Here is a 72,089-nt window from a genome sequence, read left to right on the forward strand (position 1 = left end):
GAGTTTAATTATATGTCTGTGTATCCTGTTGATAGGCTGGCAATGTTTGGATTAGTAATAAAAGAAAGATACATATAATCCATAAAAAACTGAAGAAAGAATGAAGGAATTTCACACATGCAAGAGCTCAGAAAATTTACTTCCCATGTACAAGTTATTAGTAAGTTATTGGAGGATATGTACCAGGAAAACAAGAAAGTAAACCAAAAAAGAGAACATCATGGCTTCAAGAAATAGCAGCTCCAATTTCAAAAAGTAGGGAAGGGAGGAGGGTATAGTTCAGTGGTAGAGCACGTGCTCAGCATGCATAAGGTGCTGGGTTCAATTCCCAGTAATTCCATTAAAAAACAAATAAACCTAATTACCCCCAAAGAAAATTAAAAAAATATATATGGAAGGACAGAGCTCTTTGGCAGGTCAGATGACAACCAATCTAATCTAGAGCAAAATGATCAGTCTCTTCTCAGAGAAAGGTCTCAAGATTAAAAAGGGTTTCCATATGATCATACTATGAAAGTTTGAAAAAACTTGATAGGCAAAATACAGAAAAAACAATCAGTATTTACTGTCCTAGGCTGTGAGTTGCCCTTTCACCAAAGGAGAGGAGCCAGGCACTATTAATCACTGGATCCGAAGTTCCTGTCTTAGTTTCTGACACTCGGAAAGCATGGCAAACATACTTTTAATAACTCAATCCTTATTATTGTTCTTCTATAAGTAGAAGTCTTTTTGGTTGAATCCTCCCCATCCTGGACTCCCATCACTATTCTGTCTTATCGCTTTGTAATAGTAAATACTTGTGCTAATTTATAGCTCTTATACAGGCTTATTATGTTGATATTTAAGTGTAAAAGTACTGTTGATATTATATAAATGGTTCTCAAGCAACAGAGAATATCTAGGAACTGTATGAAAAGGCAGATTCCGTGAAATTCAGGTGATTGCAACTGGAATGCAGTCCAGAGAGCTGAATTACGGACAGCCACTCCAGGAGATTCTGATATGAGCGGATTGTGGCCCCCATCACTAGAAACTATGCTTTTTAGACTTTGATTTGTTCAAAGGGAGCTTAGAATTAACTCTAGGGTGGATATTGTTTTCATTATTTTCTAATGTGGAAAAAAAATCTTCCCCCAAATTCATCACTCATTTTCCATTTTAGCAACTCATGTACAAATAAATTATAGTGTGAATAGATAATATTTTGTTTTAAAGGAGTACGGTATGTTATTCCCTAGGGAAGAAAAATACCCAAGATTTATTTATCTATTCTGCCTCAGTTATATGCCATGGTAGTGGCTTAGTTTCTCTACATCTACATTTTTCTCTTAAAATTGCTACTTTTCAGCTGTCTAGACTTATGACTGCCTGAGAAGAAATATGAGCATGAAAGAGTAAAAATAATTTAGATTGCAGTGCTAACATGCCTCTATAGTGCTAAAGTTGTATTGTTTAAACATTATTTCAAAAAACTATTAGATTATTGGCTTCCCGGTTTGAAATTCTTTCCTGAGTGTTCCTAAGTTTTCCTTTTCTAAATATTTTTATAGAGTATTACATTATGCAGCACATGTATCTTAGTTCATTCATTTATAGATGTGTTTCCTTAAGAAGTGGTGTGTTAGTGATCTCCACTATATACAATGAGCTAGAAACTATGCATTATTTTCCTTTCCAAGAAAAACTAAATTGATGCACAGAATGATTGTTTGTTAGTAGCTGAAATTGCAGCAGAGAGGTAGACTTGCCTTATTAAGATGAAATTTCTGGTTTTATTTATTCTGGAAAAAAAGAAAAGCTCTATTTCCAAATAAAGGATTAGTCTGGGGACCTGTGCTGCCGTGTCGAATAGAGAAGTGGGATGAATATTATAGCTCACTTTTTATATTGGTTTATTTGTAGGTAGGAAAAAATGAGAAATTGGAGAGAGTATTAGTTCACATTAAAAGGTAAAACACGAATAGGCCACTGTCAATTCAGGCTGTGCTTGTTGATTTCCAAATAACAACCTTGTCTCTGGAGTCATTAAAAGTATTGCTCTCCTGAGAAGAGGCCGAGGTTCTCTGCCTTCAAAGCTGAATAAACCTGGTGTATCATTTGTCATTCTTTATGGAATGTGGCCCGGAGGATCTTTAAAAAAAAAAAAAAAAGCTACAAAAATTATCTATGCTACCTCCTTTCCAAAAGGATGTAGGCATCTGCATTTAGTAAATTTTTTTAGTCATAAAGCCAGTAAATATTTCAATTCTTTACAGTTAACATTTCTCCAAAAGATGTTTCACTGGGTACCACTGGTTAACATTTGCTTGATTAAAAAAAAAAAAGTCATTCTGTTCCTTCCAGATACAGTATTTTTTAAAATCCAAAAAGTACATATTCTTTACCTAGAAAATATATGAATATTAAATTACCTAATACGGTAATAGATGGAAGGAGATACAGAAATTTAAAGCATTGTTTTAATATTTCCCAGGGACAAATCACTACTGTGCCACCAGTAAGTGTACACTGGTTTTATACCTAGACCTGTAGGTAGAGTTTGCCCCGCCACTGCTCGGCCTGGACAGGCTGAAGACGCCCCTTCCCCACTGAGGCTGTTGAGGGGACAGCTGATGCAGAGGACGCCTGGAGATGCGTTTCCTTAAGAAGTGTGTATTAGGGATCTCTGCTGTATCCGCAGCAGAGTATAAACCAGGAGGAAAGAGAGGTTTTGGGTAGCAGAGTTCTCTGAGTGAAATGGATTCAGTATTATGCTTAGGGAACATTTTGGGAATAGCAAAGTGTTTACAGAAACCACAAAGTTCCATTACTATGGGCTAGTAAGGGAACTGAGGAGTACTAAAATTGTTAATTTGACTGTTTAAAACATGTGCTTTTGAAAGACTTCCTGGGGTCACACAGTGGGTGTTCTCACCTAAGAAACTCCTTTCTCAAGAACCCTCTAGACTCAAGATATCTTAGACCCTCTTCTGAATTTCTGAGGTTTATTTTACAAGCCATTCAAAAGATGACAATGTAAATAGTGTTGTACGGAGATACTTACTGGCAGTTAAATCATCAATTTATTTACATTTATTGAGTGCCACTATTGTTTTGGTTTATAATGCAAAAATAATTGATGCAGTTCAAAAATTTGTATTCATTTCAATTTATGTTTAACTCTTTCTTCCATTAAAAAAAATAAGTCATTTAAATAAAGTATACATTTCTTAGGTAATGTTGAGAAGTAGTGAGCTTCTAACATAGAATATAAGGGGAAAAACAGCAGTTAACTTGGGAGGTGAAAATATATATAAGAAGTGTTAAATTTTAAATATTGGTACTGTCTCTACTACTGGGAATAATTTAATCTGTAAAAATTAAGTTTTATTTAGACATAAGTAGTGATGTCTAAAGAAGAATGAAAGCTTTTGAAAGCTTTTTTCTTTAGGGCCCCATCTTAACATATCTAAGTATTTTACCTCAAAAGTGTTATCTTTGATTGCATGTTCTTTATACAATATGAAGTACATTCAAATTTTAAAATTGAAGAGAAATTACAAGTTGAGAATTCAGCAGCTTATTTCTTGCTTTTTAGAAATTACAATGCCGTACTGCATTTTATTATATTTTATTGTGTTTTTCTAAATTCTGATGAATTTTATATATCCACTTTGATTCTCATTCAAATGGATTTAGCTCCTGTAATATTGTTTATTCCATTTTATGCAACTGCAAATCGAAATAAATGGAATTAAAAGAATTTTAGGACTTCCCTTTTTTCATCATCTACGATAATTTTTGAGTAAATAAAAGATGGGGAAACCTTGACACCAGAATTTCAAATGAATAAAACTTAAAGACACACGTTAAAAATATAAGTAACCTAGTATTAAATAAAAATTCTAACTTATATTTGTGGCCACACTTAAAAACACTGATTTCTTTAAGAGACAAATTTATTATATTTTTTTCTATATAATCACTGTGTTTATTCTTAAGAAACCAGCTTAAGTTTAAAGTATTTTATTTAGATCACAAACATCACAGTTACTTTAAAATATTCAATCTGATATGTTGAAAATTCATTAAATTTCTTAAGTGATCAAAGAGTGGAAGAAATATACTAAGTATGTTTATACTCACAAAAAAAGATTTGCATATAACATCTATATTTGAGATTAATACGTAACATACTTGGGATACCAGTTCCTATTCTGTTTCTCAGAGAATGCTTTTTAATCTGTTTCTTCTTTGTTACATTTTTGATAATATGTATTTTGAATTCTCACAAATACAATCTTATTTTTTAGATGAAATCTGTAAGGAAAGTGAAGCCCAATAAAGCCAAACTATTTGCTTAGGATCCTCAGGTTGACTCAACTCAGCATTAAGAAGTTCATGATCCTCCCTAACTCTTAGACCATCCTTAGTACCTGAGCCCCACAGGAATTTCTTGAATAGAAATGTTTTCATCCTATTAACTCATTTGAACAGCTTTAAATGCTCCCAGAGAACTGCTATGACTCTATTCTAGTCCAACCCAATTACTCTGTTTGTTGCTCTGCAGTTTGAATTAGCTTATTTTTTTCTCAGCTCCCTTTTTCCTTTACTTACTATGTAATGCTTATGATTGCTGAAGACAACAGCATCTCTGTAAAACGTCAAGAGACCTGGTAAGATTTCAAATACCCAAATTATCATCAAAAAAATAAAAGAGATAAAAAGCGAGAGGACATTTTTACTTGTATGTTCATTTAAAAAGAAGATATGTATCAAGTTAATATGATGATGTAATATCATGTTAACTTCTTCAAGTAAGTTATTAATTAAAGATACATTAAGTAGTTTATTACACAATTTTTGCTTCGTTGGGCAAAACTTTGTTTTATTAGCATTGGAAAAGACAAAGGCAAGAGATAGACCAGCATAAGGATGTCTTAGAAGGGGCTGTCTTGAGCCCAGAAATAAACCCACAAACTTTTGGTCAATTAATCTTTGACAAAGGAGGCAAGAACATACAATGGAGTAAAGACAGTCCTTCAGCAAATGGTGTTGGAAAAACTGGTCAGCAGCATGGAAATCAATGAAGTTAGAACACTCCCTCACATCATACACAAAAATAAAATCAAAATGGCTTAAAGACTTAAAAGTAAGACAAGACACAATAAACTTCTTAGAAGAAAACATTGGCAAAACATTCTCTGACATACATCTCAGCAGTGTTCTCCTAGGGCAGTCTACCCAGGCAATAGAAATAAAAGCAAAAATAAACAAATGGGACCTAATTCAATTTATAAGCTTTTGCACAGCAAAGGAAACCATAAGCAAAACAAAAAGACAAGCTACGCAATGGGAAAAAATATTTTCAAATGATGCAACTGATAAGAGCTTAATTTCTAGAATATATAAACTCATACAACTTAATAAGAAAAAAACAAACAACCCAATCCAAAAATGGGCAGAAGACCTAAACAAGCAATTCTCCAATGAAGACATACAAATGGCCAATAGGCACATGAAAAAATACTCAATATCACTAATTATCAGAGAAATGCAAATCAAAACTACAATGAGGTATCACCTCACACCAGTCAGAATGGCCATCATTCAGAAGTCCATAAACAAAAAATGCTGGAGAGGGTGTGGAGAAAGGGAACCCTCCTACACGACTGGTGGGAATGTAGTTTGGTGCGCCATTATGGAAAACAGTATGGAGATTTCTCAAAGACTAAAAATAGACTTACCCTATGATCCAGCAATCCCACTCCTGGTCATATATCTAGAGGGAACCTTACTTCAAAAAGATACACGCACCCCAATGTTCATAACAGCACTATTTACAATAGCCAAGGCATGGAAACAACCTAAATGTCCACTGACAGATGACTGGATAAAGAAGTTTTGGGTATATTTATACAATGGAATACTACTCAGCCATAAAAAATAATAAAATAATGCCATTTGCAGCAACATGGATGGACCTGGAGATTGTCATTCTAATTGAAGTCAGAAAGAGAAAGAAAAATACCATATCACCTATATGTGGAAATAATTTAAATAAAAACTTATTTACAAAACAGAAACAGACTCACAGACATAGAAAACAAACTTGTGGTTACCAGGAGGGAAGCAGGGGAGGGATAAACTGGAAATTCAAGACTTGCAGATACTAACTAATATATATAAAATAGATAAACAAGTTCATACTGTATGGCACAGGGAACTATATTCAATATCTTATATTAACTTATGGTGAAAAAGAATATGAAAATGAATATACGTATGTTCATGTATGACTGAAGCATTATGCTGTATACCAGAAACTGACACAACATTGTAAACTGACTATACTTCAATAAAAAAAATTATATGTATATATATATATATAAAAGAAGGGACCTATCTTAAAATATACACATGGAGCTGAGCTTTTGAAGCACAATTAAACTGAAAGTTTCATAGATGTCATGTTGTATTCCTAAAATTGTATTTCCCCAAAATATGGTCTTTTGGAGTATCCAAAAGCTTCATACTGATATCAGCATTCAAAAACACACTGACATATAAATTTTTAAAATGGCAATAGATTAGGATAGCTTTTGCCTTGAGGTAACTACGTGGGCTAGTATTATAATAGCTACCCAAAATGCCAGTGTATTTTTGAGTATGTACTTTGAAGCTAGGCCACTGTCTATTTTTAGATGATGGCATTACAGATCTCCACATCTGTTCAACCCAACATTGTGTGCTTTTCTACACCCACACTGAAAATAATGTGTGGCACGGACTGAGGATTAGGTATTCACTCCTTTTGACTAGTTTATTTAGAAATATTGGTTGACTGCTATTCAGTTCAAAGAAGACATATCCATTTGCTCCATCACTTTTAATCAGACTGTTTGGCTTCCTTTGTATAATTTAAAAGAATACACTTATTTCTGAACAGGTTTGGACAACTATCATCAATTAACTGGCACTGCACTTCTATGGTGAAGACCCTTACAGAGAGGAAGCTGTTTGACATATGACAATGAGCTGGAAGATATGGGAATAGACATTTTACAATATATATTTATTCAGAACTATATTGCAAGACTAGCCTGTTCAGGGTGAACAGTTATTGTACGGAACAGTCTCTGAAATCATATGTAAGTTTTCAATAGCATGTTAAGTATAGAAGATATTTAATGGTGTAAGAAATATTCAGAACCTAATAGACTTGCAAAACACAGGTAAGTATAACATAACTTTCAGCCACAACTTTCCTACCTTGAATTCAATTCAGCTGGAATGCAGGACATTTTTCCAGCTATTAAATAGAGCAGTTTGAATTTTTGTAGCGTGACTATCGTCAGAGTACACACCCAGATTACTCCCCTTCTGCCAGCAAATTTTCAGGTTATTTTTTATTTTTAGGTGCCTCTCCTACTCCCTCCCATCTATTCTCACCCACTCTACAAGGAATACTCAAAACAAGGGTACAGAGGTGTGAATGAAAAATACTGCAAACATATCAGTGAACAAAGAATGCTGAAAGTATCAAGTCATCAACGGCTGCCGCCACCCCCCAGTGAAGACAAGCCTGCAGCCCAGCCTCTGCAGCCACTCACAATGGTGCACCCTGAGGGGGCTCAGAATAATAAAGGACAAGACACTGGCCCTAGAGAGCTAGGTGCTTGTCAAAGGAATGAATTCAATGAGCCCCTATGTTTGCTTCCTCCCATACATAGAAAAGCATTAAAGTCTTTAACTTGAGATGTCTGGCTTTCTTTAGTTAACAAGTAATCTTTTAATGTTCCAACTACCTGGTCTTTGTTGTAAAGCTCCTGTGTATCCTAGCTCCTTCCCTACCTCCTTGGAGCAGTCCCTCAGAGCCATCTGAGAGGCTGTCATCCCAGGATGAGTCCTTAGAATTGTCTACCGAATAAAATACAACTCTCAACTTTTAGGTTGTGCATTTATTTCAGTTGACAGAGGGGACTTTTTACAAATGTGTAGTATGTCTAGTTTTCAAACCTCAACCATCGTTCCTACCCAGCCTTCCCTATTGGAAAGGACAGACCAGAGCAGTCAGAGGCTGCCCATCCATGACTGCCTGCTGGGTCTGTTGACGTGAGCTGGCACCTAGACTCACTCCACCAAAGCAACTGGTGTGTTTGGCTAAGGAGATCGATTTCCTTATCCACATACCTCAGGTTTGAAGCCTAGACATATGTGCATGATTCGTCTATATCAAAAACTCAAGATGGAGTTAAGAGTTCTGTATAATTGAACTGAGTTATTCTAAAAGCTCAAATCTTTGCATGTAAGAAGTAGAATGTAATAAAATGTGTGTGCACTCCCATAGAAACCTTCAAGTGCTGTAGTGACTGGATTATTGACTCGAGGGAGCCATGGGAAAATCTAAGAAATGTTTTGTTTTGTTTTTTTTCTGATGGCAGTGGTAATGGGTACTGTGGAAGGAGGTTAGTTTTTAAGGACACTGAACTTCTTTTCCCCTGCTTTGCATTCTCGCACTCACTCTGCCTTCTTCCTGTCTTTGCTAAAAGCAAAACCCACTATTTCCTCTATCAACATGTAATGTTTGTGGGGAGAGACATCTTTTCATTGCAGATTGCTTTTGAGAAGAGAGAAACTTCTCGAGGTTAAAAATGTTTATTGTTTTCCTACTTGCTAAATTGCCTTGTAAGTATCCTACATAGAGAAAAGAATGCTGATTATAATAAAGATGACTGTGTTTGTTATTGAGAAAATTTCAGTTCCTAAGAAAATCTTTCCAAGTGATATGAAGCTAGTTTGTAATAACCTTGGTTTTATAAGCTATAACCTGATAAAACTATATGAAGCCAATGTCCGGAGCTAAAAAAATGTTAGATGCACCACCAGGAATGGAGCACAACGTTTCATATGTTTTTATTTTTTGTTCTTTACAGGCCCTCTGCAGCACCATTGCTGGCTTCTGGATGCCACTGTGGAATTTTAATAGTCCCAATTTCAGGCACAATTTGTTTTTTGTTGACGTGTCAGACCTATTCTAGTGGGGGCTAAAACCATGCAACTAGTCAAGTGCAAAACAGCTTAAGGGAAATATCAGGGAATGTAGGAGAATGGAGATCGCAAAAACAGACTTTCATTTATAGCCTCAATTTACATATTCAGATGCCCATAGTCTTTTAAAAATAACAATAAAATAAACCGAGTAATCAAGTACATGTGAATGTAGTTTCTTATGTGACTCATCTGCATGTGGCTAAGCAGGTATTTGAAGTAGGACATGATCACCTTAGCAGATTAATAACCAAGCCAGCACTATAATATCATCAAAGAGGAAAAGAGCCTTCCTCAGGAATTATTTCTTTCATAAAGAGAACAACCTTGTCCGGTGTTGACCAGGGTACACCTTGGGATGAATAAATTACGGTTGTGACTGAGTACAGAAAAAATGCCTGCAACATATAGTCATACACCTGTGATAACAAGAGGACAATGTCATTTGCTGCACAAATGCAGAGTGGAAAATGACATTAGTAAGTTTCAAGTCTTCAATAGGGATACATAAAGCAGAAACATTTAGAAATACAAAATTCATGATTATCTTCATTTTGACAATAATGTGATATCTAAGTGTTAATAATGACATCTCTAACTATGCCCACTTTTTTTTTTCTCTTCACTTGTTTATTTTCCTCTAACCACCAAATGTATATATTTTAGCTAAAATTATCTCTGGATTTTACATTTTATTCTAGTCAATCCTGTATGTTTATGTTTACTGTCATCAAAAGGCTTTTTAGTTGCCTATTTATCCAGAGTTTAAAGAAACAGCTCAATTATAAAGACTATACCACAAAATATTACCAAATAGGTCATATAAATGATGAAATGAGGCAATGTAAGAAATTGAAGTGCTTCCTAAAAACAGAATACAAAATCATAATCCATAAAATTTTCTAAGTGTATTTTATCCCATGGGAAAGCCCAGACTTAATAATATCTTAAAATGTGCCATCCTGCTTTTATCTTCTTTCTTATTGTAATTAAAACACCATAGTAACAACTACAGAAAGATAACTCCAAAGGAATATTTACAGTGTGACTTTTATAGCATGCAGCTTTCCCACATACACTTAATATGTGTATAACAAAGGTATGTTGTTTTATTTTAATTTACTTTCATGACTTTAGTATATTATGGCATTAAATATTTTCAAGAATGAAATCCTACCTTATAACATCAGGGATTGACTTACAAAGGCTCTGCTTGGGATAGAAACCAATTCTGCTGTTAAGGCAGGAACCATCTACCTGTACTTTAACTTTGATAAAATTGATAAACTATGCATAGGGCTATTTCCTATTAAAAATATGTTGGATGAGCCAAATACAACTACTGTGGATGTTCACAATTAGCAAATTCTACCTTAGAAATGACTGCATGTATATATACGTTCTTAATAAACAGTAAGCCCCTTGAGAACATGAATTATGTCCCATTTATTTTTAAGATCTTCTTATACTTTTTGTACACTATGATAAAATAGTTATCACCAGACAAATATTCACTAAATGAATGAATAAACAGACAAGTAAGAATTTATATTTATATATGTGTGTAGTTTTGCCGGAAAAAGCATAGATTTACTCAATAGACAATACTGCACAGTCAAACGCAAAGAAAACACCTCCTTGAAATAATTTTAAATACTTCTATATTTCAGGGTACCTAATTTCTTTTATGTCAAATTCCTTTCATTATCATATTTGTTTCCAAAGTAATGCTACATCATTGACTCAAATTTTTTCTACTATCACCATTAGAGTCTACCTTCCTTTATGACAGGAGTAGAGTCCTTCCCCATTTCCCAATTTCATTCCTTTGAACTTCCAATTGCATTTTACTTTGACTATACACTTTTCTCTTTTCTGTTCGTCTTATTATTTTATATATCTTGTATATCTTCACTATATTTATGTATCTTCTTTACTTGCCTAGACTGATATCTTCTTTAAAATAGGACCCACATTTGTTTCATCTCACTACCGTAGCTGCAATTCACAGCACATACTAACGATGCAAAAAATTAAATGGATAAAAAATCATCAACAATTTATTAAGTGCCTACTCTGTGTACAGAAGTGGATTAGACCCCGAGGATACAATGAAATATGAGAGAGAGCTCTTATTCTAGGAGTTTATAGCATTTAGGGGAATCATTCATATATGTAAAAATATAACAATAGATATTCATGAATTCACAGTTTCCCACATTTTCACTCATCCTTTCTATGTGGGAGTTTTTTAAATTACCTTCCATTATCATAGTGCAATTTTTAAAATATTTTTTGTGGAAATAGTTTAATTGTGGCATTTTGGCATGAATTAAATTCAAATGACAACTTTATCAAAATCAAATGGGCTTCAAGACTTCCTGAGATCCAGCATGAACTTTCTGTCTGGATATTGTATTTGTGTGCTTACATTTTGTTCCCTTCAAAAATAAGGCAGTTGCATGTGCACGTAACCAAAACCAAATGCAGGACTACAGAGAGTATAGTGATGATATAAGTTGTTTACAATTCCTTTGGATTTATAAAGTACTCATAGGAGACTCTGTGAAGCTCACTAAGTAAGTGGACTATCTTCCCACTTCACTCCAAACACCCCTACCTCAAGCTTTGAAAGTACTTGCAGTATACTCTGGGACAGAAAATCTATACAGTTCTCGTAGCTAGTATCTAAGTGAGGGCTGTCAAACAAAACTTAAATGTAGCCTGCATGATTTTCTTTTTAAATCTTCCCATCCTTTTTTCCTGTCTTGGTACTAGATAATTAAATATTTTTAAAGGATGCTAAAGCACCAAGAACACAAAGCAGATATGAGCTTGGTAACTGCTGTGAAAAGTTAAAAAGCAGGGTAAGGAGGGAATCAAATCTTCAAAGCTTGACCCTTCCCCTCTCCAGCAGATCTTGCCCAGAGCATCTATTTCCATTAAAAAGTGCTGCAGTTGGTAGCACTTTCTTTTTGTCGTTATGTAACTGATTTTCAGCTGTATTTAGAATTTTTACAGAACTGTGTTTTAGATGATAGGTGTTTTAAACTACTAAATAGAGTATTGATGTGTGGGCGGGTATTTGTCTCTTTTTGCACTCTGCAGCTGAATGCCTGAGGCTTCTGCAGTGGAACAGAGGATTTCAAGAAGCAGACAAGGCTGCATGCACCCAGGCCAGCTAGCAGTCCATCTTCCTTCCTCCTGCCTTCCTCTCACTAAGCGTGTGTTTACAGGCACATGCACACACATGCACACACACAAATACACGTATTATATAGGGAAAATGTTCCTATGTTTGCATAAACTACACTTCCTTAACTCCATTTTTAATATTTTAATATTTCTGATATTTGGATAGGTCAGGCAACCAATGCATACATTTAATGTGGTATTGCATCTTGTGTTGTCAAAAAGCTGTCATAATCAAAGCTAAATCATCTTGCTGTAAACGGCATTTTAGAATTGAGAAAAGATTAGAAGTATATATAATGATTTCAGTTTCCTTCCCTGGAAGTTTATAGACTCCCAATATTAACTTTGCTTATTCTCTTCCATTCTGTTTCTGTTATTCTTATACACACGTAAACATTCTACCATGTTTCTAAAAGAATGGAAAACAATTATCTGCTCCAGTTTACGTAAAAGTTCTTTAAAATGTGTGAATGATGTAAAGAGATGAAGAAAGTTGCTCTTTAGAGCAGTATTATTTTGAATTATTTCATAAAGTGAGGGCCTTCTAGGTGAAATAAAGAAACCAGATTATATTTGGTTTTTAAATATTTAAGTTACAGTGATTAAATTTTGTAAAATTTCATTGCTGTATCTCAGGAATCAATCTTGATGAATTTAGGTGACGATACACAAACTGAGAGCTGGACACATAGTAGGATTACTAATTATCCTTCAGTTGGAATGTATTTAAATGTTAAAGTAATTTTTAAATTCCCAGTTTAAAGAAGACATACAGATGGCCAACAGGCCCATGAAAATATGTTCAATATCGTTAATCATCAGAGAAATGCAAATTAAAACCACAATGAGCTGTCACCTCACACCTGTCAGAATAGCTATCATCAAAAAGAACACAAATAACAAATGTTGGTGAGAATGTGGAAAAAAGGGAACCCTTGTACACTGTTGGTGGGAATATAAACTGGTGCAGCCACTGTGGAAAACAGTATGGACTTTTCTCAAAAAATTGAAAATATGACTACAATATTACCCATTCCTGAAGAATATACTCCCAAAAAACCAAAACACCAATTTGAAAAATTACATGTACCCCAATGTTCATAGCAGCATTATTTACAATTGCTAAGACATGGAATCACCTAAGCATCCATCCATAGATGAACAAATAAAGAAGTGTTTAATGTATGTGTGTGTGTGTATATATATATACACACAAACACACACACATATGCAATGGAATAGTACTCAGCCATAAAAATGAATGAAATTTTTGCCATTTTCAACAACATGGATGGACTTGGAGGGCATTTGCTAAGTGAAATAGGTCAGACAAAGAAAGACAAATACTGTATAATACCACTCACGTGTGGAATCTAAAAGATAAAACTAGCGAATATAACAAAAAAGAAACAACCTCACAGATAAATATGGAGAACTAGTGGTTATCAGAGGGAAAAAAAAATTCACTGTTTATATGCTTCTATACTGAGAAAAAAAAATGTCATTTCATTAATGATTCTTTTACCTTGTTTTTAGATATTTAGTAAGAAAGACTCATGGTAATAAAAGGTTGATTCCATTAGGGAGGGATTATTTAAAAACATATAATGTCATATTTCATATAGGATCAGCACATTTACTTGTTGAAAAATTAGACTATTATTTGAGGTCTGTGTGTGTGAGAAAGGAGGGAGAGAGGGAGAGAGGGAGAGAGAGTGCTCAAGTGAATAATCTGCAAGTTATTAAAGCATTCCACATAAACAGAATCAAAAAAGAGCAAAATATACAGTAAATTCCAAGCTGAACTTCATGGATTGAATTAAAATTTTGCAATAGGGGGTGTTCAGCCACATGAAATTAATATAGAGTTTTTCAACATACAAGAAAGAAAATTGGTTTAAATATAATACCTCAAAATAGCACAACTTGAAGCAAGTATATAATTTGTGAAGTAACTGGGTAATTAACTGAAACAAAAAAGTCGAACAGTGCACGAAGCCTGTCCATCTTTCAAAAAATGGAGCTCAGATGGCATATGGTAGAATGTAAATGCATCTCCTCTCTCTGGCTTTGAATGTTAATTTTACAAACTATTCTAGCTCATTCAATTTGTAAAGTGAAATATAAATTGCAATTCACAGAATTTTTGCCTTAATGTCATTTTCCCCCAAAATTAATATGAAATCTTATGAAACATTTTCTAAAATTTTAGGATGTTCTACCTCATAAAAATTTTTTATCAATATTTTCCTCCTTCAGTATTTTCCTAAAATAAATCATGCCTTTAGAAAACATGGTAGTTACATTTCAACTATGTGTTTTACTCCTAATATACAGGAATGCCTTGGTGATATTGTGGGGTAGGTTCCAGACCACAGTAATAAAGCGAATGTTACAATAAAGTGGATTATATAAATATTTTGGTTTCCCAGTGAATGTAAAAGTTATGTTTACACTATCCTTTAGTCTATTAAATGTGCAATAGCATTACGTCTTAAAAAATAAAACACATACCTTAATTTAAAAATACTTTATTGCTAAAAAAAAATGCTAACCATCATCTTGAGTCCTCACAAAGTCATAAGCTTTTGCTGCTAGAGGGTCATACCTCAGTGGTGATGGCTGCTGACTGATCAGGGTGAGGGTGGTTGCTGAAGGTTGGGGTGGCTGTGGCAGTTTCTTAAATAAGACAACAATGATGGTTGCTACATTGATTGGCCCTTCTTTTCATAAATGATTTCTTTGTAGCATGCAATGCTGTTTGACAGCATTTTACTCAATAGAACTTCTTTCAGAATTGGATTCAGTTTTCTCAAATCCTGCCACTGCTTTAACAAATAAGTTTATGTAATGTTCTAAATCTTCTGTTGTCATTTCAACAATCCTCACAGCATCTTCACCAGGAGTAGATTCTATCTCAAGAAACCACTTTCTTTGCTCAACAATAAAAGCAACTCCTTGTCCATTAAAGTTTGATCACGAGATTGTTGCAATTCAGTCACGTCTTCAGGCTCCACTTCTAATTCTAGTTCTCTTGCTGTTTTTACCACAGCTGCAGTTCTTCCTCCACTGAAGTCTTGCACCCTTCAAAGTCGTCTGTGAGGGCTGGAATCAACTTCTCCCAAACTTCTGTTAATGTTGCTATTTTGACTTTTCCCCATGAACCATCAATGTTCTTAATGGCATCTAGAATGGTGAATCCTTTCCAGAAGGTTTTCAATTTTCTTCGCCCAGATCCATCAGAGGAATCACTGTGTGTGGCAGCTATAGCCTTGTGAAATGTATTTCGTAAATCATAAGACTTGAAATCACTCCTTGATCTATGGGCTGCAGAATGGATGTCGTGTTGGCAGCCAAGAAAACTAGACTAATCTCGTTGTACATCTCCATCAGAGCTCCTGGGTGACCAGGTGCATTGTCAATAAACAGTAATATTTTGAAAGATTGAAAAAATATTTTTTTTCCTGAGCACTAGGTCTCAACAGTGGGCTTAAAATATTCAGTAAGCCACACAATCATCCAGGTTGTGTTTTTCCATTTATGGAGCACAGACAGAGTAGATTTAGCATAATTCCTAAGGGCCCTAGGATTTTCAGAATGGTAAATGAGCACTGGCTTCAACTTCAATTCCCAGCTGCTTTAGCCCCTAACAAAATTCAGCCTGTCCTTTGAATCTCTGAACCCAGGCATTGACTTCTTGTCTCTGGCTATGAAATTCCTGGATGGATTGTCTTTATATATAAAGTTTTTTTTTTATTACATTGAAAATCTGTTGTTTTGTGTAGCCACCTTCATTAATGATCTCAGCTAGATCTTCTGGACAATTTGCTGCAGGTTCTACATCAGCATTTGCTGCTTCACCTTGTATTTTGATGTTATAAAGATGACTTCTTTCCTTCAACCACATGAACCAACCTCTGCTAGCTTCAAACTTTTCTTTTGCAGCTTTCTCACCTCTCTCAGCCTTCATAGGATTGAAGAGAGTTAGGGCCTTGCTCTGGATTAGGCTTTGGCTTAAAGAGAATGTTGTGATTGGTTTGATTTTCTATCTGGACCATTAAAACTTTCTCCATATCAGCAATAAAATTGCTTCACTTTGTTATCACTCATGTGTTCACTGGCGTAGTACTTTTTACTTCCTTTGCATTCACAACCTAAGTGTTTGATGTGAGAGGCCTAGCTTTTGACGTGTCTTCTCACTAAGCTTAATGACTTCAAGCCTCTGATTTAAAGTGAGAAACGTGCAACTCCTCCCTTCACGTGAACTCTTTAGAGTTCTTTGTAGGATTATTAATTGGCCTAATTTCAATACTGTTGAGCCTCAGGGAATAGGGAGGCTTGAGGAGAAGGAGAGAGATGGGGGAATGGCTCAATAGTCAAAAGAGAATTGGTGAAACTGGTCATCTGAAATCAGAATGAAATGTCTCCAGAATATTTTTAAAATAATCTTTAATAAGATCTAAGCTTATAACTTTAGCTAGCTATAAATTAGTTGAGACTCCTGCATACTATAGAAAATAATTTTTGAATAGGGAAATGAAGAAATGTCCTTAACAGTGGACAAAAACATTAAACTCATTACATAGATTTTTTTTTTAATTTTACATTTATCAAAGAATAATTTGAACTAGATGTAAAAAAAAAAACCCCACTAGTTTCTACCACAATGGACAGTGTTCCAGCTATGTTAGGTCAAAAATCCACATTTATTGGAATTTTAAAATAAGAGGTTGTTATTTCTCTCTTTATTTCTCTGTATAACACATATTGAGAATATTTATGCTCAGATTTCTGAGCAGAGTTTATGAAAAAGTGTCATAGGTAGGCTTGTTATAACTGGTTAGTTATATACAAGCAAGTGCTGCATTATCACGTGCTTATGGAACTACTGAGAAAACAGACAATGAATGTAGTGATCCTGTGGTCTTTGTCAGTGCCCACTATTGAGCCTAAGAGTTTTACAAAAATCAACTGTTTTGAAAAGATTTGTTGATAACTCAAAGTGAAGATTTTCTTGGAAATGTGAAGTTTCAAGCTTATCTATGACCCATGACCTACTCACGTACAAATGCTGACATGGAGTTTTTGTAATTTTAATCAATAATAATGATTTACACATTTAAAAACATCAATCAATATGAAGAATATTTTAATTGTAATGTATTGTTAGAGAAATTGGACGCAAAAACTACAAAAAAAGTTCTGTAAGAAAAAGGCCTGTGGAAGTTTTTGTGGCTATTGATACATTTAGAGTTGATTTTCATTAGCAAGACTCCTTAGAAGGTGATGTATTTACACTTAGTTGACACAAGAGATGGTGAATTAATTTGAACACATATAGTTCTGCAATTAATATGTTTTTGTATCAAAGACTAATAAATCACTTCTGAAAAAGAACCAGCTTTGTCAATGTGGATGCCAACGTTAGTGGAAATGATTTCTTTTGGTACTTGATTTAGTTGTTCAAAAATTTTAAGTATTTTTGGAATAACTTTGGTATGCGAAGGTACTATTTCAACTTTATATATTATGAAATCTAAATCAAGTGTTTCTACTGAAAATCTGGAATAGAGATATGCTGTAAGTGTAAAACACACAATGGATTTTGAAGACAGTATGAAAAAGAATGTAAAATACCTCATAATATTTTTACGCTTATTACATGTTGCAATGATTATTTTAGAACAAATCATATAAAATATATTGCTAAAATTAATATAATGTTTCTTTTTAATTTTAAAATGCGGCTATTAGAAAATTTAAAGTTATGTATATGATTTGCTCTATATTTGTCTTAGATTTTTTTGAATTGCATAATTTCTCACTAATAATATTTTACTAACATTTTCTATTTCCCTTGTCTTTTTTCTACTGTGCATGATTAGCATTAAGCACTATAAATATTTAGCTACAAAACTTATCTAGTATTTGTACAGCACACTGTGAGTCCTTTTGTTAAATCATTATTTACTCAGGATATTAAAATAGTAAACATGCAAATTATATTGCTACTAATCTATACATTTTCCTAGTTATCTGAACACGTGAGAGTCAAATGCTGAAATATTAATAACAGGTTAATCAACACTATTTTTTTTCTGGTAAGTGTCATGCAGAGAGCTAGGTCTTGGATAGGAACCTATTCCCTCCTTCCTTTTCTTTTGAATTATTTGTTCTTCTTTAAAACTGAGACTTTGAAATCAGAACTTGGCAAGAAAGCATAAAGTGAGAAGAAAAGGATATAAGCTTAAATATTTTCTAGTTGTAAGTGGGTTAAAATCATCAGGAGAAAAGTATTTTTAAATAAGACTTGCCAGCAAAGTAGGCAAGGATAGGTCGGCACATCTGTGAGATTGTTGGTGTCATGCTTCAGTGCTGATGTATCGTAAAATCCTCTCCACTCAGTCATAGAGGAGGTGAATTAGAAATTAGATAAACACAACTACAGAATCACTAGACACAGGCCACATACTGTCCTCAAAGGGTCCTAGAAGTAGCTCAAATCATAGCCTCTGGGTAAATGGCACAGAGAGATACTTGAAATTACATGTTGGGACCACAATTTCTGAAACTAATTTAATTATGCTCAGGACCGCTAAGATCTGGTCCGGAATGGGATATTAAAGCTGACTTTGAAATGTGAATAATGCTGATTTGTCACAGACTGAGCTCAAAGTGTATTAATGTTTTAGACTGTGGCATAGACGTGATGGTTCCCCAGTAGATTTTTTTTACCTCCAATTCCAGAGTTCTGACCCTCAAAACAAAAACAGAGAGAAAGAGAGAAAGGGAGGATGAGAAGGAGAGGGAGTGAAGGAGGGAAAGAGGAAGGAAGAAAAAAAAGAAAAAATATCAGTAATAGCAAACAACTCCCAAAACATTAGAAGCAACTCCTGTATGCCTGGTATAGTATGTCTGCAATCCCACATTTCATTCTTTTTTTGATGGGGGTGGAGTAGAAACTAAATACATTTCAATTTAACAGAGTGGTTAAATAGGAGGTTTCCAACCCCTATTTCTTTTCTTCATTCTCTGGTGAACTTGGGCACCCTCAACAGGTAACCTTCTCCTATCCTGGCAGGTCCCCATTTAAAAAGAGTCAGTAGAACAGAAGACCTAGGTTGGGTTCAACTGTCAATCAACACTCGATAAATTCCATTAAATGCACAAGCTTGTGTACATGCCCAGGTGCAAATGCACGTGTACGCACACACACAACCACAGAGTGCGTTTGAAGCTTAGAATAATGCAGCTTATCCATCAGTAGAGTAGCTGACAGAACAGGTGTACCACCAGTGCTTTAGAAAAGATCCCATAATTCACTCAATTACACTATTTGTAAATGATGTGACTGACAACAATACTGTCATGTGCCAAGTAGAACCAGAAAAGGTCAAAGGGATTACAATTTTGCCAGCAAAACCTTTCTTTCAGTAGGGGACATTAGCAAACCAACAGTTTATAAAAAGACACTCCTGAGCTAGGATAAACTACTTGTATGATTCACTCCCAATACACAGTCTAGGCAAAAGAAGACAATGTGGTACAGTTTTGTGATGCGTAGAAAGTCTTCTTTGATGTAAATAGAGTATAGACATAAAGATAGTCATAGGACGTGTAGAAGTTTATCAAAGATGTTTTATATAAAGCACAATTGCATGGAAGAAGTGAAATATGTAAAATTACAAACAGTATTATTAATTCTACTTTATACTTTCTATGCGTCATCATTAGTGTAAAATTCCTGGGGAATGTGTGTGAGTTGCCCTACTTCTTATCCTCTAAATGAGGTCAAAATGACTCAAGAGAATTCTTGTTGTCTTTTTATTTACCCCTTTCAACACTTGCACTTTAGTTTTCACAATGGCTCTACTCTCTGACCAACTGGACTTTCCACATAAAAGGTGGCAAAGTCATCTGAGGAAATTAAGACAGTCACACCAAGCCTGCAGTGGTAAAAAGTCAGTCTCATTAAGACAGAATCAATACTAGCACCACTGTAATTATTCTATGCTATTTGCCATTGTATACTGCAGCATTTCACCAAAAATATCAAATAGCAGTTGCTGGAGACATGCACCTTAGTTCATAATGATTTCTAAGCATCATCTGAAGAGCCCGGATCCAGCTTTATCCTTTGATACAGTGACAGAATTTCTTGGTATATAATTTGTACACATACACTGTATACCTTAATCATAGTTTTCATACAACCATGGTGTTCCCATGATCTTTTCCTACTCAAGCTTGTCTTATGCAAGTTGCCCTTATATATGCAGTATCAGTACGTATGTATTTTTTAACTCCCTAAAAATGTAGAATCTTAGATTGTTTGATACTAAACTCCCAACTAGTCTAGTAAGAAACAGTCTTTTTCCTACCAAGCCCTCTTACTAGCATTATTAAATTAAACTGGGACAGTTATTTTTATTCCTCTAAGTAGACTTCAAACAGTTAATCAAAGAAGTTATTTGTTTCTACTGCAGGGGTCTGCTAAAAATTCATGATTTTTATTCACTATTTAGCTAAGTAGTCTATATTGTACAGTGATTTTTACATTTAAATTATCTTTAACCTGCCAATTTATGTTAATTGCAGTGCCAGCTGAAAATAATGCACCATGTTACAACTTTGAGAAATGTATGTATATGGAAATGTCATGTATTTTTCATGAAACTCATGATTTTTTTCCCTGTAAATGTGAGCATGTTGCAGAGAAGCATAGATGAAGCTTGTATGCACGTAACTGGAAAAAAAAAAACTAGATGATTTCAAAAACAAAATATTAAGGCAATGTTAAAGTTCAATGTGTCCTTCCCTTCCATTATAATTCTATTCTGTAACTCTACAGATCACATTCTATTTGAATAAGTAGAATATTTAGTACTTAACTATTTTAGCCAAAGTAATTTAAGCATAAATATCACACAATGATTCATGTGTTAAGTGCTTTGAATTCCTCTAAGAGAGATTACATATTTCTAAGCTAAAAATAATGCTTAGTTCATAATACAGTTGCTCTTTAAGATCCATTTAAACAAATATTCAAACATCATAAACTAAGTAAAGAACTTTCCATTTTAGTTGATATAACATGACACAAATTTTAAGAGATACCTGTAGTATTACATACTTAGAAAGTTATAGATATAATTGGTTCTGAATTTTCCCCAAAGTTTGTAAAGTCACTTTGTCAAATTCAGATCCAACTAAGTTTCCTAAAATTCTTCACACCGGTGCAAGTTTACATAGTAACCTTCTGGTCATTTAGGTGTTGCTTTGATTTTGATCTGCATCATGGGGCTGACGTTAGTAACTACATGAAAAGTAGGATATAGAGGCTCACAGAATTTCAGCATGCACACAATTGAGCCATGTCACTTACACTAACAGGATACATAATCAAATTTCTATCATTATAGATGTTATTCTACTGAACTCTTTGATGATGACATAAGCTTTTCCTTATGTAAATTCATATTAGACAGGATTCATAAATTGGGATTTTTGTTTTGTGAGGCATTAAATAAAGTTTTTAAGTTAATGATAATATTCTTCGAAACAAAAGATAATACTTGGAACTATGTCAGGAAAATCAAACTTTTTTTCCAGGAAATTGTAATAAGGCTATTTATTTATATGCATAAGTTAACATCTAGCTTATATTAAGAGCCTAATTGAGAAAGATGTTTCAAATCAATGTTTACCATTCTAAAACTTACTGCCTATAATATTTCTGTTTTCTTTAGACTACTAGAATTTTAACTTAAAATGTTGTCTGAATGACTGTCTTTCAAAATATATTTAGTTATTTAAACAAAATTCTAAAGCATAAAGACATATCTCTCCAGCATTATAAATCATTCTCAACCAGTTATTTATGGCCACAGTAATGCTGTTGAACAAATACCAAAAACAGGAATGATGTATTGTGACATATGTGAGCCGGTTGGTTAGAAGGTTCTGATCATGACTGTTGTTGCTCAAATAACTATGGGTTGGAAGATCTACAATGGACACAGGTGGGACAACTGGAATGACTCATTCTTTTCTCAGGTCTCATTCTTCAACAGACTAGCCCATTTAAGGTCTCGTGCAAAGGCAGAGAAGTCACTGCTTGTATCACAACTGCCAACGTCCAACTGGCCAATGAAAATCATATGGCTAAACTCAGTATCAAGGGAATGGTTTAAGAAGCTTCAAATTTATATGGCAGAGAGTGTTGAATTAGAGACGGGTAAAGAGTTGGATCAATAATGCAGTAACTCTCTCACACACTCTACTTCTTACATTTTACTTAGGAAATAACTATATTATTGATAGCTACCAAAGAAAAAGAAAACCCACAAAACACAACATTCCAATAATACAGAGAAAATGAAATTTCTGCAATAATAGTGGAATTTGGATGCTCTTACACTTCAGTCAGATTTTGCATACTGTATGTATGACAGATGAGATTAAATTATATATTGCATACTGTATTATACAATACCATGTCAATCTGTATTTTTTGCAGTTTAATACATTCAGATTCATTTACTCCTTATTCAACAATTTATGAGCACCTACTCTAGTCTAGGCACTGTTCTGGGTGACAGTGAGCAAATCAAATAAAAATTCCCAACCTCATGGAAAAATATTCTAGTGGGAGAGATATACAATAAATGAAACAAATAGGCAAATTTTATTGTATATTAGATAATAATCCATAAAGAGAAAAATCAAGAAAATAAGGTTGAGTGTTTTTTGGAAGAAAAATGTTGCAATTTTAGATATGTAGTCAGGGAAAGCTTCATTGAGAAGGATGCATTGGAATAAATACCTGAAGAAAATGAGAAAGTGTGCCATGTGAATGACTGAAGGGAGAAAATTTTAAATAAACACAATAGTAAATGCAAAGGCCTTGATGGAAGAGTGTTGGAGGTAGTTCAGGAAAGCAAAGAGGCAATTATGACTGCAGTGGAGTGACAAAGAGAAAAAACAGAAGGAATTGAGGTTAAAGAGTCACTAGGGCTGAATGGGATGGAAGTCTTGGAAGTTTTTGAGAAGAGGAGTTTCATGATCTAACTCAGTTTTTCACAGGTCACTCTCACTGCTGTGTTGAGAATAGACTGAATATTGGCAAGAGAAAAAGCAATGGACTAGTTAAGAAACTGTTGCAATTAACCAGGTAACAAGATGACTGTTTGAAGTAGGAGAAGCCGTGGTGAGTAGTGGACAAATAATAAACGTATTATGAAGTTAGAGACAACGGGACAGTCTGATCAATGACTATGGGATAAGACAAGAGTCAAAATTACTCCAGTTTTCCATCTGAGTGATTGGAAAAATGGAGTTTCCCTTTACTGAGATGGGAAAAACAGTGGGAGAGTTCGATTGGGGGTAGGTATCAGGAACTAAGTTTTGGACATGTTAAGTTTGAAATGACTGTTAAATCCAAAGCAGAGATGTCAAGGAGGCTACCAGCTGTAATGTGTATGCAGAATAGAGATGAGATCATGAAGGGATATATTTATGTAGGAATCAACCTTGTGTAGATAGCATTTAAAACCACAAAACTGGATGGGGTAACCAAGGTAGTCAGTGAGACAGAGGGAGGAAGAAGCACAAGGAGCACACCAATGTCAAGAGTTGGAGGGATAAGAAGAAACCAGCAAAAGACACAGAGAAACTGCAGCCAGTGAGGCAGGAGGAAAATCAGGAGAAAGTCATCAGGGAGTGTCTACCTAAACAGACTACGTGAAGAAAGGAAAAGTGTGTGATATATTCTCTTGGACAATAAGAGCAAGGAATTCATTACTATATTTAGCAATAGGAATGTTGTTGATGACTTTGATGGAACAGTTGGAATGAAAAGTTGTTGGACTGGTTTCTGGGGAAAATAGAAGATGAAAAGGGACATTATCACTGATTCTACAGCCTTTAAAAAAATAATGAGAGGATATTTTGAAAACCTTGTGCCAATACATTTTAGAATTTAGATTTTAAAAAAAGTGTTTCTAGAAAAACACAACTTACCAAAACTGACAGAGGAGAAAATCTGAATAGGTCAACATACATTTAAAAACTAGACATCAAAGACATTGAATCTGTAATTTAAAACCTTTTCATAAGAAAAATCATAGGCCCATATGGCTTTACTTGTGAATTCTCAAAATATTTAAAAAATATATAATACCAATCTTATCCAAATAAAATAGTACAAAACAGGATAAAACAGAAAAGAAGGGCATACTTCTCAACTCATTTTATGAGCAGACAAGGACAATACCAGGAAGAAACACTGCAGGTCAATCTTTCATAAACCTAAATGCAAAAGCCTCCCCTCTCCACACACCAAATTTATCAAATAGAATTCAACAACTTTAAAAAGCATAATAAATTATAATTTATTGATTCATATCTGGGATGTAAAGTTGATCACATTCTGAAATCAATCTCAGAAATCAACCAAATTGAGGAAAAAAAAAAACCCCGAAAGTACATAATTCAACAGATACAGAAATGCACTCAATAAAGTAAAATTTCACATAGATTCATTATAAAACCTCATATAAACTAGGTATGGAAGACTACCATAAGACAAACATTATTTGTAAAGAATGTATAACAAATACCAAAGTTCACTGAGAAATAATAAAAGCTTTCCACCTGAAACTGTGACCAAGACAAGTATATTCATTCAACTCATGTTGTAGTGCAAGCAGATGCAATTTTAAAGAAATTAAAATTATGAGAATTCGAAAGGAAAAAATAAAATTCTCATAATTTACAGATTGGTATGACTGAGTATGAAAAAAATTCAAAAGAATGCATCAACTATTATACTTAGTAATCAATTTAGTAAGGGTGCTTGAGCAAGATCAATATACAAAAATCACTTTATTTCCATATAAGCAAAAATAAATAGAAAATAAAATTTTAATAAATAATACTATTTATAATAGGATAAAAAATACCCAGGAATAAATGTAAATGTAGAGGTGTAAGAACTCTTCAGTAAAACGTACGTAATATTACTGAGAGAAACTAAGAAGAACTGAATAAATAAATTGTTTAAGCTTATAGACTGGAAAGCTCAATACAGTAAAGGTGTCAGATTTCTCCAAATACTTTAGTAGAGTTTCAGCACAATTGTAATACAAATTCTAGGAGTTGTTTTGTGGGAGTTGACAAGCTATCCTAAAATATATATCGTAGGAGATTGGATAAAGGTGGTGAAGTAGGAAGATTCTGAGCTCACCTCCTCCTACAGACATGCCAAACTAAACTACAACTTTATATACAACAACTATCTCTAAGAATTATGTGAAGACTAACAGAACAGATTTTCTACAACTAAGGATGTAAAGAAAAGGCCACATGAAGATGGGCAGAAGGGGCAGAGACACAGTCTAGTAAGAACTCACACCTCCAGTGTGGCAACATACAAGTTGAAGGGACAGCACAGCTGTGGAGTTCCCCACCGAGGAGCAATGGGTCTGAGTCTCACATTGGGCTCCCAGTCCAGGTGGCCCCAGTCAGCACTGGCACCCTTCCTAAGTAGCACCTGCTCCAAGAGGCCAGCCTTGCCCTGCCAGTGTGCCCTAGCAGTTGCAGCCACACCTCATAGACAGCTGGGCCAGGGAAAAGCCCTACTCTCCAGGGCGTCCACAGCATTCATGGCCCAATCACAACAGGAAGGCACATGCATTCCACACAGGAGATACCCTTGGAGTACCTGGCTTTGGTGACCAACAGAGATCATGCAACTTGACTTACAGGACACCTTCTACATAAGACCACTCTTTGAAAGATTGGGAGACATTGCTGATATATCTAATACATAGAAACACAGAGATTTGGGCAAATGAGGAGAAAAAGGAATGCCTTCAAAATTAAAGACAAGACATCAGAAAAAGAACTAAACAAATCGGAGATAGCAATTTACCAGTTAAAGAGACCAAAGTAATAGTCATAAAGATGCTCACCAAACTCGAGAAGAATGGTTGAATTCACTGAGAAACTTAACAAAGAAATAGAACATATAAAAAAGAATTAATCAAACTGAAGAATACAGTTACTGAAATGAAAAATGCACCAGAGGGAATCAACAGCAGATTAGAGGATAAAGAACAAATCAGTAATTCGGAAGACAGGGTAGTGGAAATCATTCAACTGGAACAGCAAGATTAAAGAAAAAAGAAAAATGAGAATAGTTTAAGAGAGTTCTGGAATAATACCAAGTGAACTAACATTCACATTATAGAGGTCTCAGATGGAGAAGAGAAAAAGGACAGAAAATCTATTTGAAGAAATAATGGCTGAAAATTTCCTTAACCTGTCAAACAAAACAGATATCCAGTCCTTAAGTTTGGAATAGAGAATCCCAAACAAGATGAACCCAAAGAGACCCACACCAAGACACATTATAATTAAAATGTCAAAAGTTAAAGACAACGAGAGAATCATAAAAGCAGAAATAGAAAAACAGAGAGAAAAACAACTAGTTGTATATAAGGGAACCCCTGTAAGACTATTAGCTGATTTTTCAGCAGACTTTACAGGCCAGAAGAGACTGGTATAATATATTCAAAGCACTGAAAGGAAAGAAAAAAAACTTGAATGCTCTACCCAGCAAGGTTGTCATTCAGAATCAAAAGGCAGAGTTTCCTAGACAAGCAAAAACTAAGATTTTATGACCACTAAACTAGACTTACAAAAAATGTTATCTAAATTAATTCATTAAGTTATACACAAAATAAAAAGATGTAAAATATGACATTAAAAAAATAAAACATGGGCTGTGGGTAGTAAAAATGTAGTGCTTTTAAAATGCACTCAAACTTGGGCAACTACCAACTTAAAATAGGCCGCTATATACATAGGCTGTTATCTATAAACCTCATGGTAACCACAAATCAAAAATCTGTAACAGATAAACACACAAAAAAGAGAAAGGAATCCAAACATAATACTGAAAAGAGTCATCAAATCACAAGGGAAATAAATAGGAGAAAAAAAAAGAACTATAAAAACAACACCCAAATAACTAATGAAATGGCAGTAAGTATATACCTATCAATTACTTTAAATGTAAATGGACTAAATGTTCCAATCAAAAGACACAGAGTGGCTGAATGGATTTAAAAAAATATTAAAACTCATATATATGCTGCCTACAAGAGATTCACAGTAGATCCAAAGACATATACAGACTGAAATTAAAAGAGTGGAAAAATATATTCCAATCAGTGAAAACACAGCACAGGGAAATATATTCAATATCTTGTGGTAGCTTACAGTGAAAAAGAATATGAAAATGAATATATGTATATTCATGTATGACTGGAGAATTGTGCTGTACACCAGAAATTGACACAACATTGTAAACTGACTATACTGCAACAAAATAAATAAATAAATAATAAATTTTTAAAAAAGATTTTATCTGAAAAGGTTAAAAAATATGCAATACTAAACTAATGTTTAGAGACATGTAGTTCAGAAGAGGTGTGAGGCGATTTCTGGGTTGCTGGCATTGTTCTATTTCTTGATCTGTTTGACAGCTACGTGAATATTTCCTCTGTGTTAGTTTACTGAGATGTACATTTTTGTTTTCTGCATTTTGTATACGTGTTGTGTATTACTATACAATACTTTTTCAAAGTAGAGGTTGTTTTCTTATTGAAATCAGGAAACTTTGATTGTTTGTGTCACCAGAAATAATCTTGTGATCGTATGTGTTCAAGTCAGAATGATCCACCAGGACTATCTTTTGGTAAACTTTGAGGATGAACATTCTTTAAAAGGAAAAGCATATTATTTTTTCCCCTGGTTTAACTTTCCTTAAGCACAGCAGAGGGATTTTTCAGCCTCCCCAACTCCTCCCGTAAAAGTAGGTTATAATGTCAAGACATGCAATATATTTTGAATCTATACAAGGTCTTCCTTCCTGCTGTGCTTAATTTCTGAATCCAATGCTGTCATAAAAACAGATGCAATGTGATGCCCAGTGGAAAGAGCAAGTACCGATTTTCATCAGCACTACATGGCCCCTACTGTAAATTGGTCTTGCGTACTCTGCTCAGGCAGATGAACCACACACATTTTTAAAAGATGCTATTTTAAGATAGAGTAATAAAAAAAAAGTTACTTTTTAAATTAAAAGTAGGTTTTTTTCTTTCACACAGAACCAAAATCATTAAAGTAAGTGGAGGTGAATTTTTCTTTCAGTATTTAACTCTATTTTGTGCTAGGAAGATTATTCATTGAAATTATTGAAAACAATAATCATTAAACTTGGTCATGTTAAAAGCTCATAATATATCTATTATCCATTTTGAGTCTGATATCAAACTAACTTGACAATTGGATCCAAAATTTAATGGAAAATACCAAATCTTAAAAAACATTTCTAATAATTATAAACGAATGGAAATGAGGGCTCCATATTAAATGCTCCTAAAATGCTAATCTCTTTAAGTGACAGGATAAATATCTTTTCTCCTTTCATCAATTATGCAATCATCTCAACTGTCAATCTAGACTTATTTCTACAACAAGTAAAGAGTTTACGGAAGGAATTATTAAGTAGCCAAGCCTTAGTCACACGGTCATTTTTTAACATGGGGATTGGTCCTGCCTTACAAACCCTGCCATTAGAGTACTGGGTGACTGTTTAGGTAGTGGGAGAGGTCACCAGACAAAAGCTATTCATATTCCTGTCTGTAGATATGTTTCTAGCCACTTCAGATTTGCTGTTACTGAAGGAGAAAGAACTGTTTTCATTTACATTGTGACATGGATATACTTGTACTCTGCATACTGAAGACTTCAACAGTTTTGGGGGTAGAAAATAAATTCTTACCTGTGGATTACTCAAATTCAGTGTTTCAAATCCCTTTCTCTAGGCTTATCTTTCTTTCCTGACATGGTCCCCTTGCTCTACATCCTTTTTGATAATTCCCAAACTCAAAAGACTAACATCATCCCCAGCCTCATTCCCACTGCAATGGCTTTACACCAAGAGAAACCTGGGAACTCATTTCTTTCCTGGAGACTGCTGACTTTTCCTGCAAAGAGTCAGTGTTAAACACGGTGATTCTGCAAATTCTTGTCCACTGTGTGATTCACAAAGCGAAAGAAAGGGTGGGGTAGTGGAGAGTCCCCCCTCTTCCAGTGCCATCCTCTTTGATTCCTAATAAGAAGTCTGAGGTCAATTTGTATTTACTTTGCAGCTAACACTAAAGAGGGTTTTCATCCCAGCCATACATCCTTTGAAAACTGTCCCTTCTTCCTCCCATTCTCTACCCCTTGGTACTATCATCTCCTTTCCTTTCCTTCTCTTATAAAAGCCTAGCCCAGTTTTCAGTTCCCAGAATGAGTATCACTGTCTGGGGAAAAATCTACTTCTTCAAAAATAGAGTCAAGGCCTCACTTTGTCCAACTTTGACATTCTGACTATAATTAAGTACTAGAAAATCTTGAAGAAAGAAGTATGACAGGTTACTTTTTGGCCACATCAGTGTCTTTAGTTTCATTCCTTACTTCTCTCTCTCATTCACTCCTGTCAAGTTATATTGATTATACTGTTTTCTTCTCTCCAGCTTCACTCTCTTCCTAACTTGTTTGGAACTTCATCCGACATTCAAGTCTCCCTCTTCCTTAAATTTACCCTTTTCAATCTTTGCTTTCATATAGAGTGATTTCTTAATTCCATCCTTCTTAAAACTTCTCATTAATCTTAGCATACATCCAAAATAACCCAACACGGCCTGCAGCACCTGCGTGATCTGAGCTAGTTTCTGCTTAAGTTTTTAGCCTCACTTTTCCTCACAGTCTCTGACCAGCCATACTGATCTCTGTCCAGAACACCCTGATTTCCCTGGACCAAGGCCTTCTGATAAACCAGTTCTTTGAGTAGAACGCTTTTCTTCCCCTTACACCTTCCTTGCTTCGCTAACTCACACTCAAATTTCAAGCTTCATCAAACATACCACCTCCTCCATGAAGTCATCCCACCCTCCCCTCTTTCCCAGTTCCTCCTGGGTCCTTCTGGGTTTGGGCCTTTCTGTTTTCTCTTCGGTACCTTCTCTATTTCCTATCCTAATAATACCATACCATACTGCATCAATTGCCACTATTCTCAATTAATTGGGAGACTCCAAAATATTGTTTATTTTTTACCCAACAGTCTGTCACGGTATCATTTCTCATTACATCTTTGTTGGACTGAACTACCTATGCTACTACTCATTTTATTCATGCCCTTCCAGACTCATTTAATATCTCATCCTAAACTCATTTTGAGTCTCAAGATTTTACTCCTTTATCCTTTATTCTAGGTCTTACACTCTTATTTTACTTACTTTGGTTCCAAAAAGCTTCCTGAGAAAGGATGTGTGATAAGTAAATGTATCAAGATATTGCTTATCTTCAAAATGCCTTTATTCTCTGCTCACAATTCATGTTTTGCCTGGGCATTCAATTCTAGTCCAAAAATCACTCTCTCTCAGAATTTTGAAGATATGACTCCATTTTTTAAACCCCAAAGTTATTTAAACGTATTTGTGCTATAACTAGAGCTGTTTCAGCCCTTATATACAGAAAAAAAATCCTTTGCTTCGAATATCCTTAATTATAAGATTTTCATGTAAAATTCTTAACTGTTTATATAGTGGGGGACTTGTTAAACAGCAGTAACCAAAATATAATTCCTACATTATCTAGAAATAGAAGAAAAAATATTTACTCATGAGATTTACTTTTCTTACTTCTAACAAATTTTTTATTTCAACAGTAATTATTATTATTATTTTTAGTTTTTCAGCTTGAAAATAACTTCCAAGACCTTTAGGCCACTTAAAATCTTGAGCTAATACTATTATTATTTTTTTAAATTGACACAGTTAAATTGACTTTGTGTGTGAGTGTGTGTCCAGTTCTAGGTTTCCACTCATGTGTAGATTCATGTAACTACCACCACATTCAGGATACAAGTCTTGTCATTCCAAAACTAACCCTCATGTTTCCTCTATGCAGTCAAACCCTCCACAGCTCCTACTCCTTGACAACTGCTGATTTGATCTGTCCCCTAAAAACTCTCAGCTCTTCCGGAATGACATATAACTGGAGTCACACAATATGTGTGTAACTGACTTCCTTCATAATGCCTTTCATATTCATCCATGTCATTATGCCTGTCATTTTTACGGACTTTTTCATTTGGAAACTTCCCTCCTTCAATTCTGGGAAATACACTTGACTTGATTCTGTGATGATTTCTTCTTTTCCATTTTTGGTGTCCTTATCATCTGGACTTATTTTTGAGAATGTGTCTCCTATCAGTTAAGTTTACATTTATTGTGATTAATGTTGAATTTATTTCTATTATATTATTTTGTTTTGCATTTACTATATTGTATTACTACTGCATTTGTTTCTTTTGCTTCTGTTCTTCTTAGACTACTACTGGATTGTTTGAATTTTATTTTCTTTTATTCTTTTTATTGCTCTGAAATTTGCACATATTCTTTACCTTCGTTCACTTTCCTTAGTGATTTAGCCTTAAGGCCATATCTGCTAATCTGGGGGTTGTTAGAGCCCCAGTCCTATTCCCTTTAACCTATATTTCATATCCAACCCTTTGTGGGCTGTCTAATGCTTACTGTTATCCTTTGGGTCCATTTGTGTTAAAAGAACACTTGTAGTGGTCTATTTGTTTATTTATTACATTTATCCAGCATTTCTGTGTTTGTAACAGAAAAAAGATTAGATTGCAGATTTCAGTCTATCACGTTGCTTTACAGAGTAGTCTACTCTTGACAACCATCATCAAGTAAAAAAAATATACGTATATGTACACACATATGTATGTGAATGTATCAATTGGGTGATAAAGTAAAACGGGTACATGATTTCATACGATTCCACATAATATCGCTTTTGTTAGCATTAACTTGTTAAAGAGAGCTTTGTTATTTTGCATGAACCAAAGACAATCCTTCATAACTGACAACTTTCAAAGCCTTTGTAGTTTTAGAAAGGATGCCCTATAACCATCTCAGCTGAGTTTGAAAGATAATGAACACTGTGAACAGCAGTGTACTATAATCCCCAACACGAAAACTTGCAGTTGTTTCAGGGAATGAAATTTGGAAGTACTCAGTCCTTCTGAACTTGGAACAAAGTTAAAAAGCCCAGCAGCACTTTTTTTTCCTGAACAGTGTGCTGGGTGACTCAGAAAACAACTTCTTTATTTGAACCATGGCTTGTCTACCTCTGTGTTAGCCAGAGCAAATGTTCATCATTATTTTAAAAGCTAGAGAGTAGGAGGGAGAGTAAAATATCTGCCTCAAGCATTTCTTCTCCAAAAATAAAAATAAAAAGAGAAACGGAGGGAAGGCGCATAAAACAGTATTACGCTGCATTCTCTACTTTGTCGTTCAATGCCTTACAATTGCTTAATTGTTCATCAGCTTCACAAAAGAAATGCCTTTTATTTTCTCCAGGCACTTAGAGATGACTAAGTGTCACTTAGTCAATTGGCAGAACAAAGAAGTCAATTATGGATTACATTTTCTCTGTTTCGTTATTCTTGAAAATAATTCACTTTATTGGTATAGTGTTCTGGAAAGGTGAGGGATTGACAGGCCTAGAGTACAGAAATATCAACCCACAGATTCAAGTTGCACACATGCATTTCTGTTTAAAACCAGAGGTGAAAAGTTAACAGTTCCGCAGTCTCTTCATGTTGAAAACTACTCTAAAAATTAAATACTAAGAGTTCCTGACTTCCTCCAAGCACATTTCACCTTAACTTAAAGTCACATGCCCACATTTTTCTTTCCACATCAATTCTACTGATCAAGCTAGTCTTCAATCAATAGTCTGATGTATGTCTAAAATAGTGATCTAGCATTATAATGTAAAAAGCTTACAGTGTAATTTTTATATAGTTCTTCTCTAGCTAAAAAGTAACATTACTATTGTGGAAATTTGGAAAATATACACATGTAAAGAATAAATATTATCAATAATGTCATAACAGAGAAAACCACTGTTAATATTTTGTATGATCTTGCCACAATTTTCTGTATTTCTATTATGAATATAGTTATGAATTATCTGTATGAATATACTATTGTATAACTTCATTTTTATACTTTGTGAGCCTTTTTAAGAGATCAAATGTTCCCCTAAAATAATTTTAAATTGTTTAGTTATTGTCCATATATGGACATACCCTAGTTTATCAAACCATCCCCTTCCTGTTGGACAGTCAGATTGTTTACATTATGGCTTATGGTGAAATGAATACCATTCAGTGTGTGTCTTGGCATAAATCTGATTATTTTCTTAATGCAACTTAGTTGCAGTAGATTCACTATACGAAAAAATACTGACATTTTTAAGGTTTACACAGTATGTGGCCAAATCACCTTCCCCAAATTTAGTAATGTACCATACTAAAAAGTAGAATCAGTTTTACTTTATACTCATAATAAATTTTTGAAAGGTGAAAATAATACCTTAACAATCAACCATGAACTACCTTAAGTTGTAGAATCAAGCAACTGGATTTTTCTATTAGTTTGTATAGAAAATTAAATTTACTATTGAAAAAGCATGTTCCTTTATTACTGTATGTATATTTCTTTAGTTTAATGTTAGAAACAAAAAATTTTAGTTCTACACTTTTAACTATCCCTTAATCTTGTATACTAGTAAGTCTCTGAAATAACTCATTGTTATTCTGATCATTTTAATGTAAATTTTTTACTCAGAATTATAAAATATAGTCAGGTAGCAACATGTTTCCTTATCTTAAGAAAGGTGTCTAATTATAGAATACCTCATTATGCTTTAAAAAAAAAAAAACCACTCTTCCTTTTTAAATTGAACTGAAAACTTTTGAGAGCCTGGTAAGTTGGAGAAAAATCTGGAGGAAACATGCACAGATGTTTGCTATTTTCTTTAAATCACTTTTTTCCCAGAAATTGTTCATTTTACCAGAATTTACTAAATGTGGGAATAAAACTGCTGCAGAGTACAATCTATATCCACAAATGGAATTATCAAGTTATATTCAATCTATTCGGTGTTTTTTTTTTTTTTAACAGCAAGTGCATTTTCTATATGCACAGCAAGCATTGAAGTGCACCACAGCCACAAATTGCGATTAGAAAAGCTGCTTGTTTAGCAGTTTCAAAGAGAACCAACATGACAATCAAACATGGAAAGAGCAGATGGAAAATTTATTTTAGGACATGCAGCAATAATAGAGAAATTAGGGAGCAATTAAAACATGAAAAAAAAATCAGCTTAGCTAGGAAAGCGAATCCAAAGTTAGTTCAGTTCAATTCCCAATTATGCTTTTTTTTAAAACCAAGGTTTGAATTAGGAAGAAATCTCTATGTTCTTTCAACAAATAAAGTACAACTTAGAGTGACATGCAGTTATTGTTTAAAACAGTCTTAACAAACCAGAGCCATTATCAACACTATCATTTATTTTTAGGTGAGAAATTCTTGGTATCTGTTTGATTGTCGGTAGATACCAACAGCACCAGAAACTCAATGGAGTTAGCCTTGTATGTTTATTAAGTAACTACTTTTAAAAATTAAAATTTCTGTTTTAAGTTGGTTGCATAATAGTAAAGGTCTCACGTATGAGCTTCTCAGACATCTTGCGCCTAACATAGGGGGAGAAATCAACGCGACCTTTGAAAGTAAAGCTTCCCCTAAGCCACTACCGCTGAAATAAGATGGACGATGCCAAGGCACAAGAATACCTTCACGGGGATAACTGCAGCTCTAAAAGTAAACGAACTGTAGTATTCGGTCGAGGTAATTCCAGACACTTACCCTGAATTCTCGCACAGCTAGCTGGACCTTAACGCAGAGGGCAGCCGGCAGACGCTGAGAAGAGACCGGCGGAAGGGAGCTGGGTTTGCAGTGCTCGTAAAATAGTGGCGAGGCTTAAATCCCCGGAAGCGGGGCCTGACCCAAGGATTCATGGGTTAGTGATTTATTAAGAAAGTGCTCACAGGTGGAACCGATAAAGGGTGGCGAAAACAAGACAGGGAAGAGGCTGAAGCTAACCAAGTTCTGTTTTAGGCAAATGGCCTTGGAGGATGGCTTCAGCCTTATCCAGAGAGAATTCTAAAGTATTATTATGGCTTAGTTCATCCCAACACATAAATGCACCTCCAGGGAAGGCAGGGCTTGATTAAATTAATCAAATGCCGCCACATTGGTCTCCTCAAGGGTTGATAACATACCCAGCAATTAACATCAGGCTCCACACCTGACAAGTCAGGCTTTCAGCCTCCACGAGGAGCCCAGCTACTGGGCCCATGCATAGTCTCCAATCTAACACCACACCTGCTCAATTTGCAGGCCTAAAGCGGGAAGACCGGTTGGAGCAGAGGTTTTTTTGTTTGTTTGGTTGGTTTTTGTTTTTTTTAGGTGGAGGGAGCCAGAGAGAGTTGGTAAAGGAAGGGTGAAGACTAGAAACTCAATCTTGTATTGCTGTTAAACAGCCAAATGAAGATGGTGCATAAGTAATTAGATATAAAAATCTAAATTGCAGAGAATGTTTTGGGGCTGAAGAAACAGATTTGGAAATTTCAGTGTGTAGACAGTATTTAAAGCTAAGAAATGTAAGGCTTCCTCCATGGATTGAGGGTAGACAGAGAATAGGCCCTGGGGTATTGCAAAGTTTAAAGGCCAAAAAAGTGAAAGAGACCAAGGAGAAGCAGCCAGTGAGGCAGAAGAAATCCAGGACAGTGGCATGCAATATAATTTAAATGCTGTTGATGCATCAAACAGGTTGAGGACTAAGTGTTACTCATTGGATTTAGCAAGATTTCTATCACTGCTGACCATGTTAAGACCACTTTTTGGTGATGTGTTGAAGACAAAATCTAATTGTGATAGAGATAGAATCAAAGGAAGATGGGAGGGGAGAAATTAGAGTTAGCAAATACAGACATCTCTGGAGGATTTTTTTTTCTTTTGTAAAAGAAATAGGGAAATGGGACAATATGTGGAGAGCAAATTGAGATAAATAGAGTTAGAAATAGTAACATATTTGTATTTTGATGGGAATGGTACAATAGCAAGAGGAATTTGATGTTATGAGAGAGCAGGGGATGAATCCTAAAGTAACTGATATTTGTGATAATGATGTGGGCATAGAACTTAAAAAGCAAGCACATTTATTTCTAACATTAATTCTACCTTTTGGAAGAGTAATGAGCAAGGAGCACTAGATGTTGTTATCTGGACACTTCTCAGTCTATAGAATTCTTGAGGAATACACTCAGAAAATGCTTTGTGTGGTGGTGGCAATGGAGGGTGCAGTAATGAAACACAACTGGAGGATGCTAAGTCATGGATCATAGGAATATAATCATCGCAACATAAGATGATTGGGGGAGAATTGGTAGATTCTTCTTGAAAAACTTTCATGTTGTGTTCTTTTTTGTTAATTGGAATATAGTTGACATACAATATTATGTTAGCTTCAGGTACACTACACAGTGATATGACACTTGCATACTTATGAAGTGATCGCTATAAGTCTAGTAACTGTCTAACCCCAGACAAAGTTATTACAACTTTGTTGACCATATTTTCACCTGTATATTACATATCCATGGCTTATTTATTTTATAACTGGAGGTTTGTACCTCTTAAGCCTCTTCACCTACTTTGCCTACCTCCCTCCCCACTCCACTCTGGCAACCGCCCAAATGTTTTCTGTATCTATGAGTCTGTTTTGTTTTATTTTGTTTGTTTACTTGTTTTGTATTTTAGATTCCACATATAAGTGACATCATATGGTATTTATCTTTCTCTGTCTGACTTATTTCAATTAGTATAACACCTTCTAAATCCATCCATGTTGTCACAACTGGGAAGATTTCTCTTTTTTAGTGGCTGAGTAGTATTCCACTGTACATATACCACTTCTTCTCTATCCATTCATCTATTGATGGGTACTTAGGTTGTTTCTACACTTTGGCTATTGTCAATAATGCTGAAATAAACATTGGGGTGCATATATCTTTTTAAATTAGTGCTTTATTTTCTCCAATTAAATACCCAGAAGTGAAATTGTTGAGTCATATGGTAGTTCTATTTTTAATTTTTTTAAGAAGCCCCACAATGTTTTCCATAGTGGCTGCATCAATTTACAATCCCACTAAGAGTGTATGAAGGTTCAGTTTTCTCTACAGCCTCACCAGCACTTGTTATTTATTGTCTTTTGATGATAGACATCCTGACAGGTGTGAAATGATATCTCATTGTGGTTTTGATTTACATTTCTCTGATGATTAGTGATGGTGAGCATGTTTTCATGTGTCTGTTGGCCATCTGTATGTTTTCCTTGGAAAAATGTCTATTCAGGTCCCCTGCCCATTTTTCAGTCCAGTTGTTTGTTTTATTGGTGTTGAACTGTATGAATGGTTTACATATTTTAGATATTCATCCTTTATCAGATATATCATTTGCAAATATCATCTCCCATTCAGTAGGCTGCCTAGTTGCTTTGTTGATAGTTTCCTTCACTGTGCAAAAGCTCTTTAGTTTGTTATAGTCCCACTTGTTTATTCTGAAGTTAGCTAAATGAATAAGTACCTGAATGAATGAGAGATTATGTGGTTTGGAGGCTTCTTGCTTATTCTGGTTCTTGTGAAATCTGAATTTGTTTTCATGCCTAATAGAGGAAGACAGAGTGTATCCACACTGGATCTCTTCTGGTTAAAGGGGGCTGGTTTGCTGGAGGCAAAAAGAAATAATCCTGATCCTAACTCATTAATCCAATGGTTTTCAAAATAAAAACAGAGCTGAATCTAGGAAATTATATTTTTGTTTTGTATTACTTTAAGTAAAACATAGTGTGCGTGTGTTGAAAAAAATTAAACAAAGCAGATATGTAATGTTCTATTGAAAATCCCCTCTTTCAGTCCCTCCCTCCTCCTCCAGAAGCAATCAGTATTATTTGGTATGAACTTCTTTGAGACCTTTCATTAAAGTATTCTGTGTAACTCTTTATTTAAAAGTAGATGTTTCCCCTTTGGTCGGGAGGGGGTGGTATTCTTGATTCTATCACTTTAAAATAGTGGATGAGTAAAAATTTCCCCCTCTGTCCTTTTTCTTCTCTTCAGATGCAACTTGTAGAAATAATCACTGTTTTAAACTTTGTATATATTTTTCCCTAACTATTTTCCAAGTTTATACATATAATATTTGCTAGTATATATATGTAGATATACTTTTCAGAAAATATCATGTTATACTTATTAATAGTGCATTGCCTTTTTCAGTTAAGTATATGATATACACACATTTCCAAACTAATATATATATAAATATAGCACAGTCTTTTAAATTCTTATATAATAACCACTTTATATAACATATCATGATTTATTCAGCCATTCAGTTTTACTGGACATTGTTATTTTTAGGATTTTGCTTCAGAAATAATACTAAAATAAATATCTTTCTACTGCTATTATACCATTGCTTTTGTGGGATAGATTTCCAGAAAAGGCATTTCTGTGTTACAGTGCATAAATCTTTTTATTTATTATATATCACTATTAGAGTAATTTTTTAAAATAATAAAAAATCTCCAAAACATGTTTTAAAGAATCAATTCTACTGTAACAGATATGTAACTCACTGGGGTGGAACATTATGTATTTTATAAAACAATGCAATACCTTAGAGATAAAAGAGATTTTTGGATTTCTTTAGTGATTTTTTTTTCACAAAATCCCCAAGCTATATATTTATACACTATGATAAAACCATGACCTGACACGCATGACCTAGTGTCAGACAAAGGAAAAGAATTCTACAACCAAAAAGAAATTTTAAAATAATCTATTTTTGTTTATCTTTATACACTATTCAGGGATACATGTCTCACAGTGACACTAATTTAAATTCTGCTTTTCTCTCCCTTTCTTTTCACACATACAGGATGTTTTCATGTTTCATCCTTAACTATCAAAAACTCCTACCTTAGTCCTAGTTTGCATGTCTTCTGTCTCTCACCTTTTCCTCTTCTTCTTGAGTTTTCATTTCAAATGATAATGTGTACAGAAAATAATACTCATTAAAAAACAAGGAAGAGAAGAAATTGAGTAGATAAGTTGGAATTCTCTTTAAAAGGGGAGGGAACGAAAAAGCAGACAGGCCTTCTTGTCTATTTTGTTTGTTTGTTTGTTTACTACTTATCATTCCATAAAGGATTTGAGGTTATTTTGTAACATACATGCAACATAATGAAAAAAATATAGACAGAAATGAGGCCAAATATAAAGGTGAAAACCTATAATTGCATACCATAGATTCCTTTAGGGTAATTACATTTGAGCCTAGGACTTGGCTTTGACTTGGGAGGCAGTTAGAAAAGAATGGACTTTTGGGTTCTGCTGAGGATGTAGAAAGCTGGAAAGTGCATCACTCCCACCCTTACAACAACAACAAAATTCAGATAATCTACCTTCAAAGCTTGTTTTGAACACAGCAGGAAGTTAAGGCTTCAAGATAACTAATGAACTTGAAATCTAAGGAAAGACAGGAACCTCCAAGGAGAGACAGGATGGGCACAATTACTTGACACCATACAATCTGGTAAGAAGAATTCAGCCCCAAATTTTAACCAATTAGAAGAGGCCAAATGTGGGTTAATATGAGAACATAGAACGTTAGGAGACACAGACTCTGGGAAGAATCATATACACTCATCAGCGCTTCTTCATAGGCCTTACCAGTGTATACAACAATCGGGGAAGACTTGGAATTAATAATTAATGTTTTATGTAAGTTGTTTCTAAGAACAGAAAAGAACCTGTGTTATGAAGTACATATAACCTTCATATCAAAATAGAAATATAATGGTGTAAGAGAAGAAATTATATGCAAATTTCATTTGGAAAAAAAAAAGATGTAAAACCCTTACTTATAATGTTCTTTAACTTCATTATATAGAGTATTTTAAAAATAAGACAACCATGACTAAGATTTATCTTGGGCTAGAGGAATGGGATTAGGGATTGGGGATGAGGGAACAAAAAGTAAAACAAAACAAAATAAATGAAATAACATCAGTGTCATAAATAGACCAACAATGACAGTAAGTTTCACATGTATCCTGTGTACCTAAATTTTAATTAAAAAGAAAGTAAACTGGAGCAAGGAGAAGGTGTGGAAAATCACATTAAGTGGTCTTGTTCTAGAGATGGTCAGATATCACCCTGGGGAGAGCACATCTATTTTTCTCCCTGCTCATCTGCACCTGCCTTCCACCAGAAGGCAGTGTCATCTGTTTGGTCCTGCCTCTGTGAACAAAAACTGATAACACATTTTATGATGTCACTACCTAGCAAGAATCCCTTGGCCTTGAGATTGTGTAAACTCTGAGAAAGCAAGGCTCACATGGGCAGGACTTGGCACAAGTAATACAGAACAGTAAAAATTAGAAAGTTAAAAAAAAATCGTATCACTTAGAATAAGGGGGAGGGTATAGCTCAGTGGCAGAATGCATGCTTAGCATGTACGAGGTCCTAGGTTCAATCCCCAGTACCTCCATTAAAAAAAAAAAAAGAAACAGAATAAATATTAGGCAAATATCATTATAGGTATCTCTCTATTCACATCCATAGATAGAAGGATAGAGGAGTGTAGGGAGATACAGGAATAATTTCATAAATGGAAAAATGTCATGCATGCTATTTTCAAGTGAAGTATTAAATTAGTTTTATTTGAACTTAAAAGAAAAAGAAAATGAAGTGAAACTGAAATAATTGCTAACTTCACATAAATATTTCTTCACCACAAGATATGATTGTTCCCAAAATATACCTATAATGTTGAGAAAGACCATAAATTCATTAGGAATTTAAAAATTTACTACATTAAAATATTCTAGGTATCAATTAACTCCCTAATATTAAATATAATAAATTAATACCTTGGCACTTATTTCCACCAGAAATTTTAAAATATGTCCAGAAATTCTTATTTTTTCCAAGAAGAGGTAGAATTAACTCACCCCATTCTCCCTCTGAGCGTGTAAGAAGTAACATCTGAGACTTGGATATGAAGGGCAATGTTACTTCTTTCTCTGTCTTGGACCACTCATTCTGGAAGAAGCCAGATGCTATGTCATGAGGATATTCAAGCAGCCTGAGGAAGATGAGGAGGAACTGGGGCGTCCTAGAACAGTAGAAAGGAACTGAGTCTTTTGTCAACAGACTGGGACTGATTCTACAGCCCCCATTCAACCCTGACCAACAACTTGACTCACCAGAAATGCTGAGTCAGAGTCACCCAGCTGAGCAACCCTCAAATTCCTGACCCACAGAAACTGTGACATAATAAATGCTTAATCTTCTAAGCTGAAAGTTTGGGGGTGATTTGTTACACAGCACAAGATAGTTAATAAAGTCTTTTTTTTCTTCTGAATTGTAAAATTTCGATTCTCTTTTTACTGATAAGATTTTGTTTTCTCATTTTTCTATTTTTTTTCCAGAAGAATTAAGTGTTTGCCTCTGCCTTTATATCGGAGGATAATTTAGCTGAGCAGAAAATCCTTGAATCAGATTTATTTTCCCTTACAACTCAGGAGAGGTTGACACTCCATTTTCTAGCCCTGAATAAACATACTAGTTCCTTTACCACAGTTTCCCATTTATGTATTGACTGTTTCAATTTGATTGCCAAGTTTTTTAAGCATCAAATTTATTTAAAAAAAATTTTAGATTTCCAGAAAATTTGTGAAGATCATACAGAGACTTCCCATATACCCTGCACTGTTTCCTCTGTAATTAACATCTCATATTAACATTATGTTGGAGGACTTACATATTTCCAAAACGACAAAAAGTGAAACTGACTAGAAATTAAATGTGGGATTATTGTATACAGGTAGTTTTCAAAGCTCTCTTCATGGAAGAGATTACAAGGGGGTGAATTGTATGAAGAAAGAGTCTAAAGCAAAACCTTAAGAAAACCCAGAACTTAATGGTTAGAAAGGAATGTAGCTACAAAGTAAATATAGAGAAAACGAGTGATCAGAAATATAGGGGAAAACTGACTATAACTCAATAAAAACAATTTTTTTTAAAGAATTATAGGGGAAAACCAGGAAACTGCACTTTTACAGAAGCTAATGTAAAAGTATTTCATAAAAAGAGTAGTCAAGGTTATCAAATGCTGCAGAAAAAAAAAATGTCCCTTAGATACACAACATGGAAATCTCTCTTTAAGTAGAAAAATGGAAAACTGCCCTATAATGAACATATTCAGTATTTCAATAGAAGGGTGACATTCTGGGGAATTTTAGTAAAGATAAATATCTTTTGAAATATCTAATTATAATATTCAATTAAATTTAAGGCAAAAATGCATTCATGGAGAGGAATCTATTCTTAGGGTAGTGACTCCAGGTTCTGCGTTTGTGATTAAAGAATACAGGCCCTAACCTATGTGTTTTGGGGACATGGCAAAATGCAGACGTCTCCTAATCGTAGCTGATGAGACCCAGGGTGGATCTTTGATGTTACATGCCCCAGTCAGTGTCCTTTCCCAAACCCAAGTTAGGGTCGGGAGTGAGAGAGTGAGAGGCACCTTCTCCGTGAGATTATAACAACAAATGGCCTTGAAACCTCTTTGCCCCTAATAAGGTCTATATAAGCCAGAAAGCCATCTGCACTGGAAGAGGTCGCTTGATCCGATCTATCTCTCATTTATTTAACTCTCTCCCTCTTTAAGTTTTATTTGCCATTGTGCTACTTAGGGAGTTCTTATTTTTCTGTGTGCACTTTAGCTCTTGAATTTCCAGGCGTTTTTTAATAGGCTATATCGCTATTTATAATCTCCAATTCTTGGTTGACATTTGGAGATGATGCTTTTAATTCCAAGAGTGTAATAAGCACAGTTATTTTACAGTCTGTGCCCAGAAATTTCATTGGCTACTGTGCCTGTGGATCTGTTTCATTGTCTGTGATGTTGACGGTTGCTTACCTTGTCTTTTTCCCTCATCTTTGGTTGTGTGCTAGATGTTCTGTTTGAAAAATAATTTTTAGAAATAATTTGAAGCCTTAAATGAAGTTATCCTCCTTCAGAGAGAATTCCCTTTTGCTTTTGTCAGGCATTTAGGGGCACAAGCAAAACAAGTGACCTTCAGTCAGTTTCAAAGTGTGAGGTTTTCTGTGCAACCCAGATGACTGAGAGTTCGTTGCACTACTTGCTAAGTTGTTGTACCTTCTATTTGTCCATGTTCCTAAGGGGCCGTAAGGGTTGTTCACCAGGGCCACCTGCCTTGGTGAGCCTTGGACTTAAGCTTTTGTTGCTCTAGATCAAAGTTGTCAAAGATTCTGCTCAGCTTCTCAAAGTTCTTTCTAGATCTGCAAATGTCTCCTGCACAAAAGGAACTTGAAAGTCCAGGTGCTCTTGGATTTCTGTTTTCTCCTAGACATTGACATGGTTACTCCTCACTATCATTTTGAACTCAAATTTTTTTTGGTTGACTATCATGTTTTGTGGACTTCAAACTTGCACAATTTGTGGGTCTCTCTTTAAGAGAAAGAATACAAAACTAGGCACAGGGCTTTGAGAGGAAGCAGCATGTGAGGAGCCCTGAAACCTAAACTTCATTCGCTTCACAATAAATCCTCCTCTGGCAGCTTCACTTGGTGGTTTGAACCAAATTATCCCTTCTGTCATTACTAACAGTGGAGGGCAGCTTAACATATCTTTAAAGACATACACCTGCTTTTTGAGTGGAATGGTAAGCAGAATCAACCACAATATTTATATATTTATTTATGTCTCATTCTTGCTCTTTTTCTCTTCTATAAGTAAGCATTATTTGAATCTGCAGAAGTTAAATTTGCACAACTTAGTTATTATCTGTAATTTTTCTCTTGAAGGCTTCTTAAACACAAGAGTTATTTCAAAGTGTATATGCTAAATTCAGATGTATATAAATTTTCAGTTACTTTTTATTGTTAATTACAAACTTTATTACATTGTTGCCAGTATTATAATCTGTATGGCTTATACGTTTTGGAATTGTTGAGATTACGCTGAGTCCAAATGGTTAATGTTTTAATGTTTTGTGTATGTTTTGAAAGCATGCATATTTTCTGTTGTTGGTAGGAAGTTCTCTATAGATCAATTAGATTAAAGCTATTAAATGTGTTTTTAAAATTTTCTATACCCTTACCTATTTATGTCTACTTTATTTGTTGAGATTTGAAAGAAATGCATAATGGTTTTGCGAGAAATGCCATGATGTAGCAACAAGGATTGGATTTATATCTCCCCCCAAAACAATTATAAAACTGGACTAAATGTCTAAAAGAACCCTTTAAGACAGTGGAGAACTGGCAGTTACAAAATCATTAAGGGAAACAAAGGGCTGAACACTATGATTGCTTGGCTTTTTGCAGGGAAGCACATTCCGTACTGTGAAACATAGAGGGCAGAATGGCGCTCTAAATTCATCTGTAGATTCAGTGTAATCCTAATCAAAATCCAACATGGCTTTTTATAGAAATTGATCACATTTTCTAAATTAGATTAGAATGGTTAAAATGGAAAAACCTGATAATATCAAATCAAGGATGTGGAGCAACTGGAATGCATGTTATTGATGGTATTATAAAGCAATATAGCTACTATATAAATCTTCTATTACTGTGTAACAAATTGCCACAGTGGCTTAACACAGCACACATTTATTATCTCATAGCCTCTGCAAGCCAGAAATGTGGGCACAGTTTAGGTAGGGAGGTCCTCTCCTTAGGGTCTCATAAGACTACTATCAAGGTGTGACCAAGGCTAGATTCTCATTTGAAGCTTGAGGTACTTTTCCAACTCTCTTGGGATTTTGGCAGAATTAATTTACTTGTTGTAGAATTCATGGCAGCTTGCTTCTTCAAAGACAGCAAAAGGATAGAGAGACTCTAGAGTCTACTTGCTGCAGAGTCTTATATAAGGTAATGCTTTGACCAGAAAAACATTCCTTCATATTTACCATATTCTATTGGTTAGAAGGAAGTCACAGGTCTTACCCACACTTGAGGGGTGGGAATTATAAAAGGACATGAACACCAGGGGGATCATGAGGGCCACCTCAGCATCTGTCTTCTTCAGTCATGTGGAAAACAGTTTGGTAGTTTCTTAAAAAGTTAAATATACACTTATCACATCACTCACAACTTCAAATTCTAAGTATTTTCCTGAGAAAAATTAATGCATATGTCCACACAAAGACTTGGTTACAAATGTTCATAGGAAATATACTTATAATAGCCCTAAACTGGGAACAATCCAAATGACTACTTACTGGTGAATGGATATAAGGTAGATAGTTGAGGGGATTAGAGCACATTTGCTATGGCCAATCATGGAATTCCCATCAGTACAGAGAAAAATAAAAACTGATATATTAGATGCAACAAGAATGAAAAGAAGGTTAAATGGAATAGAGAAAATAGGTAAGCTGGAGGTGCGGGAGAAAGAAAGGAGAAATATTCCAGGTGATGCCAAGTTTCAAAGTTTGTAGAAATGGAATTGAGATGTTCAGAGTAAGGATGTTCAGTTCAGAATTTTGGAATAATATAAAGTGGAAGTTGAAGCTACTAAAACTTATTATAAACGATGTATTGGAAATGAAACCTTTAATTCACTTATTAAATATTTGAGAAGAATAAAAGAATAGGTAGGAAAGCTATAAGTTATGGCAATGAAGTAATGGCAAAGAAGATGGGGAGATTATGATGCAAACATATACAGTGGACTTCAACAGATACAGCTCAGCTTTGAGGTGGAACAATAACCTCAAGACAGTTGTTGTTTGGTATTCTGCAACTATTCATATCAAAACACCAGACTGTGCTCTGAAATATTTAAGTTCAGAAGTTACCTTAGTAAATGGGACTCTGGGCTGCAACAGTAGTACCCACACTAGTATTGAACCACAGGTTAATCAAGCCATCAATTAGAGTTTCTCCATTCCCTTACTAAAATGAGATCTGTACCATGTTTATAAATTATTTTTCCAAAAAATTTACTCTAAATTACCTCCTTGCATTGATTTTAAAGCTTAAATTAGGTGCCACTAAAACCAATATTGTTTTGGCAGACACTTGCTTTTATAGAATGATTGGAAAGATTCATTTGAACCAAATTGTCTCTGCCACTGGTATTTTTATCTATTAAACTGTTTCAAATGATTTTATCAAGTTAATTTCAATGAACCAGACATCAATCAGAGGCCTTAAAGAGAAATAAAAGGAAGTTTGAGATGTAGAGAAAAAAACAAAATCAAGAGGAAGGCATATTTTCCAGGAGAGCAGAGTGTAGTGGGCCTGTCTGTAATCCTGATGTAGGGTCCATGCAACCCAAGCAGAGGGGAGGGGAAAAAAGAGAAAGAAACATTTGTCTACTTTTCAGTTTGAGGTAGAGAGGACCTAGCTGTCTGTGCACAAGTTTTCCATCTTTATGTATAACAAAACCATATTGTCCAAGAAGCAGTTAAGCTTCCCTGACTTGATTTAAAATACTTTTTTCTGTGGGAATAGAGCATTTTTTATAAAAAAAAAAAAAAAAACTACACAATGTTCTTCCCAAAGAATGGTATGCATCTAACTACAGGTGTATTTGCTTATACTTGTGAGCAGTGCTTGCTAAGGACTAGGTAAATTGCAACCAAATCTTAAAGGTAATTAGTTATTGTAGGTGAGACTGTAGAGTGGATAGATTGTTCCTTCACTATAAACAAAAAGAAACATTGCCTTTTTATGATCGGTCTAGAAGATCACAAGTTTTCTTGCTGAAGGATTCGTATAGACCTGTGTGATTATAATCTTGGTTTTCTGCTGGGGCCCTAGAGAAGATGAGTGGGTTCTCAAGAGTTTCTGAGAACTTATTTTTTCTTTTTCCTCTACCAAATAGAGAGGCAGAGAGTATCAAGTACAAATTATGAATGTTGTAAGGACTGAAATCCCTTGTGAAACTACAGATAGGCTCTAGAAAATTGAGGTATTTGAAAATTGAAGCAAAGAGAAAAGATAAAAGAACCCAAGGATTCTGTCTTTGAAGTTATCACTTAAAAAAAAAAGTTGTTAGTAGTGTACCTACTGTAGGGTGTGTGTGTTTTTAAGTTTGCTATAGGAAAATTATCAGTAAAACATCAGTTTTGATGTTTATTTCACTTTTCTATCCAAGATGTTTTTGTTGATGTTGTTATAAAAAGGACAGCATGATAATATCTAATAGAAGCATAAATGTCAAAATATACCTATGAAGGCAGCCTGCCTGCCTAGTACCCTTTAAGCAGATTACTTTTTATTCTGAATCATTTCTTGAACAATAGAGCTATAAACATACACCTATCAAACAAAAATATAAAAATCAACAGTAGAGTAGACTGAAAACAGTCTCAAAATTCAGTGCTACCCCAGATTTCACAACTCCAACTCAAATGCCTCAGGTCACAAATTCAGATGCCTCCTGGGGTAGCATATAGAGCCAGCATCATGGTGAGAACGAGGACAGAGAGAGAACTCAGGACCTGACTGGAGGGAGCAGGCCCACCTGGCTCCAAGGGTCTGCTACTTTGTGGGAATGCCAGCCCAGAGTAAAGCTCCTTCGGATTTTCTAAGAAAACCCGAAGATTCTGTTTTTTTTGTAAAATTGTGTAATTTTAAGTCTTGGCAACTAATTTTAATTTAAAAACATTTATAGACTGGAAATTTTATATATTTATTTTTTTGTGGGGGGAAGCCAGCCCCTGGCCATATTTTCTACCTGGGCCAATGGACTACCAATCGATTTACTGATTTGAGTTTTAGTTACTTCTGTAGATTCACTTACATTCTTTGGGTTGATTACATAAAGTCCAATGACTTGGCTTCAAAAGAAAGAGTTGACTTCTAATGTAAATAGCAAGTGAGCTGAACTTTATCTCTTTATGAAACCTTCATAAAATTTATAAAAAGTCTTTTAAGATTTCATCTTGAATGTAGAGTAAACAATTCAAAGAATTATGAACCTGGAAATTATGAAATCATTTAAATCAGTTAACTCAGTCTCAAAAGCACTGGGTTATTTCATGTGGAATAGACTATTTTGGTTTTCTACAGAACCTAGTCCACTGAATAAGCTACTCTTGCCTGCATAGATACAGATAAGAGGTCTGAGGTGACCATAGCCTCGGGCAGTTTGGATTTGGTTTATAAATATTTTAAAGTTGTCAGAAATACCCTAGAGTTGTACAAGGGCTAGAGATTAAGAGATGCAATCTAAAAAAAAGAAAGAAAACTCCCACTAACGATATCGGGAATTGGACAAAGGATGACATTAATGATATCCACTTAGGTTTTGCTCTGGCAGTTCATTTGTATGTGTGTGATTGTGTGTGTGTGTGTGTGTGTGTGTGTGTGTGTGTGTGTGTGTGTGTGTGTGTGTGTAATGTATTCTCTCTGAAAACAGAAGTATCATTCTGAAGGAAGCCTTAGCTTTCTTGTAACCAAAGCATGGCCAATGCAGCTTAAATAAGCAATAAGTGGTGTTGGTAAAAATGTGTTTGAATTTTAATTTGAAAGTTGAAAATTTTTGACGTTTGAAAAAATCTGAATTTACTAACATAAAAATGCATGTTTATGTTGTTGACTGGTTTTGTAATTTTAACATTTCTTCCAGGGCTTTCAATAAGGGTACTTATGTTGAAAATAAACTCAAATAATAATAATATTATCATTATTGTTGTTATTATTAGATATTGAAGTATATATTATCAGAAAAAGTTTCCACTGGTAATTAAGCTACATGAAGAAATGTTCTTTAGAGAAAGAGTGGTGGAATAGATCATCAACTCCATCCACTGAATTTTTTTCAAAAAATAATTTTTATGGAGAAAGGGAAGCTTCAAAAAAGGCAACTGTTGCTGATTAACCTAAATATTGTTTCTTAGAAGTTTTGAATTTGACTCTTTAATTAGAAACTTCAAGAAATTACTAGTCCACCTTCTAAATAGTATGTTCTTAAATCAATAGAAAAGAAAAAAATGCATGATTAGTAGGCAGGTGGACTATTTGTTATCCACTAATTTAATTTTTATCCTGTATTTTGGAACAGATATGTATGAATATGGTAATTAATAAATCAAATGAAAGAAATAACCAATAAACAATAATGGAAATTCACAGCTTCTAAAATTTTTCCAACTTTAAATACTTTATACATTAATCACATTGTGTTTTTCAAGTCAATTCTGAATCTTAAGGAAATCTTAAGGAGATATAAGAATCAACACATATGCATAGTATCAGTTATAGAGAATATATGTGGATATGTAAGTGTACATTTTTTGAGGATTACTCTAATGGAAAGTCAATGAGTAACTCTAAAAGAAAGGAAATTATTTGAAACCATGAAAGCTGTAATTAGGCAACCATAGGTGCCACAAAGAAATCTCTTTCTTTCTAAATGTCTCCCAGGAAAACAGTATCCAGGCATTGGATCTGGTCTCTCTCCTCAGCTTTCTTGAGGTCTCATTAATACACAAAAAACTGTTCATATATAATGTATACTATTTGGTGAGTTTAGACATATGCATACACTTATGATCAAGGTAATAAACATTGGATCTAGTCATTACAGCATTTATGATCAATGTAGCCAGCTTTATATAGATACTTAAATGTATTTGAATAAGTCATTATCTTTATAGGGTGGCTGTGAAGTGAGGATGTGAGAATTATTAGGAAAATATTGGAAATGATAAATATTCTTCAGAGAATGGTAACTGCCATGAAGAACACTGCCCTCTTAGTTTTGAAGTTTGGAAAGTATGTTCCAGAAAACAAAGGAAAAAACAAAAGCAAACAAACAAACAAAAAAAACCTATCAGATGCATTCCAGCATTTTTATCTCCACTTCTTACTTATTAAGTAAAAAATGGAGATTATCCTTGACAGTGTAAACATTTTATGCCAGACAGGCATTATATCATTGAAATATCCTGTCAATGCCTGCAGTTGGTTCTCACATACATACATGAAGATTCACATTTTTTCATGATTAGGACACAACGTATTGACATGCATTTCAGAGAACATTATTGCATTTAGGTTCCAAAAGTAGAAATCCTTGGAATTTAAAACTGTATATGCCAGAATCTTCTTGGCCAAAAGATTCATAGTATCTATTCTAATATAAAATAGTCTCCATTTCAAATGAAGCAGGTATATGTCAGTATTAAGAAAGCAAAAAGCTCAACCTAAAATTGGAGGTCTTCCATTGACACCACTTCCTTGTAAGATTTCTCCACTGAAGGATCACTACGTGAAAGACTTAATAAAGGGCCACATATGGTCCTGGGTTTGGTTACTAGTGTAGTGAATTATATTCTTTATTATAATTGTTTCTTCTTTACTATTCTGTACTTAAGGGATCTGGTCATAAATGACTGCAGGATGAATAAAGCTGACAGACAAAAGTGACGGTATCTTTTGGCATTAAGATAATTATAGATCATTACATGGTAGGAATAGTCAATAGTGCTAAAGTAATATGATTAAATAAAGCACTTTAAAACTGTAATTCACCTAGGCTTTTTAATATTTTACTATTTCTCCTTTGTTGCTCCAAAGCTATGAATTTCAAGATTTATTTGTCACTACTCTCTATATTTTCTGCTGTACACAGTATTTGTGGGCTATGGCAACCAATCCCCTTGGGCTTTCTTTTGCTTTAATTTGCATAAACACAGGCATCATATGAATATTCAGTGAGTGGCTTTGCATTAAGTAAGCGCCCTTAATCAGCTTTTCAGTTCAGTTTTATTGGTTGCACGCACAGTCAGTTATTTCATCCAGAATATCTGAAGGCCCTACAAACTAACCAGGTAAGGTTGTTATTCCTTGATGCATTTAATGAAAGAATATTATCATTTGATTACATAGGTTCTGGAGAATGCTAAAAGCATGGTTTTTTATTTTCCCTGTTTTTTTCTTCCCGTGGTGGTCAGGTGGGTGCATGATTCTCTAATTTGCATAAACATCAGCTCTATGAATAATTCATCAGGGTTATTTTAAACACTAGGCTTCTACTTTGGATGGCACTAGGGTACTGCCATTTGATTGGCTGAATGCTGTTTTCATCACCAGCAGAATTCCTATAACATGAAAGCACCTAAAGGAGCTGAATTGAATATACAGTATTTGTTTTTTGAAAGATGTCTGTTATCTTTTCAAAGCAAATTGTGCTGCTTTTCCTCCTCCCTAACATTAGGGTTTCTAGCTTTTCATGATAAATACGTTACAAGCTCAAATGTGGCTACCATTTGTAGACTTGACCGGTGTCCGTGATTTCTGGAGAATGGGGTAGCAGCTGTATTCTTCTGAACATGCATAAACATGAGTGACATGTAAATAAGAAACTGTCACATGCATGTGGAGCCCTGGACAGCTCCATTGCTAGGATCCATCTATTTTTCTTTAACAGAACCCTCTTTTTGAATAGATAACTTTGAGACTGTTTCATCTATTTTAAAATGCCATGGACAGTTATGGTACTATATACGGATATAATAAGCATATATGATCTGACAAATAATTTCTTGTTGAATACATAATTTATAGTTTCCTCTCAGACCACCTACAGATTTTTAAATTTGGTAGTTCTTCGCAATGCAATAGTGACAAGAGAAGTGTTAATCAAGAATGACCAGGTAATTAATTTAGATATTAGGGTGTAATTCAGTCCTATAATTTACTAAAAATCACTTGTTCCTTTCTTTATGCTTGTGGAGACGAGGAATATGGAGGTTCATGCCACCCTTTGTTAGTCACTTGAACACTAGCTATTTGCATTTCTGGTCTGAGCCCTCACTGACAAGATTCTCTTTGTAAACATTTGTGATCCTGAAACATTGCAGGCATACAGGATTGGAGAATGGTGTAAACTGAATTTAGTATTTGGCATGTTCCATTTTTGTTTTCCTCCTCCATAGAGGAATGTATCACAAATAAGACACTGAACAATTACTGTTATGAAAGGTATACTGAATGATATGTGTAATCAGTTAGTCTGTGTAATCAGCTATAAAATATTCCACGTTCACTGTATTTTCTGTACATTTGTATGGGTAAAAATATCAATGGCATCTTGAATAATGAATAAAAAAGGCTGAAAATTTCTCAGGATTTAAGAGGTTTTCTGTATACATTTTTTAAAGTTCACTCTAAATCATTACACTATAATGTTCTTGGACTTTTCATAATTAATACTCAAATATGAGTTTCATACGATACTGAAACTGAAGAGATATAAAATTCTTTTCATTTTCTGTCCTAGCTATCTACACATCTAATGATAGTGCTGGCTTAGTTCCCATTTTTCTTTATCTGATTATTTGTAGTTAGGTGTATTTGTATTTTCTTTTCTTTCTTTTTCTTTCCTTTCATTTTGTTTTTTTTTTCTTTTTTGCTCTATCTTTGGCATCAATATAATAAAAAAAACTTCTGAGACAATATTCCTTTGCTCACAACCAACTTTCATAGGCACATTTGACATATTTATTATTTTATCTCTTGAAAAAACTCTTCATAATTAAAAATAGAATAAGGCATTCAGAACAACATTGTTTAAAATGAGATGAAATTGCAAATTTCCATTAGAATTCCATGTATTCATATCAGCAATTGTGTTTTACATGTAATTATAAATAGTGATTTAAATCTCACATCTGCAGTGTGCTATGTTTAATTAAATCTTGCAGGATTCAGTACGGATGCTCTTTATTTAATTATCAGCCATTAAATGTTTACAACTGTAATAAAGACTAATCAATCTTTACCATACTGTATAGAGACTGTAGGTTTGAAATGATTTAACCAAAGATTCTTGTTCCAGTGATGCTCAATCTATTGAATAGTTTTCATATGAAATCAGCTAACCTTCCATTTCTTCAATATTTATTTCTTGTGTTTCAAAATAATACAAATTATTTTCTGAACAAGAATAGTTATAATTTCAGAAGAGAGTCCTATCCTTCTTTAGATCCATGACAGCATGTTTATAATTCTATTTTAGATGTGTATAATTTTGAAAATAAAAAATTCTCATATAAACCTTTTTGATGGAGGTATTGTGAAATGTCCAAATAAATGTGATAAACTGAGGTCCTTTATGCTTTTGCCATTTATATTATTTGTAGCAATCACTGAACCTTTTTTAAAGAAAGCATTCTAAATGAATTTGTAAACAGGAAAGCTAGCAAATGACCACAGAATTTACCTTCCATTTCAGTGAGAGATTCTTCTTAGAAGGGTAGAAGTCATCTTGTATTGAATAAACCTTGTTTAAAGAAAACAAAGCATTTATTTAAATTTTAGAAAGAAATCATCACATAAATAGAATTAAAATTATAATGCATTATATTCTTAAGGAGGAAAAATAATATGTATCTTGCAAGTATAGTCTTCTTTCATGTAGTACTTTTATGTGTTTGGACATTTAAAAAGAAAAGCAGTGAGGCATAATATATGTTTATACTGTAATTTAAAACATATTTTTCTTTAACATGTGATCACCCTGTATTTGGTGGATAAAAAATAAATATGCATAGACTATTATCTGTAATATTTACATTATCATTTTAATCTTATGATTACATTCTCGAAAAATCGTTGGTGAGGGATTTAAGCATTAAAGCTGTTTATATATTCTTGCTAAATCCACTGGTGGTTAAGGAAAATTACAACCAAAAAGTGCTTTGGTCTATGTAGAATAAAACCTAAATTGATCTTCATAAGGTGAAGCTTTAAACTTGAGGAACGTTTGTCTGTACAAAAGTTTTGGAACTAAATATCCCTTAAGGCAAGAGATATCAATTACCTTGTATGGATTCCCCTAGCAAATTCATGCATCTTTATAAAAGATTGAATCTTCTCAATGAAGCTAGGACATCCCTTAAGAATTCTTAATCTAATTGATGGTGCAAGTATATGACATGATTACCCACAAACAAATCTCTCCATCCAGTGTCACTCATTTCCCAGGAATGCAATCATTCGAATTTGCAAATATATGTGAACCTTCCTTTTCATGTTCCTGGATGGATACTGTTTAAATCTAGATAGACAGATTAAGTCTTGTTTAATAACACTGTGTGTGAATTAGCCATTAAGGTTCTTAGTATAGAGAAGGACAAAGAGGAGAGGAGGCAGTGGGCAGAGTGGCTTACTTTTGAGCTCCCTTATTCTGACTGGAGTTCCTTTCTGCTGCCCCAGTTGTTCAATTCCACTAGTTAAAATCTGTACACTCAATATTTTAATGGGTGAGGTTTTATGAAGCTTGTGGGTAACTTGAATTTGTATAATCACTCTTAAAATATGATCCTTATCATATTTAGGTTGCCAGCCAGTATCAATAAAGATGCTATAGGCTTAGGTAGTTTATACTTTTATTAAATGTGTAGTTCAGATCTTCTTTAAAATTTCCCAAGTGTCATAAGCCCAGTGGCATCCTGAAGTAAGTGATGAGGGGAGCAAAAAATAGTATTTGTAATTAAAATTCTATTTTAAAGGTTAATTTGGAGGGAAATAAAACATCTTCAGTCTTCTATCACATTCTTCATGAAAGAGATATATATCAAGAATCTACCTGGGATAAATATTTAAAATAGAAAGACCCTTTAGGAAAATAATTTAGTAAGAGAAGCTCTTTAAGGATTACCACGTGATCTCTGTTTATTTGTTAGCAGGGTGCATTAAATTTATAGATTTTTTTTTTAACAGTGAACCTTGAATGAATCACTCTGAATTCAAAGAGTTAGTATTGTAGACAGTGTTTTTGCATTTCTGATTATAAGTGAAGCAGGTTAAAAGTTGGATGTTATACTTTTTTAATCAAGTTTTAGTATCAAAATTATATTAGCCTTATAAAATGTGTTGGGCAGCTTTCTTCTTTTTATTTCCTTGGACACAGGTTGTATATGAATTACTATCTATGTGTTTGAGCTTTGTATAAATTGCCTGTAAATCTATCTGGGCCAGGCATCTCTTAGGAGAAATTTTTTTTTCTTCTTGATTCAAGTTCTTAAGTGGGAGTTGGGTAATTTATTTCTTACTGTATGCATTTTGATCATTTTTGTTTTTCTAGGGAATTGTTCTTTTCATCTAAGCTTTCAACTTCACTAACATAAACTCATTCATTGTATTTTCTTATGATTATAAAATGTCTATTGTATGTGTAATATGTCCCCCTTTTCATTTTGTATTTTACTTATTTGTGATTTTCTATTTTTCCTTTGGTCATTCTCGTAAGAGTTTTGTCTATTATCAATACTTTCAAAGAAACAGTTTTGGGTTTTTATGTTATCTATATTGTCTCCTTGTTCTTTATTGATTTTTGTTCTTTAAAGCTTTGTGGCCTTGAATTCCTTAGAGACATCTCTAAGCTTTGTTCTAGCTCCAAAATTCTATGGTTCTGTAAAAAGTTATTCTATGTTTAGAAGGCTATGGAACTCTTACATAAGCATAAAATGAAGTGGGATGTTAGTTCTCATTTAGTGAACATATTTTTTTATGTAGAAATCTTTTGTCTTGAGTAATCACAACTAGATCATTTCACATGGCTATGAGTAGACTTTAGCCTTTGAGGAAATCTACTTAGAAAGATTCTCATGTTGCCACTCCTGATGATCATGTGATTTTTTAAAGTGATTTTTAAAGAAAGTCTATTATTTAATTTTATCAGAGAGAACTCAAATAATCTGCAGAGTAGTATTTACAACATACTGTATTTAGAATTAAATATTATTGCATTAATTGCTTAGAAAATGTTTGTGAAAAGTTCACAGTTCAACATGCAATCATTTTAGACTCATATAAAAGGTCACTAAATCTGGTTGGGATCTTTGTGTTCTCCATTCTCTGAGCTGACCACTCGTATAAAATTATCTCAAAATCAGGCAATGCTAATGAAAAAGTACATCAGTATTCACAGTCTGCTTGCTTTGAAAGTATCTTCCTAGTAAAATCAAGTTTATGTCTCTGGTATTTTAAACTTAAATCAAGTTAAACTCAGTTGGTAAGTAGACACACAAAAAATCACAGACCGAATTCTTATCTGTTTGAAGAGTTGGTTTTCGTTTGCTAGCTTAATTGTTTAGTCCCCTGTCTGTACATTGTCCTTGGATGAATTGTTTATGCATATCAGCATTCATTCTTCTTCTCTTAGGCTGGTAACATGATAAATCTTATGGACTATACAAATGTTGCAATCAAAGCTACATATTGGAAATGTTTGAGATTTTGTTCAAATACTCTTAAATGAAATCCAAAAAAGAAAATAAGAACTTTTTGAAGAAAATATTTCAGCCAAATGATGAAGTGTCTTGTGGAATATAGTAACCTTGACTGACAGCTACAACATTAGAATTTTGTCATCAATTATAGCCTCCTTACAGTTTTTTTATTCCTAGAATACTGAGTTGACCTACTTTAGTTAATAAAGGGTCTGGTTCATTTATCTGCTTAAAAATGTAATAGAAGTTTGAGAAGGGGAAAATAATTCTTTGAATGTTAGTACTATACATAAGTGATCCAAGATGCAGAAAATAATTATCTTGTAAATACAAACCGTACATTACTGAAATACATTTCAGTCGTGATTATTTTTATTCCAATGTGATCAATTTTACATTTGCTTTTCAACATGATTTCAAGAATAATTTTCTACTTATTTCAAGGTCTGTAAATTGTTTAGTTCAATATCTAGTTCCCAGATACTTGTGTCAAAATCTGTCTGAGCTTGCACCTATATTTTCACATGAAATTAGACCATTAAACCTAACTTCAAATACCCAACTCAGTGATTCTTTCTCTCTGAGAATATCCAAATTCCTTTGCCACCAATTTTAAAGTCTTCCGGTCACAGTGAGAAGAATTTTGCCTACCAACAGACTATTTTAATAAGTCATATAAAGTACCTTGGAGAGAATTTGATTTCACATTGAATAGAGAATAAAGTCTCAGAAGTGGTTGCTTCTTGATACATCTGAGACAATAAAGGATATTTCAAAGGTAGTAATATCAAGATTTTAAGGGTTTTTACTTATAATTAACTCACAATATTTTTATGAAACCTTATAGGATTTTTACCTGATGACAGATTTGTATGACATAATGGAACAAACTGGGAATAGACTCCAATCTCATAGCAAGTCTTGCAATTATATAAAGACTTGCCTGAAAAAGTTATCACTCTTTTACATGTACAATGCAATATTATATTACCAGTATTTACATTTTATAAATCCAACATTGAATGTCTTTTATCTTCCTATTCTTTCTGTGAGAAATAAATGATAAATAACTTTCTCTAAGTGCTGAGACTCACATGAGGCAATCTGTTAAGGGGCAGCTACAATAAAAAAAATATATATGCTGCTTGGAAATACACTTTTTCTGTCAAAATGTGTAGCACTTTTCTCTTTATATTATCAGAAAAAGAGAAGAATCTTGTCTCAAGTATTCACCTACTTCTGCTTATTCTCCTCCTGATATGCTAATTCTTGATTATTGTATCACGATAATTTTCATTGAGGCTGATTGTAATATTCCAAACAATAGATGCAACCATGAAAAGGAAAACAGGAAGTTATAGCAGGTGATGATTTTTTTAAAAAATCAATAATTTATTTGCATGTAAATGCGCAGGGGAGGATATGTGTAGGAGAAAGAGAGGGGGTGGAGGGGAGAGAGTGAGAAGAGAATATTGCAATATCCACATGCAAAAGAATAAAGTGGATCCTGATTTAACAAAAATTAACTTAAAATGAATTAAAAACCTAAATATAAGACACAAAACTATGAAACTCCTAAAAGAGAACAGGGGAAATGCTTCATCACATTTGAAGTGGGAATGATTTCTTGGCTATGACACCAAAAGCACACATAACAAAGCAAAAATAGACAAAGAGCACTACATCAGGTGTTAAAACTTCTCCATATCGAAGAACACAATACATATTGAAAAAGCAACCTATGGAATGGGAGAAAATATTTGCAAATGATACATATGATGAGAAGTTAATGTATAGAATATATAAACCCCTAGAACTAACAATAAAAAAAAAAACCTGATCAAAAAATGGACAAAGGACTTGAAGAGACATTTCTCCATAGATGATACACAATGATCAACAAACATATGAAGATATTCTTAACATCACAAATTATTGGAGAAATGCACCACAATGAGATACCACCTCACACCCACTGGATGGCTAAATGTCAAAAGAACAGAAACTAACAAGTGTGGGTGAGGATGTGGAGTAATTGGAGCCCTTGTGCCTTGTCGGTAGAATTGTAAAATGGTAGAACCACAGTGGAAAACAGTAATGGTGATTCCTCAAGAAATTATAATTAGAAGTACCACATGATCCAGCAATTCTTATTCATCCAAAAGAATTGAAAGCAGAGTATTAAAGAGTTGTTTGGACATCTATATTTACAACAGCATTATTTACAATGTTTCCACCTCTTGGTGGAAGCAAACCAAATATTCATCACTAGCTAAATATATATATACACAATGGAATGTTCCTTAAAAAGGGAGGCTATCCTGTCACATGCTGTAACCTGGATGAACCATGAGGACATTATGGTAAATGAAATGATCTAGTCACAGAAAAGGCAAATACCGTGTGATTCTACTTATATGAGTCAACTAATGTAGTCAAATTTATAGAAACAGAAAGTAAAATGGCAGTTATCAGTGGCTGGGAGGAGGGAGAAATGAGGGAGTTTTGTTCAACGGGTATAGACTTTGTTTCAAGATGATACAGTTCTAGAGGTCTGTTGTACAAAGTGTGAATACACTTAACACTGATGAATTGTTCACATAGAAATGGTTAAGGTGGCCAGTTTTATGTTACATGTTTTTTAACCACAATTAGAAATTTAAAAAGGGTTACCTAACCTCAACATGCATTTGACAATGTAGATTTTGCAAAATTTTTCACTATTAAGAATTGATTTGAAATGAATTAAAAAAATATATATATCTTTACAAATTTTTGAAAGAAGAGTAGTATAGCTTCAAAGTATTTTTTATAGTGGAAGTTAGCACCATACACAAAATTAGAGTTTGAAAAATCCTGGTAAACATTCTATTCTTCTGAACAAATAGGCAATTGGCCAAACCACGAAATGTTGAATTTATCCTAAGATATTATCTACTTACATGTGGTTTTGAGAGATTCAGAGCACATTAATCTTTTGTTTTATAGCCTGATTAGAATTTTTATCATTTTTGCTACTGGTATTTTAATTATCTAGCTATCCACCTGTCTTTATCCAGCCATCCATCCATTCACCCCTCCATGCATCCATCTACATACACATTTTTCTTCCTTCCTCTTTTCCTTCTACCCTACAATACCTGTAGGTGCTTACCAGGCCTTATGTTCCCAAATATTTTAATTCTCTGAGAATCTAAAGAATGCTGAAAGGAGGTTTATCAATACTTTTTAGGAATAACCATAATTCCTGATGAGACTGTGGACATATTTTGTGCTTTTTTAATCTATAAAATTCCCCCAAATGATAAGCAACAGCAAATGTGACTCATTTCCTTAGTTGAAAAGACAAAAGGTAGCTGCACTGTGGTTCACAATGGATGAGCTCCCTTACTAATGATGACTTTTGCATTTGCTGTTCTTCACACTAGTTGCTGTGTCAGAACAACTGCATATTTTGCACAGCGCTCTCTAGCAAATGTTTTGAAATTTACCCTCCAGAGACCATCTGCTATAAATGGGCTTCAGTGCAGTTAATGAATATTTTATTACCCTCTTTCCTTTCTTTGGTCTAGAATGAAAAACATGGGTTAAGTGTGAAGTGTCAAATTAACAGAAATGTTTCATTGAACCATTCATTCTGTGAAACATTTCTGTTAAATATATGTGTGTATTTCATGTAATCAATTTACTAATGCAAATATATACTGGGGAAAACATGAGTGACTCAATATGAAATGTTTAGTATTTTCTAAGCATAGTTTCTGGCACTATAAACGTATCACTTTTGATTGACTTGAAATAAGACAGTCATTGACTGATTGAACAAATCTGATAGGTTATATATTCTCTAAAAAGTCAAATGCCTTGAGAAAATCTTCTGCAGTGAAATTGTTCACATACCCTTTTTCTGTTGTCACTATTTGATCATCTTTTGCCTCGTGGCCACATAAAATAGTGCTGAATTTCTCAGATCATTCATTATTTGCCTATCAGAGAATTTTTGTGTGGCATGAGTCAAATTTGAAACTTTAGTTTTCCAAACTCCTCCCTTTTGGAATAACTCAGAAAATGACTCTGTTACTATTAGTTAAATGATGTCATGTAACACATCTTTGCATTTGAGGAACTGCATATATGTTTTCTATGGTATTAAAAACAGATGAGCCAAAATATTATGTGAGATTTGATGGGTTCATATTGCTCTGGCCACAGGACACATTAAAGAACATTTAGTGAAGAACTACTGTGTGTCTGATACAATGTTAAACATCTCAATGTGTCATTTCATTTTAACCTCACCATCTCACTATTATAGAAGAGCTCATATCATCTACATTTATATCTGAGGAAGTTTAAGATCAGAAAGGCAAAGCAATTTGTCCTAGGCCATACCACTTATAAACTGAGGTTTGGGTTAGTCTAATACAAAAGCCTATACGCTTTCTATTTTATCATGTGGATCCCAGCTTAATAATGATAACACTTCATAATATAAATGCAGTTATTTTTAATTAGATTTTTAAAATTCACTTTTCTTTTTAAAAATAAAAGTAGAAATGGAAAAAGAAACATGAGTTCTTATTATGTGATAAACATAAGGCAAGATACTTTCAAATGCTTTCTACTGAATTCTTAAAATAAAAATTAGGTTATTTCTATAGCAAATATGATAGGTATGGTTGAAATTCTGAATTCCAGACTGCATCTCTAGTTAATATAGTCCATATTTTTCTCAACTAAGGTGGATAGTTGATTTTTTAACCTTGTGTAAACATTATAGGTAATGCATGTTTTGCTTTTAAATCAAGGATTGAGCCAGTTTTTTCTTGCTGGATTTATTTATGCATCTACCAAATATTCTGTGAATGCTTACAATATGCCAGGCATTCTTCTAGGCGCTTCAGTTGGATGGCAAAACAAAAATATCTGCCCCTATGGAAATTCCATCCTATTTGATCTCTGGAGTTAATTTATATACTACATTGAAATATATTAGTTATAGACAATATGTCCATATGATAACTTGTATATGCCACTTGTTGGATTTAAGATGTCAGTGTTATCAAAACAACAAACTTAAGGTGTATCTTAATCTACCGGTTGGTAAAATAATTTTGAGATCATGAGGCAACTTGAAGATAGAAACAGCATTCTAAAAAGGTAGAGCAGAAAAATCAAAGGAGGTTGATTCTCTGATAAAATCTCAGGGTGATCACAGAAGTTCAGGAAACTCTGCCTCTGTATTTCTTTTCCATAAAAAATAAAGTTATATATTCATCTTATTGAAGTTATTGTTATTTGGGTTTTTTAAAATATCCAGATTTTCTCATCTTGACAGATACCCACAGATAAAGAGAAAAGACATAAATTCTAATACAAACATGAATTTATACACATATTAAATGTTATTTCAGAAGTAGACTTGGTTATTTTCAACCACATTCAACCAGTATTTAAACCACATACTTCAGGTTTATAAAGCTCTCTGTTAAAAGATTGGTTTGAGGTATTTTAAGAAAAGATGCCTAACCAGAAAAAGTGATTGACCATTCTAAGCAGTTTTTGGTATTCAGGAGGGATGAACTAGGAAGAAGAGTCCCTTATCCCATGAAATTCAAAATTAGCTACTCCTATGTTATAGTTTCTTCTTCATTTGCTTTGACTTCAGTTTTACCATTTTCTAAATTCTTGTAACATTTCCTCTGTATGACAAAATTCATTGTTTAATTAACTACCTTGAAAAATTTCCACTGTTTATGAGTCTCTTCTCTCTTCAGCACAATCACCCTTGCAGACAAGAAAGCTGCCTCTGGGTTATTTTAGCCACTATTGCTAGGGTTAGGACAGTATACTCAACTATTAACTATGTGATTGTATGATCCAGGGATCCTTGCTTGGTGACTAAAGCATGATATTGTGATTTTATTGGCATATTTAAAGTTTCTTTATTTTAGAAAAAAAGTTTTTATGAGTACATCTTAAGAAAATATGTTTTCTAATAGCACATACAAGTTTCATTTTTTGTTGCAATTTATAAGAGCATTTCTAGGAAAGTACTGTTAGAAATGATCTTGGTGACAAATTTAATACTACTATTCAACATGCTGTTCTTTTATTCTTTCATTTAGCAGATCTTTCTTGGGCACCCTCTGTGTAGCAGGCATTATTCTAAAGTAGAGAGGAGGAGCAGGGTGGGTGGGATGGGAGCGAGTAAGGCAAAGACTGCACATAAGGAGCTCTTCTAATTGGGAAAGCAGACTATAAACAAGTATGCAAATGTATAATATAATTCTAGATAATGAGAATGGAAAGTTCTAGAAAGAAATTAAAGCAGAAAGGAAGGAGAGAGAACAGTGGGGATGAGAGCTATTTTTGGTATCGAAGTAGCAAAGCCAGCAACACAGGGATCTGGAAAAATAGATTCCAGTGCCTGAGTTAGAAATGAGCTAAGTTTGTTCCAGAAACAGCTAGAAGGCCAGTATGGCTGGAGGGCTGTGAGTGAGGCAAAGTTCTGGGGTGGGGGAACTTCGAGGGAGGCAGAGAACATCACTTAGGACTTAGGAGATAGAAGTAAGAGTTTGTATTTTGTTCCCCGGGTGATGGTGAATGACTGGAAAGTTTTAATCAGGGCAATGATTATCAGATTAAACTGTTCCTCTGGCTAAAGGGGTAAGAATAGCGTTTTTGAGAGCCTGAGTGAAACTCAGGAGAAAGTGGGAGACCAAGTAACAGATGACAAAGGTAATCTAGCCGAGAAATAATATAGACTGGATTAGGGGCATAAGGGTGAGTTGTCAAAAGGGGCCAAATTCAGAAAATAACCAGCAGGTAGAACTGACAGGACTTGCTGATGTAGGAAATACAGTGCATAGTGTTTCATTCAGTCAACATACACAGCAGATGAAATCCAGAGTGACAATATTAACACATTGAGGTATTAATTAAAATGTTCTCAGTCCATCCTGAGAAAAGACAGCTTTCCTTATAAGAGTTGAAATGTCAGAGGATAAAGGGAGTCACAGAATCCTTTGTAAAGAATTCTTATTGATGGCTAATAATTCTTATTTCACTAATCAAGATGTGGAGGGAGAAAAACAAAGAAGGATAATTTTTATGATGATCATAATTTTGTGAACAGTGTAAATGATCTGGATTCTAAATCACAAATGTTGAATGATTCTGTTTTTATTTTGCCTCAGACTTTCCCTTTGTCCCCTGGTGACTGACAATTTTAATTATAGTAAAAACAGCAAAAAATTTGACAACTTAAAAATTTATAAAACCGGACTGGTGAAGTTGAAAGAGGATGCCAGGCATACTTATTTTTTTAGTTATTAGGTACCATCAGAAATGTAGACATTCAGAAAAATGACAGCTTTGTGGATGGTTCAAAAAGTAGGAGTAAGATATATTTTAAAAAATACCAGAGAAAAGGAGTGAAGCCTCCCAGATGTAGAGAATTCAGTGATTAAGTGTGTTGTCAATAGATTCTGACAGTAGGCATGCAATCAGAGTTCTGGTATTTCACACACAGGCACCATTCCACCAGACAGATAAACACACTACTAATTTTCTCACTGGGTTTGATGAGTTTATCTCAGTTCTTCTACAGTCAACAAGACAAGTATTTAATAGTATTTATTGTTGATTCCACTGAGAACACCTATTTGGAATATGGCTGATTTGTGAACACAGTGAGAGGGGAATCAGTTGATGATAGATAGATAGATAGATAGACAGACAGACAGACAGACGGACAGACAGACATGCACTGAAACAACTGTGGCCAGACTTCTGTAACCAAAAGGAGGCTAAAAATATTTAACATTGCATTATGTAAAATTCCTATTTTTTTTTACATTTTAGCTCTTATTTAGGAATTCTTTGCAAGTTTAGAAATTAAAGACTAAAAAGGAACTAATGAATAAAATAACAGATTATTTGGAAGCACTCAAACTTTAACACTCAGTTCTCACTAAAAATCTCAATGTAGGAAACTTCTAAAAATGAAGCACAGTCAAACAGCATCGCTGATAATAGTTTTTGCTAAAATAAAGCCTGATCTTTCTAACTAAAGCTAGGCTCTCAGTTTCCCTGGGGAGAACAAGGTAACTTATGGTTGGAACTAGTGGTTAGCAGTTAGAGGCTGCGCACTATAATAATTTCACTTAGCATTCAAACAACTCTAAGATGTGGTTATCATTATCTCCACTTCATAAGGCAATGAAACAGACGTTCAAGAAGATAAATATTATCTAGGACTTGTAAAGAAAAGTAAAGTAAAGTAAATGGTAGAACTATGATTCAAACTCATATTCTTTTCATGATATTTCTACACTCTTCTCTCAGTAGGTCACTTCTTTGCAATAAGGAATCTTCCATTAGTTTGAAGGAACTGGTTAGGAGGTAAATTTTAGCTCAGGAAAAGGAAGTACCTTCTATCTATTAATCATTCTCCAAGCAAAACGGACTTTCTCAGGAGGCATTTCAATCTCTTCCAACTATAAGGTCATAGGAGTCTATGATTATATTCTATAATGATGATGCAATAAATTAGGAATTGAATTCAACCTATAAAAGGGATGTTAGGTAGGTATCTACCATTGCTAACGGTACCCAGAGAAGATGAGGAAACATGGCTGCAACCCCTTCACCACTGTGTGGAGACACCTGAACAGTCATTCTTCATCCTCAGTTGCTTTGTAAGGGCTAAAACTGGAGGAGTAAGGGCTGAAATCCTTGGGTTGTCAATACCATCCACAGGGCGCTACTCATGAGTTAATCCCTGTATTTCTCAGATCAACAAGTAAGAGTAAAATACCCCAGATATTTTCTGACCCTTTCCTCCTGCAAGTTTTGAAATGAGATCGTATACCTACTTTACACATTGACAAAATCACACTCTGTCCTCTGATAGAGGCTAAACCAAAATTATTGGTCTGGCTGGTCTGGCTAGTGACTAGATTATTTTGAGTCCAATGCAAATACATTTAAGAGACAAAATTGCCACCCTAAACTAAACACAATGTCCTTATCACATAGACACTCCTCACTCAGGTGATGCATTAGAGTCACACCAGCTATAGTCCTATTCCCTGAGAAGTTGGTTGTGCTTTCTCTAATTTGTTTCCTCTTGGACTTTCACCTGTAGTTCTGATGGACTTATTTGTAACGTCTATATTCATAAAAAAATAGTAGTTATCCCTATAATAATATCTATTTAAAAATTGGGATGATCATTTTTATTCTGGCTACTGATAATGGCAAGGAAAGTTAACAGAAAGCTGAGAGATTTCTCAAGATGCCCCTGAAATACTGATATTTGCCTCTGCCCTCTAACCTCCTCAAATTAACTGTGCTTTATATTTGTATTGTCAATAAGTACTATACGATGTGAATACTAAGATACTAGCATTTACACAGGAGATACAGACTGCATTTACTTCAAGTGTTGGCAAGCATGTGGAGCAACTGGAACTCTCTTACACTGCTGGTCAGAATATAAAATGCCTCACCCACTAAGGTAAATTGGTAGATTCTTAAGATGTTTAATACACATCTATCAAATGATACATGCACTCCACACTAAGCATTTACTCAAGAAAAACAAATATAGCTGTCCATCAGAGATTTATATGCAGACGTTAACAGTAGCTTTATTTGTGATATCCCAAAACTGGAAACAACACAAATGTCTACCCAGAGGTGAACAGGTAAGTAAATATGGTATGTCCATATGGTAGAATACTACTCAGCAATTAAAAGGAATGAATTATTGCTGCATGCTACAATGTGGATGAATCTCAAAATTATTATGCTTAATAAAAGGAGTACACACTATATGATTCAATTTATATAAAGTTCTTTAAAAATCACAAACAAACCTTTAGTGACAGAAAGCAGATTAATGATGTCTGGACAATAAGGTGGATTGGGCATGAGGAAATGAAGGATTACCAAAGAGCAGGGGGACTATATTTCCAATATGTGCAGATTATTACATGTCAATTATATCTTAATAAAGTTATTAAAAACCTAAAGTAAATAAGAGAATTGCATGTTTTTGAAGAAAAATATTTATATATAAGCCTAGGATCATAATGATAGTTAAGAAATTTGCTTAACATTTTGCTAATACATTCAGAAGGAAGATAAGTCTTTTTAAAAAATGACACACAATGCCAAACAATGGGCAGTGAGTATGTGTCACCCTGACAGCATCATCTTGTCTATCCCAATGATAATTTAACTTAATTATAACCTTTACCTCTATTCACATTGGATATTATATTTGGTCTATGTTTAGCTTCATTTTGGTTCCATCTCTACTAAAAAGCAAAATGGACTTTCACAATGAAAACTAACCTCTTTTATAATAAATCTGAAACTAATACCATCTGTCATTGCCATTTATAATGAAATGTGACCTAAGCACCAGTCATGCATCCTGTAGTGATGATAATAGTTACTTTGCACATAAACTCCAGGAACAGTATGCAACTCCAAGAATAATGGAGTTGTACTCTAGAAAGCATCTTCATTTGATGCTCCTCAACCATGCTGTGCTTCATTATGAAGTTTTTTATTCAGTATTAATATACTCTGCTCCTGGTAGTAGCCTTGGTACTATTCTATATTTTCCCCTTTAATGATGGGAAAAAAAAAGTTTTGTTTGGTTGTATTGCTAATATCCTTTGTCATTTTAATATTGCATGATGTCACTCTAGTTCTAACCAGATGGAGTAATATTGCTGTTAGAATATATTGTGGAAGGAGCCATAGTACCTAGGCTAGTAATTATTTGCAAGTTTCCCTTTGTATCTAAAGAACCTCCTTTGTTCCCAGCATTTACTATTTTTAGACAGAAACTCTGAAGTTTCAAGTCTTTTAATACTTTGATACCCCACTGAGAAGCTGTGTGATATAGGTGGGATTAAATATCGGAATCCTGACTGAGAAAGTTTCTTTCCTCCAGGCATTAAAAAAGGTCAACTGACAACTACCTAAGAACTCTGGCCATCCCAGGGACCTCGCATTTAGACATTCAGTAACTTACTCAGGAGAGATGGAATATAGCCTAAGGTTGAAAGCACTTACTTAAGGGCAGGGCTAGCTTCATAGGCAAAACACCTGTGCAGTCACATGGCACCCTGCCCTTAGAAGGGCCCTTCATTCAGTTTAGTGCTCTGTTGTCACCTTTCGATGTTCAATAATTTTTGAACAAGGAGTCCCATACTTTCATTCCATATGCACTGGGTCTCAGAATTAGGTAGTCAGTCCTATTAAAGGCTCAGACAAACTATTTATAAATTGTGTGACCTTCTAAGAACCTGTTTCCTCACCCATAAAATGGAAATAATTATTGTACGTACTTCCCAGGATTGATCTTAGGAGTATATGAGAAAGAATTTAGCTTAATATCTGGCATGCTATAAATACTAAAAAATATTGTCTGTTATCTTAGTTGTTATTACATCTGGTTCACTACTATCTACTATTTTAAAATGTCTACAAAATAGAAAATTTTACTTCGACAACATGGAGTACATTGTGCAATGCGTATTGGTGTGTTAACTTTTAATATATACATGTAAAGATTATAACTCTAAATGGATTATGTGTATCAGTGACTTACATGCCCCTTCTTTGGAATTCCTCAGGAGAATTAAGGCCAATATGCTGCATTTTACTGCATCTCATTGTCCAGAATAATTGATGATGAAGAACTTCATGCTCCCCCCAGGGTGACTCTACTTTAGACAGTGGTTCTTCTGACTCAAGGACCTGACCTCCCTTTATTTACAGCATTTACTTTAGAAAATTGCCATTATAATTTTTTTCCTCTGCCCCTTTGTGATGTAAATATTCCCCTAAACTCTTGCCAGTTTTACAACCCAGGAATGTCTTTTTCAAGGACCTGGGAGCCATCCCTTTCTGTAAGCACCAAGGAACATAGCACGTCTGTCTCCCAGTCTCTGTGGGAAGGCAAGAGCCAAACTTCAATAAGCAAAAATTAACAAACACAGATGGTCTGATCACACAGACCAACCTTCCCCCTAATATTCTTCAGTATTTTTCACTAGTTTACCCCAGCACTTACAAACCCTCCACTTTCTGTTTCAGTGGAGTTGAATTCAGTCTCTCTCCACTACTGCAATAGTCTTGAATAAAGTCTTCCTTGCCTGTTTAATTCTGTCCAGTGCAATTTTTCTTTGACATCGAGGACACTCTAAGGGTAGGCTTTATGACATACCATTTAAAAGTGTGGCCGGGGAAACAAGCTATATGGATTCAGATTCTGGCCACATACTGTATCAGCTGATTGTGCTTGGGCAAGTATCTTAACCCCTCTGAATCTCTGTTCCCTGATTTATACATTAAAAATATTAATAGTCCCTACTTTATTGAGTTGCAAGAAATAAATGAGATATCCTTTTATAATTCTTACCTAGGTTAAGCTTGGCTAGATAAACATTAGCTATAAACAAACACCTCAATAAATGCTGGCTATTAATATTAGTCACAGCATAAAGAAGATATTATTCAGTCTCAGCTGATAAACCAGGCCTTCATCATCTCTTTTTGTGACTATTGGAAAAGTTTCTGATCCCCTTTTCAAATCTATAGTCTTGCCCACCACTTTAATTTACAACACTGAACCTTCCTAAAATTCAGCTTCTATTATTTTTCCCCATTCTTATTACCTCTCAATGTTTTCCCATTACTCTAAGGATAAAGTTCAAATTCCACAGTACGGCATTCAAAGGACACCCAGATCAAGCCCTGACCTTATTTCTTATGACCCTCCCACTCACATCTCTCTCAGTTCATCCTTTCGCTTATCATTCAGGATTTCTGCAGGGTGCTGTCAGCATTGCTCTGTCTACTCCAAGGCTCACACTGATCTTTCTGCTGGAAAATCCTTCCCTTTTTTATCTCCCACATATGGAGACTCACTTAAGTGTCAAGTCCCCTGTGAGATCTTTATATTTGTTCATTTTCTAACTGACTTTATTTATATTTTAATTTCAAAATAACCTAAGTTCATTGTATAATATTCACAAAATTTAAAGGCAGAATATGGGGATTATTTACTTAACATTTCTCCCCTTTGTCATACCCCTTCTGAAAGCTAAACATTTTTAAGAATTTGGTTTTCTTTTTTTCATTGCATTTATAAACATTCATACATAAAAACACAATTTATATACACAAAAATGTAATCACATTGCACATACAATTATGAAACTTGCTCCTTTTTTAAAAACAGTATTTCACGAGTGATAATCATTTACTCCCACAAAGATCCTATGAAATAGGAGGCAATATTATCTCTTATTTTCTAGCTAAGAAAACAGTTTCAGAGATGTTAACTCTATTGCTTAAGTTCCTCTGGATAGTACGAGACAGAGATGGATACAAAATAAAACAGGAAGAGATGGATGTCTGACTCCAAAGTGCTTTACCTCAAAAAGAATGTAATGTTAGTATGTGGACAGGCTCAATAACCAAGAACCAGGCTGATAATGGATTGGGAGAATGAGGGGGGTGGGGGTTGAGGGACCAAAGGCGTTGATAAGAATAATAAGGAGGCTCTGCAGGAATAAAGTAGTGAGAGAGCAGGGAGAATGGAATGTGATCATCAGAGAAAGGCCAGAATTTGACATCTCAGCAGTGGAGTTGGGGGCATGAGCTGGCCTATTGGGAAGAGCTCCTAGAGGTAACTGAGAAGCACAAGGAAGTTTGAAACCTTAAACCTCTCTTCTCACAGAAAGTGATGGAGGGTGGGCAGGGAAGCTGAGTTCAGTTCCCTAAAGCTGACACCTGTTGTCTGGGGTCATGGGACTATGTGTGTTTCTTTGTTTAGGAAATTGGGAGGAGTGGTAGGGAAGGTATGGCTTTGTTCTCAAGGTGACCAACTGTCTTAATTTGCTCTTTTCCCATGACATGGGGCTTTCAGTGCTCACACGGGAAAGTATCAAGCAAAGCAGGATGAACCAGTCACCTTGCTTGAAAATAAACTTTTCAAACAATTCCTCCCATATTTCTACCTCTGGCTCTTAGTCCTACTTCAATCCCACTCAGCCTTGAAGTCCACCTCAGATGTCAGTTTCCTTGAACACTAACACCATCCCCAGTTCACAATTACCATTGCTTTCCTTAACTTTGCTTTTACTTAATTTTTAGAATCTGTCTTTTTATCTTGAATCACATTTTTTGTCACATGTCTCTCTTGTATTAGAATTTTTTTAATTGGTGAGCGGCACAGATGCAATTTTATCTTTTACATATAACATTATCCCAATAATTTTTATTATTAAGTAACAAGCCCAATTATTATTTAATAATAATTATCAAACAGTTATCCCTAAACCATATACTGAATAACTCGTCCTTTCCCACTGACTTAATCTGCTACCTCTCTCCTGTGGTGAGTTTCCCTATGGGTACGGTTCTGCTTCTAGACTCTTCCTTAGAATTAAAACTCCTTGGGGAGAAACCATTATCCTAGCCATTTTGAGTCACCACCATCATTACTACCAATACCAAACTCCCTTCTACTTGGCAGGTGTTAATACATATTTACTGAACTTAATTAAAATAAGCCTACTATTGTTATAAGCCCTTTTTGACATTTACTGCCTTAGATCCAATGAGAAGATTCATGGCAATTTTATATTTGCTAGATCTGAAAGGACATATCATTTAGATATGTTTACATTACAAAGCCACAAAAACCTGTTCAATATTTTTATAACTATTTACTTGAATTGGATTTCAAATATGACATTAGATTAGGTTCTAGAACAGAAAAATATTTCACCATTTCAATTTGAAGCAATCAAAATATTCATTTGAAAACTAATATGAAAATTAGAAAGTGCTTTTCAAAATTTTTGGAAAACATGGACACATTTCTTACGAAACAAAATATTTAAAAAAAATGAAACCATCTGGTAGCAAAGGAATGGTTTGTGGGACAAAATCATACACAAGGTTATTGGCAAGTTTCTAGCTTTTGTTTTGGGTAGTTAGGCTCATAAGTGTTTATTATAATATTTAAAATAACTAATTAAATAATAACTAAAACATGGGTCATGTACAGACTGATCATGAGAGCACATTATGAACTACAGGTTATGATTAATCCAATTCTGTGAACCTGAAGTACAATAAGAAAAAAATGATGAAGCTGTCAATAATGTAGATAAATGGAAATACATATTGCCTGTATTGGCCGTATTAAATATCAGCTCACTTTAACACATATGTATTGAACATGTATTGTGGACTTAGGATTCAGATTTTTTGAGAAAGTAATTATTTTGAGGTCATTGGAAGCTTTTAATTTTTTTAAAGGAATTACTATCTTAAAAATAGAACCAGTAATATAAAGTACTTAAATAAAAACTGCTCTCTGTGCTTTTGACTATGCACTTCATTAATTACAAAATTTCAAAAATATAAGCTCAATGTAGAAATATTTATTTATATTCATATATATCTTCCACGATCATTGGCTATTTTAA

Source organism: Camelus ferus, chromosome 3 (assembly GCF_009834535.1).
Source record: "Camelus ferus isolate YT-003-E chromosome 3, BCGSAC_Cfer_1.0, whole genome shotgun sequence".
NCBI classification, from domain to species: Eukaryota; Metazoa; Chordata; class Mammalia; order Artiodactyla; family Camelidae; genus Camelus; species Camelus ferus.